The 72089-nt window shown below is 44.8% G+C and overlaps 1 long non-coding RNA gene across 1 annotated transcript; it reads left to right on the forward strand.

Moving 5' to 3' along the window:
* The first annotated feature begins 24710 nt into the window (after positions 1-24710).
* LOC120997287 lies at positions 24711-48796 on the forward strand. Its single transcript, XR_005778140.1, has 3 exons — positions 24711-24848; positions 34578-34584; positions 48783-48796. It is a non-coding gene; the product is annotated as an uncharacterized LOC120997287 (long non-coding RNA).
* The last annotated feature ends 23293 nt before the right edge of the window (positions 48797-72089 follow it).

The following is a 72089-nucleotide window of genomic DNA, read 5'->3' on the forward strand; positions in this document are numbered from 1 at the left end:
TTTTTTGCAAAATTTTACAACTGAAAGTGAAAAATGTCATTTTTTTGCAAAAAAATCGTTAAATTTCGATTAATAACAAAAAAAGTAAAAATGTCAGCAGCAATGAAATACCACCAAATGAAAGCTCTATTAGTGAGAAGAAAAGGAGGTAAAATTCATTTGGGTGGTAAGTTGCATGACCGAGCAATAAACGGTGAAAGTAGTGTAGGTCAGAAGTGTAAAAAGTGGCCTGGTCTTTCAGGGTGTTTAAGCACTGGGGGCTGAGGTGGTTAATATGAGCATCAGGCCCTAACTCTCCTCAACCAGTGTAATCATGTTAGAGCTCCCTCTAGTGACAGCCTTATGTTTTTGTGCTGTTGGGAAGTCTGAATTTAACCTTGTTACACATAGGATGTAGTGGAAAGCTGTAAAAAAAAAATCCAAATGGGGTGTTTTTCAGAGTTTAGTTTTTATACCATTTACTGTGTGGTAAACTGTATGATTACTTTGATATCACATTTATATAGTTCTTGTGTTTTAATACTGAAAAAATAAAAACTTTGACAACATTTGTTTTTCATTTGATTACCATAACCATTACCCTTCCTGTAACTTTTTTTATAGTTATGTCTACAGACCTGTGTAAAGGCTCATTTTTTTGCGGGGAGATCTGTAGTTTTTAGTGATACCATATTGGCTTAAATAGTAACAAAGACATCTGTCCATCCAGTTCAGCCTGTTATGCTGCAAGTTGATCGACATAACTGCACATGCGATCATTCGATCGCTTCTGTCATAGACTCCAACGCATTAGCATTGAAATCTATGAGAATTTCACTATGTTCCTATAGAGCCCTGCCACAGGCTTCAGATCATTCAGGAGGACCGGGGCTGTCAAAGGGGAAGAATGGCTACCTCGATTGCTGCTAGGGGGAGCAAGTCCAGGCACAGAATGGCTGCGCTGCTGGGTTTTCAGCCTTTAGATGCCATGGTCACATTTTACTGTGACATCTGAAGGGATAAATATCTGCAAACTGCATTATCACTGATCATAGACATTGGGCTCCTGCATCTGCTGTTTAAAATGGCAGAAATCCTGTGGCTTCTGCTATATATATACACAGTGGTGGTCTTTTAAAGAAGAATTTCCTCCACAAATGTTATTCTCTGATCTGTTAGAAAGGTACATGATGTAATCTGTAGTGAATGTAATTTTCGATATGGATCCGCACCAAACGCGTGTGAACTTAACCTAACTCGTGTGAACTTTATAGGTCAATGTTAGCGTCAGGTATAATGAACCGTGCAGTGGTCCAAGATTGTACTATAGAGTAAAAGAGCACACTCCTTTTACACCGTCGTCAGCTGATTCCACATAGATTTCTACAGAACCTGTTCTGTTACACGTTGATACAAGTAGTGCCCCCATGATAGAGTGGAGAGGGTGTCAGCAGTAAGTTTGTGTTGACGTTTTATTTTGCCCTTCTTCTGATTCATCATAAGAACAACCCCCCAAAAAGGATCCTGCCTTTTGAGCATCCGCCTTCACATGGTCAGCTTTGGGCAGTAATCTATCAGTATTGTTAAGGACAAAAAAAAAAAAACAGGAGTGGAGTTTGCATGTCTTCTGTATTTTGTACCCACTTCTGCTTTTGGCTTCCAAATCATGAGCATATCCTCAACACAGTAGCCCAGTTACATTTTGGGGAGGGTTGCAACTGCATGAGAAGTTAACACAATTGCCCAGTCATAGAGTGGTGAGGTGGCAACCGCATGAGGAGTCAACACAGTGGCCCAGTTACATTATGGTGAGGGTGGCAACCGCATGAGGAGTCAACATAGTGGCCCAGTCACAGAGTGATGAGGTGGCAACCGAATGAGGAGTCAACATAGTGGCCCAGTTACATTATGGATAGGGTGTCAAATGCATGACAAGTCAACACAATGGCCCAGTCACAGAGTAGTGAAGTGGCAACTGCATGAGGACTCAACACAGTGGCTCAGTTACATTATGGGGAAAGTGGCAACCCCATTAGGGGTCAACATAATAGCCCAGTTACAGAGTGATGAAGTGGCAACCGTATGAGGAGTCAACATAGTGGTCAGTCACAGAGTGGTGAGGGTGGCAACCGCATGAGGAGTCAACATAGTGGCCCATTTACATTATGGTGAGGGTGGCAACAGCATGAGAAGTCAACATAGTGGCCCAGTCACAGAGTGATGAGGTGGCAACCGAATGAGGAGTCAACATAGTGGCCCAGATACATTATGGATAGGGTGTCAAATGCATGACGAGTCAATACACTGGCCCAGTCATAGAGTGGTGAAGTGGCAACCGCATGAGGAGTCAAAATAGTGGCCCAGTAAAATTATGGGGAGGGTGGCAACTGCATGAGGAGTCAACACAATCGCCCAGTCATAGAGTGGTGAGGTGGCAACTGCATGGGGAGTCAACACAGTGGCCCAGTCACAGAGTAGTGAGGTGGCAGGCGCATGAGGAGTCAACATAGTGGCCCAGTCACAGAATGGTGAGGTGCCAACCTCATGAGGACTCAACACAGTGACCCAGTTACATTATGGGGAGGGTGGCAACCAGATGAGGAGTCAACTCAATGTCCTAGTCACAGAGTGGTGAGGTGGCAACCGCATGAGGAGTCAATATAGGGGTCAGTCACAGAGTGGTGAGGGTGGCATCTGCATGAGGAGTCAACATAGTGAACCAGTTACAGAGTCATGAGGGTTGCAGCTGGATAGGGTGTCAAATGCATGACGAGTCAACACAATGGCCCAGTCACAGAGTAGTGAAGTGGCAACCGCATGAGGCGTCAACACAGTGGCCCAGTCATAGAATGGTGAGGTGGCAACCACATGAGGACTCAACATAGTGGCCCAGTTACATTATGGGGAGGGTGGCAACCACATGAGGAGTCAACTAAATGTCCTAGTCACAGAGTGGTGAGGTGGAAACCGCATGAGGAGTCAATATAGTGGTCAGTCACAGAGTGGTGATGGTGGCAACTGCATGAGGAGTCAACATAGTGGCCCAGTCACAGAGTGGTGAGGTGGCAACCACATGAGGACTCAACATAGTGGCCCAGTTACATTATGGGGAGGGTGGCAACCACATGAGGAGTCAACTCAATGTCCTAGTCACAGAGTGGTGAGGTGGCAACCGCATGAGTAGTCAATATAGGGGTCAGTCACAGAGTGGTGAGGGTGGCATCTGAATGAGGAGTCAACATAGTGAACCAGTTACAGAGTCATGAGGGTTGCAGCTGGATAGGGTGTCAAATGCATGACGAGTCAACACAATGGCCCAGTCACAGAGTAGCGAAGTGGCAACCGCATGAGGCGTCAACACAGTGGCCCAGTTATAGAATGGTGAGGTGGCAACCACATGAGGACTCAACATAGTGGCCCAGTTACTTTATGGGGAGGGTGGCAACCACATGAGGAGTCAACTCAATGTCCTAGTCACAGAGTGGTGAGGTGGCAACCGCATGAGGAGTCAATATAGTGGTCAGTCACAGAGTGGTGAGGGTGGCATCTGCATGAGGAGTCAACATAGTGAACCAGTTACAGAGTCATGAGGGTTGCAGCTGGATAGGGTGTCAAATGCATGACGAGTCAACACAATGGCCCAGTCACAGAGTAGTGAAGTGGCAACCGCATGAGGCGTCAACACAGTGGCCCAGTCATAGAATGGTGAGGTGGCAACTGCATGGGGAGTCAACACAGTGGCCCAGTCACAGAGTGGTGAGGTGGCAGGCGCATGAGGAGTCAACATAGTGGCCCAGTCACAGAGTGGTGAGGTGACAACCTCATGAGGACTCAACAGTGACCCAGTTACATTATGGGGAGGGTGGAAACCACAGTCATAGAGTGTCGAGGGTGGCATCTGAATGAGGAGTCAACATAGTGAACCAGTTACAGAGTCATGAGGGTTGCAACTGCATGAAGAGTCATTATAGCGGTCTGTCACAGAGTGGTGAGGTGGCATCCGCATGAGGAGTCAACATAGTGGTCAGTCACAGAGTGGTGATGATGGCAACTGCATGAGGAGTCAACATAGTGGCCCAGTCACAGAGTGGTGAGGTGGCAACCACATGAGGACTCAACACAGTGGCCCAGTTACATTATGGGGAGGGTGGCAACTGCGTGAGGAGTCAACACAATGGCCCAGTCACAGAGTGGTGAGGTGGCAACAGCATGAGGTATCAACGTAGTGGCCAGCACAGAGTGGGGGGCAAAAGCAGTGGCAGTAACAGCATAGGATTGTGGGTGGCAGTAAGAGAACATGGCAGCAGAGGCAGCAAGTGTGTGGCATCATGCGGGTGGCAGAATCAGAATAGTGGCTAAAGCAGGTGGCCAGAAGAAATGGGTCTCTTCACAAAGTTTGGGTGTGGGCTTGTGGCACCCAGAAGGATCTAGTCCGATGCATCATGCACTGGGTGTGGAAATCCTGGCTAATCCACACCTTATTCATCTTCACAAAGGTTAGTCTCTCAACATTTTGGGTGAAAAGGTGAGTTCTCCTTGGGGTAACTATGCCCCCCATCGCACTAAACACCCGCTCTGATGCCACAATGCTGGCCAGGCAGGAAAGCTTGTTCAGGGCAAACTCAGACAGTTGCACCCACAAATCAAGTTTGGCTGCCCAGTAGTCCAGGGGATCTTGGTTATGCAGTGGCAGGGTGCAGTCCAAGTATGCCACCACCTGCTGGTTCAGGATCTGCTCCATGTCTTGCTGCTGCTGGTGGGTGGTTTCATCAGTAGGCGGGTGAAGAAAAGTGCTCATTAGAGACTCCAGACTTAAGTTGATGGAGCTGGTGCTGCTTCTGCACATCCTCCAGCAGCCATGGGGGTGGACCATGAACACAGAGGGCCCCCCCCTGTCAGACCTTTGTGAGGATGGGCGATGACGCACATAGGAAGCGGTCAACTGACTACATAGGATATCTCGATAGTAGTTGAGTTTATCCTCCCTCTCAGCTGGTGGAAAAAAGACCCGCATTTTGGAGCAGTAGCAAGGGTCTTACATGGTGGAGAGTCAGTAGTCATCCCTCTGCCAAATGCTGATAATACAGCTGTAACTAAGCAAGCAACTCATCTTGCATCTGGCCATTTGTGCAAGGGACTCAGAGGGAGTCCCCGGCTCATCTGCACTGCATACTGCCATGGTGTCTCGGGGTCATCTGCCTGGTTTTTCTCATCGACCTTCACCTCCTCCTGCTCCTCTCCTGTCACTTGTGCAGAAAAACTACACATTTCTGTATACAGTGCTTGTGTGTGAATATCCTCCTCCTCCGGCAGTTCAGTCCCCACAGGACAGCTTTCCTCCGCTCGTATAGTCTGTCCAACATGTGAAGGGTGGAGATCCATCAGGTGGAAAAGTCGCATATCAGGCAATGTTGTAGAATGCTATTCTGCCTTTGCAGAGGGTGTGCTTTGAAGCGTAAGAGTGGCTGAAGTGGATGCACAGTTTCCTAGCCATTTTCAGGATGTCTTGAAGTTGGGTGGAAGACTTCAGAAACCGCTTTACAACCAGATTAAAGACAGGCGCCATGCAGGGTGTATATCTAAGCCCTCCTTGACGCAGCGCTGACACGATGTTCATACCATTGTAGTTGACCATGTTTCCGATTTTACATTGGACAGTTAGGATTGGATTTTCTTTTGAAGGACGCAGAGAAGTTCCTCCCAGATGTGACTCAGTTCACCCAGGCAAGTCAGGTTCAGAACAGCGTGACACTGCTGTGCTCTGTATAGGTAGTATGCTGCAGGAGCACTCCGAATTGTGCCTGCAGTGGAGGCTGAGGACAAGGTTGAGGATCAGGAGGCAGAGGAGGACATTGGCGCAAGACTCACGGCTTGAGAACCTGGAGGTGGCAGTGCTGTCACCTGGCCAAGTTGTTGAAGTGACTGGGCAGGAACCACATTTACCTAGTGGGCCGTAAAGGACATATATTGTCCTTGACCGTAGTTACAGCTCCACATGTTGGCGCTGCCGTGAACTTTAGCAGACACCAACAGGCTCAGGGACTGGCCTACCTTCTGTTCAACATACTGTCACGGCTGAGGATGGGGAAAACCCTCAGCCGTGCGATGCCAGATGATGTTTTGGCTGCTCGGCCAGGACAACAGGATTAGGGAGCAGGTCACCTCCTACAGCGTCCCTAACCTGACCCTAACTCCTATCTGCACGGGCCGACCTTTAAGGTAGGAGGACCCGTGCGCAGGAACCTCGGATCCCTGTCTCACCCTCCGGCAGGTCCCTGGACTAGGAGTCAAGATAAGACAACCTGTTCCTTCTGAATACGGAGGAACAGGGGTCTCAATGGCCAAGCTGCAAGGAACAAGGGAACTAAAACAGACTTACGGATATGGCAGGCGAACTAAATAGTTCCACCTACCTGCCACAGCCTTGCTGGCTGGATCCCTGAGCACACAGGAATCCAGATCCATAAGCTGCACAAAACAACATAGGAAAGGAAAACATCAAATAGACATCACACATAAACTTGACATAAACTTAAATGTGACATAATGTTTATGACCACAAGGGTGGCTCTCACTGGCAGGTAGAATACAAAAGGAGGCTGCTCCAGCTAAGCATGGCTGAAGCAACCTCCAGACCTGGGATAACAGTGAGGCTATATAGGCCAAGAAGCCACACCCAACAGTCGGACACACCCAGTGACTCACAGACACACTGGGAAGGGAGTTAACCCTTCCAGCACCAGGGAAGGGAAACATAAATTAAAAGGGAAAGTGTCCAACTCAGTAACACACTGTGGCTGTTGTGTACATGTGGTGGCTGTTGTGGAGTCAGCCCGAAGGCCGGGACACTGCCACCACATGTACACAATGCAACCAAACGTTGCCACGGGCAACCACAGTGAGGAGAAGATGTCAGTGCACACCAAACATAAAACAGGGTGCACACAGACATACAAAAGTACACAACTCCAAGGAAACCGCACATATAGCTGTTGTCCGCGGCAACCGCACCTGAGGCAAACAACATTATGCCTCCAGCTGCGGTTGACACTACAACCCAAACCGCGGGCAACTGTATGCGGCTCCCATGGTCGTGACACATACATGTGCAGATGGCTTTGGACTCTCTACATTGACTTGGCACAAACTATCAGTTCTCTGAAAGGTGCAGAGTCCACCGCATGGAAAGGGAAGGACTGTAGTACCAGCAACATGGCCAGGAGCACGTTCAGCTTCTTTGCTGGTGAATGAGTGCACGCATAGTGGTTACTTTTTGCAATAGCCTCAGTGATGGATTGCTGATGAGCGATGAGGAGGAGGAGGAAGAGCAGGAACATCAGGACCAGTAGATGATGGGAAGTAAATACAGCTCCCTTCTGCTGAGGTGGTGGAGCATTAACTGCTGGAGAAAGGTGTGGACCATTGGTTGATTAAGTGCTGCGTCAGGCTGTACCACTACATTAGCACCACCGTTTTTCCAGGCCAATTTATGGTGATGCTGCATGTGTTTACGCAGGGACGTGGTGGCACCCTGGTCATGCTCCACCTTCTGCCCACAGATTCTAAAAATGGCCTCTGGTGGCTTGATGAAAAATGCAGAGTATGACATTTTCCCCCCACCACTCCGTGCTGACTGCCTGCTGCCACTGCCTCCGTGAACCTGTGCATCGCTTGTTCTTTCCGGACAGGTAAGCTCCTGCATAGCAGACGGTCTACCCCAGACATATTTGGCTCCAGTCCTCACACTGCTGCCAACCTGCTGACTCTAGAGCATGCTACTACCCTGCTGGCTCAGCCACTGCCTCACACGCAAGCTGCCACCCTCTTCCCCTGATTATGATGGTGAAGCCCCCTATTCACCCGGCATCCACGTTAGATTGGCTACATCATCATCCACTACTGACTCTTCACGTCACTGATGTCACCCTTACCAGTCTCAGGGCCATGTGCCTGACCCCTCGCAACACCAGCTCCCACGCGACTCTAATTGTCGTTACTTGCCCACCTACCGGAGGAAGCAGCGGATCTCTCCTCCACAATTGGCTGGGCAGTAGCTGATGACTGTCCTCTTGAAGCTTGTCCTTGCTTAAAAGCAGAGAGGAGCAGATGGCAATACTTTCCGAACAGAAGGAACAGAAAATGAAAGAGGCAGGTTCAGGACAGGTGGGGGCACAGAGTTTGTTCCCAGGCCATGCCAACTAAGCATGGTGTCAGAGGAACCAACCGACTCCTGGCTGGGGGTGTCTGATGTCACTTGAGATGAATGTGAAGACCGAGTCAACCATTCAAGGACAGTGAGATTGCTGGTCAAAACACGACCACTGGCAGCTGTGGCCTGTTGCTGCGTCTGCTGCTACCACCCTCCTTCTGCTGCTACTTATGCCAGCTCCAGAAACATTTTGGCCACTGCCCTTTCCTTTAGAAAGGCCTGTCACCTTTCTGTTGGACATAATATACTGCAACAGTAACTGTAAAGGTAAAAAAGAAGTAGTGTCAGGCTGGAATTTCACCCACAAAGCAAGGATGAATGGACGTACATATATATGAGAACGTGAGCACCCTAAAATTTGTAGTATCAGGCTGCAATTTCACCCCAGAATCAAGGATAAATGGATGTACATATGTATATATATATACTGTATATACACTGCTCAAAAAGATAAAGGGAACACTTAAACAACACAATGTAACTCCAAGTCAATCACACTTCTGTGAAATCAAACTGTCCACTTAGGAAGCAACACTGAGTGACAATCAATTTCACATGCTGTTGTGCAAATGGTTTAGACAACAGGTGGAAATTATAGGCAATTAGCAAGACACCCCCAATAAAGGAGTGGTTCTGCAGGTGGTGACCACAGTACACTTCTCAGTTCCTATGCTTCCTGGCTGATGTTTTGGTCACTTTTGAATGCTAGCGGTGCTTTCACTCTAGTGGTAGCATGAGACAGAGTCTACAACCCACACAAGTGGCTCAGGTAGTGCAGCTTATCCAGGATGGCACATCAATGCGAGCTGTGGCAAGAAGGTTTGCTGTGTCTGTCAGCATAGTATCCAGAGCATGGAGGCGCTACCAGGAGACAGGCCAGTACATCAGGAGATGTGGAGGAGGCCGTAGGAGGGCAACAACCCAGCAGCAGGACCGCTACCTCCGCCTTTGTGCAAGGAGGAACAGGAGGAGCACTGCCAAAGCCCTGCAAAATGACCTCCAGCAGGCCACAAATGTGCATGTGTCTGCTCAAACGGTCAGAAACAGACTCCATGAGGGTGATATGAGGGCCCGACATCCACAGGTGGGGGTTGTGCTTACAGCCCAACACCGTGCAGGACGTTTGGCATTTGCCAGAGAACACCAAGATTGGCAAATTAGCCACTGGCGCCCTGTGCTCTTCACAGATGAAAGCAGGTTCACACTGAGCACATGTGACAGACGTGACAGAGTCTTAAGACGCCGTGGAGAACGTTCTGTTGCCTGCAACATCCTCCAGCATGACCGGTTTGGCATTGGGTCAGTAATGGTGTGGGGTGGCATTTCTTTGGAGGGCCGCACAGCCCTCCATGTGCTCGCCAGAGGTAGCCTAACTGCCATTAGGTACCGAGATGAGATCCTCAGACCCCTTGTGAGACCATATGCTGGTGCGGTTGGCCCTGGGTTCCTCCTAATGCAAGACAATGCTAGACCTCATGTGGCTGGAGTGTCAGCAGTTCCTGCAAGACGAAGGCATTGATGCTATGGACTGGCCCGCCCGTTCCCCAGACCTGAATCCAATTGAGCACATCTGGGACATCATGTCTCGCTCTATCCACCAACGTCACGTTGCACCACAGACTGTCCAGGAGTTGGCAGATGCTTTAGTCCAGGTCTGGGAGGAGATCCCTCAGGAGACCGTATGCCACCTCATCAGGAGCATGCACAGGCGTTGTAGGGAGGTCATACAGGCACGTGGAGGCCACACACACTACTGAGCCTCATTTTGACTTGTTTTAAGGACATTACATAAAAGTTGGATCAGCCTGTGTGTTTTTCCACTTTAATTTTGAGTGTGACTCCAAATCCAGACCTCCATGGGTTGAAAAATTAGATTTCCATTTTTTAATTTTTGTGTGATTTTGTTGTCAGCACATTCAACTATGTAAAGAACAAAGTATTTCAGAAGAATATTTAATTAATTCAGATCTAGGATGTGTTATTTTTGTGTTCCCTTTATTTTTTGGAGCAGTGTATATATATATATTTAAAATTACACCCTAAAACTTGTAATACTAGGTCGTAATTTCACACAAATTCCACAATCAGGGATTATCAGATATACTTATGTAAAATAGAACTTGAGCACCTTAAAATGTGTAGTATCAGGCCGCAATTTTGCACCAATTCCACAATTAGGGATTAACGGATATATATATCAGGTCGCAATTTCATAACAAATGATACAATTAGGGATTAACGGATATACTTTTGTATAAAAAGTAAGTACCCTAAAATCTGTGGTATCAAGTCGCAATTTCACCCCAATTACCCATTCAAGGATTAACGGATTGAATTATATATAAAAGAACGTGAACCCCCCCAAATTCTATAGTATTAGACCGCAGTTTTACCCCAATAACAGAATCAAGGATTACTGGAATTACTGAGAATGCAAACAACCTAAAATCTGTAGTATTAGAACACTTTGTAACCCCACTTAGTGCAGCAAGGTGTAATAGAATAGCTCCTATTAGCCAGGTATTACACTGTTCAATTGTCGCTGCTCTCTCCCAACAGTGTGGATATTGCCTTCCTATTATATCCCTACACTATGAATAATCTGTCCCTGAACTGCTCAATATAATTTTTTTTGTGAATAAAGGCTTTCCTAAACACTGTCCCTTGTGCCTATCACATTTCTCCCTGCACTACTGGCGGAGACGGGGTAGGAGGAGACTTTTTATAGGGCTGTGACAGCACAGGGGCTGGCGATCTGATTATTGGCTATCTGCATGCCATTTTTTTGTGATCCCTTATTCCTGGGCTTCCTATTTCCTCTTTCTAACATTTGCAGCAGCCATTTTAGAAAAAATACGATTCTTTACTACAAAGCAAGAGGAAATTCGACTTCGGGATGAATAAAAAAAAAATCTGAAATTCGGATCAAATTCCACTAGGTCAACTTCGATTTGCTTATCTCTAAATGGCATGTAATATGTCCAGTATACCTTTTGTATTGGAGATTAGTAAAGTTATTGAAATTTGTTTTGGGTCTGATTAGTTGAATTTTGTAAAAAAATTGATTTGTGTCCAAATCGATTCTACATGAATCAAAAGTTTCTCCAATTGCCTTGAAAATTGGTTTATAACACCTTCTAGCCTGCTAGGATTTTTTTTATAAACAGACTATCTTTTTGCAAATTTTTTTTACAAATTTTTGCTCTCTCTTCCCCAAGCTTTTCAATGCAATGACAGCAATAACAAATAATGTCGGAGTGACACTGACATTTATAGTTATTGGTAAGTGCATGTTTGGCAGAATGTTTAAAAACACAGTGTGCCATCACATGTAGTACGTTTTCTTACCGAGCTTACAAATATTGTCCCTTATCAGCAGATTGTATTTAAACTCACGCGGTTTTATGAGGAAAGAAACTGTGGCTTTTTGGAACCAAGTGTCCAAAAATTATGCCTCAACGAGTGCAGATCCCTTCCCCATCTTTATACACACACACACACACACACGCATACACACAGAAATAGCAACTATATAAGCAGATTGAAAATGCAAGTATGGGAGCATACAAGTGTTTTATCACAAGTGTGTGTTGTTTTAAGTATGTCATTTAAGATAAGTGACCTTAGATTTAGGGACCCTAAGTCAGTTGTTTAAAATTTTCATTGCATTGTATTATTGTATTGTTTCTTATATATTTTCTGTTTTCTGGTGTAATCCGAGTTAGCAATTATATGCTCCATGATTGACAAGACAATTCAGTGCACATCTTGTGAAATGTATGCAGTCCTGGAACAGCTGTTTGAACGTGCATATTTTTGAGCAAAATATGAGCCCGTTTGGAATCCCAGATTCTGTTTTGGGGGAGAAGATGGATAGAAGGTTGGAGGAGTGTTTAAACTAGAGACTGGGAGGGAGGGTGATTACATTAGAAGATTGAGCAGACAGTAACCTGGGGTGAGGTAATTGAACTGTGGGTGGAATAGAGGAAGGGACTAGAACAATTCATAAGAAAAGGTGTAAAGTAAAAATATCTAAAATTAATTGTATGTATTTTAAGTTAGAAGCCTAACTAATAAAACTGGTGAACTGGAATTAGAATTTTTAGAGGAGGACTATGATATAGTGGGAATAACTAAGCCATAGCTGGATGATAGCAGTGATAGCACTGGGCAGTTAGCGCACAAGGTTACAGTCTGTTTAAAAAGGATCGTAAAAAAATGAGGAGTGGGCCTTTATGTAAAGTCCTTTCTAAAGCTCATGCTCTGGGAATTGAGGGAAATGAACTTGTGGCGTCACTGTGGGTATAAATACATAGATTCTCCTTAGTAAGTGACTTGCAAAACGTGCGTTAGGGTTTGAGCCACATTGGTTTGTATAAACTTCCCTGATGAACTTTTGCACTTAGCACTTTTTCCCCCCTTGTACTTAAGGCTATATAGATGGGTTTGCACTATGCAGAAATTAATATTATTGTTTTCTAATCCCTGTCTAGGGTGGGTATCATACTATAATATAAGGCTCATTACTGTCACAGTCGTTACCTCTGGCTGTGACCTTCCATCATTGCTCGTTCGGCGCTCCTCGCTGAAGTTTTGTTTCTGTGTGCTATTTGTGGTTCTGTATGGGTTAACTCCCCTGTGTTCCTATTAGGAGTTAATTCTCTGTCTGCTCCATGGGTGTGGCCTCTCTGCTGCACCCATGGAACCTGTATTTAAGGCCTCATGCACACGACCGTTGTGTGCATCTGTGGCCGTTGTGCCGTTTTCCGTTTTTTTCACTGACCCATTGACTTTCAATGGGTCCGTGGAAAAATCGGAAAATGCACCGTTTTGCAGCCGAGACCGTGATCCGTGTATCCTGTCCGTCAAAAAAATATGACCTGTCCTATTTTTTTGACGGACAACGGTTCACGGACCCATTCAAGTCAATCGGTCCGTGAAAGAACACGGATGCACACAAGATTGGCATCCGTGTCCGTGATCCGTGGCCGTTGGTTACTTTAATACAGACGCATCCGAAGATCCGTCTGCATAAAAGCTTTTTTAGAGCTGAGTTTTCACTTTGTGAAAACTCAGATCCGACAGTATATTCTAACACAGAGGCGTTCCCATGGTGATGGGGACGCTTCAGGTTAGAATATACTAAAATAACTGTGTACATGACTGGCCCCTGCTGCCTGGCAGGTGCTGCCAGGCAGCAGGGGGCAGCCCCCCCCCTGTAGTTAACACATTGGTGGCCAGTGCGACCGCCCCCCCTCCCTCCCCTGTAGTTAACTCATTGGTGGCCAGTGGGCCCCCCTCCCTCCCCTGTAGTTAACTCTTTGTTGTCCAGTGCGGCCGGCCCCCCCCTCCCCTGTAGTTAACTCGTTGGTGGCCAGTAGGCCCCCCTCCCTCCCCTGTAGTTAACTCGTTGTTGTCCAGTGCGGCCGGCCCCCCCCTCCCCTGTAGTTAACTCGTTGGTGGCCAGTGGGGCCCCCCTCCCTCCCCTGTAGTTAACTCTTTGGCCCCCCCTCCCTCCCCTGTAGTTAACTCTTTGTTGTCCAGTGCGGCCGGCCCCCCCTCCCTCCCTTGTAGTTAACTCGTTGGTGGCCAGTGGGCCCTCTCCCCTCCCTCCCCCTCCTAATTAAAATATCCCCCCCCCTATCATTGGTGGCAACGGAGAGTACCGATCGGAGTCCCAGTTTAATCGCTGGGGCTCCGATCGGTGACCATGGCAACCAGGACGCTACTGCAGTCCCGGTTGCCATGGTTACTTAGCAATTGGTAGAAGCATTATACTTACCTGCAAGCTGCGATGTCTGTGTCCGGCCGGGAGCTCCTCCTACTGATAAGTGACAGGTCATTAAACAATGCGCCGCACAGACCTGTCACTTACCAGTAGGAGGAGCTCCCGGCCGGACACAGACATCGCAGCTCGCAGGTAAGTATAATGCTTCTACAAATTGCTAAGTAACCATGGCAACCGGGACTGCAGTAGCGTCCTGGTTGCCATGGTTACCGATCGGAGCCCCAGCAATTAAACTGGGACTCTGATCGGTACTCTCCGCTGCCACCAATGATAGGGGGGGAGATTTTAATTAGGAGGGGGAGGGAGGGGGGAGGGCCCACTGGCCACCAAGGAGTTAACTACAGGGGAGGGAGGGGGGGCCGTCCGCACTGGACAACAAAGAGTTAACTACAGGGGAGGGAGGGGGGCCGGCCGCACTGGACAACAAAGAGTTAACTACAGGTGAGGGAGGGGGGCCGGCCGCACTGGACAAGAAAGAGTTAACTACAGGTAGGGGGGGCCGGCCGCACTGGCCACCAATGAGTTAAAAACAGGGGGGGGGGGGTCTGCCCCCTGCTGCCTGGCAGCACCTGCCAGGCAGCAGGGGGCAGTCATGTACACAGTTCTTTTAGTATATTCTAACCTGAAGCGTCCCCATCACCATGGGAACGCCTCTGTGTTAGAATATACTGTCGGATTTGAGTTTCACGATGTAACTCAAATACGATGGTATATTCTAACATAGAGGCGTTCCCATGGTGATGGGGACGCTTCAAGTTAAAATATACCATCGGATTGGAGAAAACTCCGATCCTATGGTATATTAACTCCTGACTTTACATTGAAAGTCAATGGGGGACGGATCCGTTTGAAATTGCACCATATTGTGTCAACATCAAACGGATCCGTCCCCATTGACTTGCATTGTAATTCAGGACGGATCCGTTTGGCTCCGCACGGCCAGGCGGACACCAAAACGACTTTTTTTTCATGTTTGTGGATCCTCCAAAAATCAAGGAAGACCCACGGATGAAAAAACGGTCACGGATCACGTAAAAACGGAACCCGTTTTTGCGGACCGCAAAAAATACGGTCGTGTGCATGAGGCCTAAGGCTACATTCACACGTCAGTATTTTTCTACATCCCGATTTTCGGTCCGTTTTTTGCGGATCCGTTGTTCCTGAAAATGTTTCCGTATGTCATCCGTTTTTTGCGGATCCGCAAAAAACGGAAACATGTGAAAACTCAAATCCGACAGTATATTCTAACACAGAGGCGTTCCCAGGGTGATGGGGACGCTTCTAGTTAGAATATACTGAGAACTGTGTACATGACTGCCCCCTGCTGCCTGGCAGCACCCGATCTCTTACAGGGGGCTGTGATCCGCACAATTATTGGTCACATTTAATACTGGGGAGGGAGGGGGGTCTGCCCCCTGCTGCCTGGCTATGATATGCACAATTAACCCCTCAGGCGCAGCACCTGAGGGGTTAACTGTGCAGATCACAGCCCCCTGTAAGAGATCGGGTGCTGCCAGGCAGCAGGGGGCAGTCATGTACACCGTTCTCAGTATATTCTAACTAGAAGCGTCCCCATCACCATGGGAACGCCTCTGTGTTAGAATATACTGTCGGATCTGAGTTTTTCACGAAGTGAAATGGACCCTAAGGCTGAGGTTTCCTCAGTTCTGTGTCAGCTCTCCTGGTGTGTGTTGTCTTGTCCTGTCCTGCTCCTGGTTTGTACTCTCTCTCCCATGCTGCTGACCCATGGGATCCGTGTCTGTCTGTCTGTGCTCTGTGGGTTTCCCTACTTGTTCATTTACGTCCTCTTTCCCGTCCTCTTTCCTGTCTTTCTGTTATCTGTTCTGCCAGTTATGTTTTAGTTACTTTGTGTTTATTCATATGTCTCGGTTCAAGCCCTTGCTGCATCTTTCTTTGCAGCAGAGTGGCATGCGCAAGGCCACGCAGTATACCACTGGTGGAACAAGTCCTTCTCTGCTCATTGTCACTCCTGTTTCCTTGCTATGTATTTCTGCTTGTGTTATTAGTTGCCCTGTTTTGTATTTGCCTGTCTGTTGTGTTTGCCTATGTGCCGTCGGTACCTTCTGGTACCTGTTGTCCATTCGTTCCTGCTGTCACTGTCTAGTTCACGCTCCACAGTGGACCCTGGCAACTTCCTGCGGCAAAGCCTAACCCTACCTTCTGGGGCCCTAGTGAATACCAGGAGTTGCTTAGTCAAGCCCCTCTGGAGTATTACTAGACAGTGGAGTAGTGGGGGTTTTCTCCCACTGTGCTGACGGTACATATAGCTCATGTTTTGTCTGTGCTGCCTTCCATGTTTTTGTTTGTGCAATAAACTCTTATGTGTCTGTACCTGATTTCCGTTCGTTTATTGCTTGACGACGCGGTGGTCTCTCCTGGGACCTCCAACTCGTGACAGAATGAACAAGTGAACTTTCACAGAGTTTTTTTTGTTCTGTTTTCTGCTTATCTGTGGTGTGTGTGCATTCTGTATTTCCCTCTTTATGCTGCCTTTAGGTATTGGATTTGGTTGCCTTGGTGTACTGGTTGCGGTGTTTTCCGTGTATGCTGGTTGCCAGGGGTGACGTCCGGTGTAGCCTTTTAGCTTGCAGTTCTGCCTACGGCCGTGTTTTCCTTTATCGGCGCAGGTATCTGCTTCTGGTCCTGGCCTCCGGAAGGGGGTGTCAGCATGTCTGACCAATCAGTTCTTGGCAGACATGCCATTCTCCGGAGGGAGAGTGGAGGGGGAGGTGTTAGCACACTGCAGTTCACCATGACTTTTGTGGCCGTGTAGGGTGGCTGCATTCCTCTTGGCGTACTGGCTGTGTTTACTGTGTAGGCTGGTTGCTAGGGGCTGCGTGCTGGCTGCGGTCGTCTTATGTGTTCTGCTTGTGTACCTCTGTACCCCTTTGATTCCGATTTTCTTTGTATTCCTGTCTGGTTCCTGTTCCTGGTCCCAAGCCTCCGGAAGGGGGTGTCTGCATGTCTGGCCAATCAGTTCTTGGCAGACATGTCATTCTCTGGAGGGAAAGTGGAGGGGGAGGTAACTTCTTGGTGCGGTTCACTTGACGTGTATGCCGTGTTGGCTGGCTATCTTCCCCTGGCGTACTGGCTGCGGACCCTCCGTGTAGGCTGGTTTTCAGGGGTTGGGCTGGTTGCGGTCGTCGTGTGTGTCCCGGCCCTTGTACCTCGTCACCCCTTTGATTTCTGTCCCCTTGCCTGGTCTTGTTTGGGTTGTTGCCCCACTTCTTCCCCTTTCTGTTTGGGAGGAGAGGGGGGGGCTTTGAGGGGTGGGAGTGTCACAGTCGTTACCTCTGGCTGTGACCTTCCGTCCTTGCTCGTTCGGTGCTCCTCGCTGAAGTTTTGTTTCTGTGTGCTATTTGTGGTTCTGTATGGGTTAACTCCCCTGTGTTCCTATTAGGAGTTAATCCTCTGTCTGCTCCATGGGTGTGGCCTCTCTGCTGCACCCATGGAACCTGTATTTAAGGCTGAGGTTTCCTCAGTTCTGTGTCAGCTCTCCTGGTGTGTGTTGTCTTGTCCTGTCCTGCTCCTGGTTTGTACTCTCTCTCCCATGCTGCTGACCCATGGGATCCGTGTGTGTCTGTCTGTGCTCTGTGGGTTTCCCTACTTGTTCATTTACGTCCTCTTTCCTGTCTTTCTGTTATCTGTTCTGCCAGTTATGTTTTAGTTACTTTGTGTTTATTCATATGTCTCGGTTCAAGCCCTTGCTGCACCTTTCTTTGCAGCAGAGTGGCATGCGGAAAGCCACGCAGTATACCACTGGTGGAGCAAGTCCTTCTCTGCTCATTGTCACTCCTGTTTCCTTGCTATGTATTTCTGCTTGTGTTATTAGTTGCCCTGTTTTGTATTTGCCTGTCTGTTGTGTTTGCCTATGTGCCGTCGGTACCTTCTGGTACCTGTTGTCCATTCGTTCCTGCTGTCACTGTCTAGTTCACGCTCCAGAGTGGACCCTGGCAACTTCCTGCGGCAAAGCCTAACCCTACCTTCTGGGGCCCTAGTGAATACCAGGAGTTGCTTAGTCACGCCCCTCTGGAGTATTACTAGACAGTGGCGCAGTGGGGGTTTTCTCCCACTGTGCTGACGGTACATATAGCTCATGTTTTGTCTGTGCTGCCTTCCATGTTTTTGTTTGTGCAATAAACTCTTATGTGTCTGTACCTGATTTCCGTTGGTTTATTGCTTAACGACGCGGTGGTCTCTCCTGGGACCTCCAACTCGTGACAATTACACCACAAAACAAAAAATAATAATTTTGTCTGCTACTGGGCAAAAAACATTTGTCCTATACTAAATCGAGTGTGCGGATTACAATTCCGAAGTCAGAATTGTTGTAACAAGTCACAAAATTTTGCTATGCATAAGTATGCCTAAATGAATTAAGCACTTGGAACGCATTGTATAATTTTGAACAGAACAAGTTTTACTCCAACAATTACCGGATCTACATCAAAGTTTGCATAATAAACAGTGTATGAAAATGTAATGGAATAACAAATTTTCAAAAAGTCTTGTTTTTCAGTTAAAAAGTCTTACTTGAGCAAGGCCCAGTACTGCTAAAAGTGCGGCATCTGCTTTTGTGTTTGAGAAATGTCATATTTTCCCGTTGCAAAAACCAGCAGTAGTCCCCCATCATGTTGGGATTCCAGCGGCCTTGATACCTGTTCTCCATTGTAGAAATATCTTTATGGAACCGCTCTCCATGTCACTTACGTGTCCCAAATTGGGTGGGAAAAAGTCAAGATGGGAATGTAAGAAATGCATTTTCAATGACATTCGGCATCCAAGTTGTTCATATGCTGTAAGCATGTTGTCTACTAATTCAGCATAGTTTGCAGCTCGTCTGTTCCCAAGGAAGTTCTGCACTACTAGCACAAATTCATCACAAGCTGCAAGACGCACTCACTTTGTCAGATTCTTGCGCTGATCATAAGTAGTGTATTTGCCACATATGTGGCAGGAATTGTCTGGATCGTTAACACATTTGCGTTTATCCATTTTAAGTTTTAAAACTGATAGCACTATAATAGATCACTTTATCAAAATCTGTCCATCTTGCCTTATATACTTACTGCTGACATCAGCCTGAGTGCGTCCGAACAGGTCTGGACATGTCCATCGGAATATCTCCAATAAAATGCATTAATATTATAACTGTATAGGCTTTGCATGTATAACTTAAAATCTAGACGTGTCAGGCAAATTACAAGTTCATAGTTGGAATCAGCGGGCTCATTTTAGTATAAATCACATGTTTTTCTCTCAGTAGCAAAATCATTGTTGCGTGGTGATTGGGATTTATTTTTACTGATACAGTGAGGAACAGAAGTATTTTAGCACCCTGCGATTTTGCAAGTTCTCCCACATAGAAATAATGGAGGGGTCTGAAATTCACATTGTAGGTGCATTCTTACTCTGAGAGACAGAATAAATAAAAAAAATCACGAAATCACATTGTATGATTTTTAAAGAATTTATTTGTCTTGCACTGATGAACATAAGTATTTGAACATCTGAGAAACAAGAATTCTGGCTCTCAAAGACCTGTTATTTGCCTTTAAAAAGTCCACCTCTACTCCACTCATTAATTTAACTACAAGGGAGGAGCTGGTCACTGACATGAAGAGAGCTGGGACCACAGTTTCAAAAGTCACTGTCTGTAGAACACTACGCCGTCATGGTTTCAAATCATGCATTGCACGAAAGGTTCCTCTGCTCAAGTCATCACATATTCAGGCCTGTCTGAAGTTTGCCAATGACCATCTGGATGATCCAGAGGAGGCATGGGAGAAAGTCATGTGGTCAGAGGAAAGTCATCGTGTTTGGAGGAAAAAGAAGGATGAGCTGCATCCCAAGAACACCATCCCTACTGTTGTAGAAAATATTAATAGTTGTAATCCGCTCGCATCAAAGTTTGTGTAAGGAAAAAGGTGAAACTCTATTCCTTCAGCCCCAGCAGAGATAGACACATGTGCTACCATCTTGATTGAAAATTCTGAGCAACTCCTCCTTCTCCATGCCCAGCCTGTACTTTTATTTACTAACAAAAGGTGTAAAAGCAGCTGGCCCAAGACAAGGATACAGGAAGTGATCACATGCAGGAAGTGATGTCAAAGGATAGGGCGGGGCAATCAATGTGGCCAGGCAGACAATGCACACGCCCCATCCCTGTAGAAGGAAGGATGAGTCATGTCCATTGTCTGATCAGCCAGGTGGCCGCCCACCTCCCATCACTGTCAGCATGGACCTCATTCAATACTGCTCAAAGGTGATCAGTATCTAATAAAGATCATTCTACTGGTTCCCATAGGTTTGAAATTATCTGCGAGACATTGCTATGGCTATTGTCAGTATACAGTACTAGTATACCGACAAGGCAGATATGCATGTCTTAAAAGCAGATATGTCTCCAAGCCCATGAGAAGGTTTTCATACTGACGGTTTTACCCCTGGTCCCGATTCAGCCAAAGTACCCTCTGCTAGAGCGCTCTTTGGCTAAATCAGACACAGGGAGACAGATGACAATCTATAAAAACACACCCACATCCTAAAGTAAAATGTCCGCATAATAAAATTTCCACAACAGTCCCTCTTTGTCATATGCTCCCCAATGTCCCTCGACGGATCTCGATCTTCTTCTTTGAAAAAAACCTTGTAAAAGTCTTGTAAAACCTAACAGATGATGGAAAACAGAAAGTCAATCTTGGCACATCTTCTTTTCTTCGGGAGGTGACTTAGGAGGTGGCGTTTCGCGTTGGTCGCCGGCTGGTTTGGGATCCTCTGCATCTGGTCCATGGTTTGGTCTTCAGGGCGTCTTGTCTGTTCGGTCTTCGGTAACTCAGTCGATTAGACATCAGGAACATCTCACTCCGGCGTATAGAAGGAATGGAAACAAAAAACATAAGTACATGTCCCATTTCCTTTCGCCTGGATCCAATGGAAAACCAGTGAGCCCCAAGACCTCCCAAAGCTTTAAAAAGGATTCGGACCCTCACTAGTCATAGCTCCGCCTCTTTCCTGCTCCTGTCAGTATGGGCCTGACCCTCTCAATGGTGTCTGCTAGCCAGGCATAACCTTCCTCACAACTGGAGGATCGCACATCTATGGGTCGCCTAGCTACCCGGACACCAATACAGGATTAACAAGCGAGGAGCAGGAGCCAGAGCTAATATTAATATTACCCTTTAGTAATGTATCGTCTATCAACAAATGCCTCCTTGTAACAAATAAACAAAAGTGATACTCTGCATTCTTTGACTTAGTTGAGCAGCTTCTTGCAGTGACCGGTGTGGATCCAGTTGTCTCGTCCCTCGAACTTAAGAGAGGTTGGCATCATCAGCAGCACCTGAAATAGCCCAAGATATCTCGGCTCTAGTCCTGTCCTCGGATGTTTCTTTAGCACGACCCAATCACCTGGTTGACTAGAACACTGGTTATTGAGTCTGGGTCCGGGAGAAACTCCCGAACCCGCTGGTGGACATCGGGTGATAACCCGTGGGGCTGCCTGGGGGCATACCTGATGGAATAAAAGGGTTACAGCGGAACATTCAGGCCTTGGATCGGCCGTGATTTTTACCTTCTTTGCAAAAATCGGACCCAAGTACCAGCAAAGAAAAGGATTGACATTTGAGAGGTTAGAAAGTTTGAAGATTGTTGTTTTCTGCACCACTTTTCCCCCTTCTCATCGTCCTTAAAACCAGGACGAAGAGAAGCTGGATTAAACATGGTGCATCGTCTCAAGGTTAGATGGAGAGATGACGGAGGGATGAGAGAGAGAAAGAGAAAAGCGCTTCTCTTGGACTCTGCAGTCTTTCCGGGACGGGAGTACATGACAGTGTTAGTTCGCACTGTCTGGGAATGCCCTGTTGCTGGAGATCGATGGATTCGTGCAGTCACAGTTCTGCTTTCTGGAGGGAACCATGGCTTTGGAGTCTAGTGGGGAATTTACGGACAAACTTTTTCCAAATCCAGACCTCAAAGGTCCCTTCTTTGGGGATGGTCCACTCTGAACCTACAGTCCCTTGGTGCCAATCTTTGAGGGGCTTAACTCCTCCTCCATAGATGGATTTCATGTACTGCTTGGCTGTCCTATAGTCAGAAGTGGTACCCTTCTGTTCCCTAAATTTCCCTAAACTCATACTCGAGCCTTCTAAAAGTAGATGCGTCCATGCTACCATTTCCCGCAACCTACGCAAGGAATTTTCCCGCGACCTACACAAGGAATTGTCCCGCGACCTACGCTAGGACTGCCCTGCGACACACGCTGGACGGCTGTTACTCCCCTTCGTTCGCCTCTGAGTTGTCTTAGGGTTTCTGGCACCGACACCCGGACTCCGTTCACCCTAGTTAGATCTCAGGAAAAGGAGTAATCAGTGGGAGGAAAAGGGCTCTCCCCGACACACGGCGGCCCTCTGAGTCTCCTAATGAGATATACCAGCCTCGGTTTTGGCTCTGAATAGTGACCTGACCACAGGATAGGGCTTCCAATTGACCTGGAGTGGAAAAAGGGGTGCACAGAGAACACACAGTACCTTCTGTGGGGACAAGGGGTGCACAGAGAACACACAGTACCTTCTGTGGGGACGAGGGGTGCACAGGAAACAAACACACAGTACTCCTGTGGGGAATGGGGTTACTCACACAGCTATTGGTATGCCCAGGTGATATATATCACCTTGTCTCCTTAAAAAAAATGCTCATCAACTCACTTTCCTTTGCCGATATGATTCTATATAGTCAAGCTGAACAGCACACAAAGCCCTTTTTGCAGTGACTGATCAAAAACCTCTCACTCAGCAGCAACCCTTGAATTCAGACAGTAGTTCCCACACAATATCATGAGACCCCCAGTACTCCTAACCAAATCTACAGAGAAAAGAGAGGAAAAGAAAGAGAAAAAAGAAAAAGAGAAAAGCGCCAAATATGTAAAAGGAAAAAAATTATAAAAAGGAAAAAATTCATAATAGGCTAAAAATAAAAATGGGTTGGTAAATAAGGAAAAACTGAAAGAAACTTCAACAAAGGCCTAAAAAATAAAAAATGGATTAGTAAAAGAAAAAAAATTTAAATTAGTCAAAGAAATACCCAAACGAAAATAGACAAAAATAACAGAAAAATAAAAAAGGAAAAAAACTTGAATAAAAATGGATTAGTAGAAGAAGACCTGTAAACAGGAGAGAAAAACAAACATAGCAAACTTCAGTTACAGACAGTTCTGCTATATACATTGAGATTCAGTAAAAAGTTAATTTTAACTTAAAACCCAAAACTCAAACCTTAGGAACACATACAATTGTTTCAGGAGGGTTCCCCTGAAACCGTACAGGAGAATTTCTACCCACCCAGTCATTAAAATGTTAATTTGCCCAGCCCCAAACAGCTTCAGATTCATTTTACCAGAGAAGCAGGATTTAACATTTCAATGTCCCAAAACCGGTTTTTCAAAGACCTTGGCTGTCCCTTGGTTCTCTGCCTTTGCAAAGAAGCATGTCTGGGACCATTGCCCCACCTTGCTGAATAAACCACTTTACTTCTAGGTGTGGTTCTGGGGTACTTAACATACCTGTGTCTGTTGCCATTAGCAACGTCACAATATCGTGCAATGTGCCCGTATTCCCTGCATGCAAAACAAAGGATAGCTCGCCTCCCTGCATAATACCTAGTCTGGGCACATGGCGATTTGACTTGGCGCACATTAACCATCCTAGCATGACTAGATCCCACAATACTGTCTGTATTGAGTCCACTTACCACGGACTCATCTGAGGAATCTTCTGGCCTTGTGTTAATACTTCCAACTCCAGGGTCAGACACATTGTCCATCTCCATCCCTGAGTCGGTTCCACTATCTGAACCACAATCCTCAGACTTCTCCATGCTTACAGTGCATACATTGCCTCTAATCCCAGACACATTACTCTCCAACGGTTGTTTCAATAACTCTGACAATTCCCTTACAGCATCCTGTGCTTGCGTCAGGCTTTCAGATAAACATTCATTCTCTTTGCGCAGCTCAGTATTACACCTCACAGTACATTCATAATTAGCGCTAGCTTCAGCTGCCTGCTGGACAAGAGTTCTCCTTCCAAACTCAGCTTCAGCCTACAAGACTCTTGATATTTATCCGCTATCCACCCAGCAGCAAAAATCAGAGCATACTTGCCTTTCCTTTTGCGCCATTTTTTGGTACCGATCAGGTTTGCTACACAATTCTGAGCCTGCAGCCATGGATCAGTAGATCCCTGCATAGCCTGAAGAATGGCCGCCGTGTCCTTCAACTTTGCTACTTCTTTAAAAATACTTTCCATTGCACAAAAAACAAACACCACAATGGTTGCAACAAAAAACAAAACACCAGTACCAATTTCTAGGAGTTGTCCCAATACTTTTGGCACAGAACCTTTCTACACTGTAGTACCCGTATTTATTATGCCAAACAAGTTTACAATTCAGACACAGATATACAAACATTAAGCAGAATCATCAAATATAGGACGATTTCACCACTAAACTGCCACTAATGTTCACACAATGATTCCTGTATCAGACTGGTCACTGCGCTATACTATAACCGAACACTCAACTGATATTCAGCACAAAATTTTTCAAAACAAAATCAAACTGTACATAGAAAGGTTACAAAAAGACAAGATAACTATTCGACAAAACTAACATTTCAGGCAAAAACAATCAAATCGCTTTCCATAGTAAAGTAACTAAGATAGCTGACAAACTTAAAGATGGCCGACATACCACATGGTCATAAAGATGGCCGACAAGCACATGGTCATCACACAAAGGAAATCAAGATAGTGTCTACAATATCCAGCAATAAAAACTGTTTCTATATTTCCTGTTCCCTACCGCCGAAACCAGAAACCTCCACTCTGTGGGTGATTTACAGGTTAACAATATAAAAATACTCTCTAAATACTGTCTCTAATGTACAAACACTAAAACCAATTGCTGCCTCTATAAACCTCTATAAAATTGCCTCTTACAAAATCACAGTAACATAAAAGTTAAGAAGTTACAAAAAAACACAATACCCTGTACTACTCATCATACAATCTCATCATACAATCTCTGTACAATCAACTCAGATCCAACAAAAACTACACAAGGGAAAAACTCTTACCTTATCCTCACACCTCCCTGATGCAGCAGACAACAACCACATACACCAAAAGGTTCTTTAAATAGATTTCTTTCTGATGTCAGCAGATTGGAGTACACAGATTTCAGTTCACAAAGAGCAAAACTTTCTCAAAAATGAGAGTAAGGAAAAGGATATTACCTTATGCCGGCCTTTTTTGCTTTTTGAAAATTAAGCTGTGTCTCCTTTAAGTTCTGCTGATAACGGGGAAAAAAATGATCTCCTTCCTAGCTCGCCATCTGTTATAGAAAATATTAATAGTTGTAATCCGCTCGCATCAAAGTTTGTGTAAGTAAAAAGGTGAAACTCTATTCCCTCAGCCCCAGTCAGAGATAGACACATGTGCTACCATCTTGATTGAAAATTCTGAGCAACTCCTCCTTCTCCATGCCCAGCCTGTACTTTTATTTACTAACAAAAGGTGTAAAAGGGGCTGGCCCAAGACAAGGATACAGGAAGTGATCACATGCAGGAAGTGATGTCAAAGGATAGGGCGGGGCAATCAATGTGGCCGGGCAGACAATGCACACGCCTCCTCCCTGTATAAGGAAGGATGAGTCATGTCCATTGTCTGATCAGCCAGGTGGCCGCCCACCCCCCATCACTGTCAGCATGGACCTCATTCAATACTGCTCAAAGGTGATCAGTATCTAATAAAGATCATTCTACTGGTTCCCATAGGTTTGAAATTATCTGCGAGACATTGCTACGGCTATTGTCAGTATACGATACTAGTATACCGACAAGGCAGATATGCATGTCTTAAAAGCAGATATGTCTCCAAGCCCATGAGAAGGTTTTCATACTGACGGTTTTACCACTGGTCCCGATTCAGCCAAAGAACCCTCTGCTAGAGCGCTCTTTGGCTAAATCAGACACAGGGAGACAGATGACAATCTATAAAAACACATCCACATCCTAAAGTAAAATGTCCGCATAATAAAATTTCCACAATACTGTAAAGCATGGGGGTGGTAATATCATGCTTTATAGGTGCTTTTCTGCGAATGGGACAGGGCGACTGCACTGTATTAAGGAGAGGATGAATGGGGCCATTTATTGTGAGATTTTGAGCAACAACCTCGTTCCCTCAGTCAGAGCATTGAAGATGGGTCATGACTGGGTCTTCTAACATGAAAACGACCCGAAGCACACAGCCAGGATAACCAAGGAGTGGCTCAGTAAGAAGCATATAAAGGTTCTGGAGTCGCTTAGCCAGTCTCAAGACCTACGTCCAATAGAACATCTTTGGTGGCAGCTGAAACTCTGTGTTGCTCAGCGACATCCCTGAAACCTGACAGATCTAGAGGAGATCTGTGTGGAGGATGGGCCAAAATCCCTGTTGCAGTGTGTGCAAACCTGGTCAAGAACTACAGGAAACATTTGACCTCTGAAATTGCAAACATAGGCTTCTGTACCAAATATTAACACTGATTTTCTTAGGTGTTCAAATACTTATGTTCAGCAGTGCAAGACAAATACATTCTTTAAAAGTCATACAATGTGACTTCATGATTAATTTATTTTTTATTCTGTCTCTAAGAGTGGAAATGCACCTACAATGTGAATTTTAGACCCCTCCATGATTTCTAAGTGGGAGAACTTGCAAAATCACAGGGTGTTCAAATACTTCTGTTCCTCACTGTATTGAGGACATGTTTTGTGGCTCTTTTCTTTGTATATGTAGCTGCTGCTGACTTAAAAAAAAAAAAACCTGTACATTACTGTTTGATAAGGAATTAATAAAGAATAATTTGATTATTTATGTGCTGTGTATTTATAATTTTGGTGTGAAGATTCAGTGTATGTTGGTGTAATAAATACATAGATGCAAAAGCAATAATAAAATACAGATTAGAGTTTGTTATCAGCTATGTATTATAACAGAGTCCACAGAAAATCTACTACTAAGGGAAATAGATGTGGTGTAAAATCATAATGAGGTTGTTATTATGTTATTATAGGGAACTTCCCAGATGTAGACTGGGAAATTGAAACCTGTGGATCTCATAAAGTGAACAAGTTCTTGGCAATAACCAAAGACAATTACTTAACTGGTTCAGGATCTGAATAGAGGGACGGCCATACTGTCACGAGGGTATCAAGAGCCACGTCTGACTCCGTTATACCCGGGGTCAGGAAGTCGCAGCGGGTGGCTGCGCGCTCTATATCTAAAGATCACGTTGTTTCTTAGTGATTGTTTTCTGTGTTTGCCTTGCTATCCTTTTTGTCTCTCTCAGGGATCCGTAGCTTCTCCTCCTCAGCTGTTTCTTGTCTGCCACTCCCTACCTCCTTATATTCTCCCCTCACACTTCTCTAGTTGCCAGTTATAGAGCTTCCTGCCTGGACATCTATACTGACCCACTGGAGTTGTGAATCCTGCTTGTCGTTCCAGAGTGCTACCCTCCGGATCCCTGTTGGGCTTCTTGTTGTCTCCTGTTGTCGCCCACCTGGGATTATATGTTGAGTCTGTGTTGTCTGTCCTCCCCTTGGTGTTTTCCCTTAGAGCTAGTGGTGCGGACTAGTGTTCCCATCGCCCTGTTCACTATCTAGGGCTCAGCTCAGGGAAAGCCAGGGCTTTAGGCACGTGATCGGCGTACGGGTGAGGAACCCGTCTAGGGACGTCAGGGCAGCCAGGTGCCAGCCGCTAGGTGAGTCAGGGGTCACCATCTTCCCTCTCACTTGGGCAGGGCCTTCCTCGTTCCCTCCCTCTGTGTCACGTATGTGATAGCCACGCCGACCGTGATACATACTGAACTTAGTATTAACCAATAGACCTGACAGAACAACAGATGTGCAAGTTGGGGGGAACCTGGGAAATAGTGACCATGAAAAAATAACCTGCTAATTGTCATTAAAAAGTTTCTTTAGGGAGGCACAAAAAGGCCAAACTTCCAAAAAGCTAAATTTTACCAAATTTGACAATGTCCTCAAAAATAAAAATGCAGCCATCAAATTTGATATTTTTAAAAGCATCCTAAACTTTAATTGTGAGGGGTACATACCTTATGGAAATAAAAGGATGAGGAAAAATTTAAAACAATGTGGATAAATAGTAGAGGTAGGACGAGAAATCCATCGAATCCACAAATCCATCAATTCTTGATGTATTCGTAGACTCGAATCCTGACCTCATTTACAAAATTTGAATCCGACGTATCCATGACAGCAGGGACCGGTGCAATCCCTGTATTCTAATGCACCGGCCCTGCTCACTGTAGTATAATCTTATGATCTAACCTGCATTGTTAAGATATAATAATCCATCTGTATTACTTACATTACAACATTAAGTTCCGTAGCAGAGAGGAGGGAGGAGGCAGGCCGGGAGGACGAACGGGCGGCGTGTCACTCACTAGGTCACGTGCCTACGCTGCCCACTTTATGAATGAAGCAGGCGGCGCGGGCGCATAACGTAGTGAGTGACGCGCCACCTGCCCGTCCTCCCGGCCTGCCTCATCCCTCCTCCCTCCTCTCTGCTATGGAACTTTATGTTGTAATGTAAGTAATACAGATGGATTATTATATCTTAGCAATGCAGGTTAGATCATAAGATTATACTACAGTGAACGGGGCCGGTGCATTTGAATACAGGGACAGCACCGGTCCCCACTGTCATTCCTAATCCAGATGCCGGCCCCCAGCCCCTGTATTGGGGGTCATTAACACTGCAGAGACACTGTTATGGGGGGGATCTGTGGATGGCACATAGCATAAGATGCTATATATGTGATCCACAGATCCTCCCATCACAGTGCCATCCAGAGATCCCCCATAACAGTGCCATCCAGAGATCCCCATAACAGTGCCATCCACAGATCCCCCATAACAGTGCCATCCACAGATTCCCCCATAACAGTGCCATCCACAGATTCCCCCATAACAGTGCCATCCACAGATCCCCCCTATAACAGTGCCATCCACAGATCCCCCCGTAGCAGTGTCATCCACAGATCCCCCATAAGTGTTTGGATCACTTTGTTTCTTACACCGTTTACACAATTCTTATGTACAGGATTCATAGGATTCGAGATTCGATAGATTCGAGAACCTTTTCGGATTCGGATTCGAAAAAATTGGATTCGTCCCACTTCTAATCAATAAAAATGTAAAGAGAGCAATAAATGACAAAAAGAAAGCATTTAAATTCACTAAAACCATGAAGGTAGCAAGGAAGCATTAAAAAACTATAATGAAAAAATAGAAAATGCAGAAGACAGATGAAAGCAGCCAAGCTGGATATAGAAAGATCAATTGACAAAGAAAGTAAAACTAAGCCTAAAATGTTCTTCAATTATATGAAAAGTTTAAACTTGAAAGTACTGGCCCTTTACAGAGTGATGAAGGAGGAGTTGTAGAGAATGATAAGGAGAAAGAAAATCTATTAACTATTTTTGTATTCACTGAGGAATATGAACTGTCAGATGAAATTCGGAGTGTAAAAGTAAACTCCCTATTAAAAGTGGCCTGTCGACCCATGTGCAGCAGTGTCTTAAAAAGATTAAAATAGACAAATATGAAATAGCAAATATACTGCCAATATTCAAAAAGGGGTCAAAAACTAAGCACGGAAACTGTTTGAACATCTGTTGTGGGTAAACTGTTTGAATGTATTCTAAGAGATGCTATGCTGGATTATCTCAAAGCAAATAGGTGTATAACACTGTATCAACACGAATTCATGAGGGATCAGTCCTGTCAAGCTAATTTAATCAGTTTCTAGAGGTGGTAAGTTCTAGACTTGACCAGGGTGAGTCAATGAAGGTCATATATCTTAACTTCTCTAAAACCTTTGATCCTGTGCCACATAAGAGGTTGATACATAAAATGAGAATGCTTGGACTGAGGAAAAATGTGTGTATGTGGTTAAGTAACTGATTCAGTAAAGGAAAACAGAGAGTGGTTATTAAAGGGATTGTCTGGGTTATTTTTTTGTTCTTTCTATGTTTCTAACTGGGCAAATGTACTTTGCAATTCACTTACTTTATCTCCAGTTGCTGCTTTCTCAGATTTCACTGACGGTCACATGACCTGTGATGTCAGCTTCTCTCCCTGCTTTGATGATGTTTCGTGCACAAGCCTGAGAGAGCAGATATGTGTATGTACACGAGATGTCACTGTGCTGGCCACACACCCCTGCACTGCCGTCTGCTGCTTCTTGCTGTCTCCCTGGATTTTTGAGGAAAAGCATTAACCCCTTCAGCTGCACAGACTCAGGGCTGAAAGCTTTACTGAGTAGCTGCAGGCAGTGAAGAGACAAGTGCTGTGCACAGGAGCTTGCAGAGGAGTTCTGCAGAGCATTTCACAAGAACAAGTAGGGGAAAGATCCTGTGTGTATCAGCAGTGTCATTGTACAGCTGGGACTACACATACAGCATGCTGCTGAGTATCCCAGCAGGCAGACATTTCACTCAGGGCAGGACTTGTATTCACTAGTGTAGCAGGGCAGGGGGAGGGGCAGAGATTGTTGTTATTGCAGGTAAAGAAAGGGCCAGAAGAGAACCAGGAAAATGAGTAAATAGATATTTTTATGTTTGCCTAAAACTTGCTTAGCTTAGTTATATATTGCTGCCCTTCAGATTTATTGTGCTATATTTTTTTCCTCATAACTCGGACAAACCCTTTAACGGTACATACTCAGATTGATTCGTCACTAGTGGGATTTCACAGGTGTCAGTACTACTCAGTATATTTATATTTCAATATATTTATTTTTGATCTTGGGGTTGCACAGTAAAATATACATTTTTGCAGATGACACTAAATTGTGTAAAGCAATTAACAGTAAAGAGGACAGTATACTGCAACAGATTAATCTGGATAGATTGGAGACTTGGGCAGAGAAGGGGAAGATGAGGTTCAACACTGATAAATGTAAGGTTATGGACATGGGAAGTGTGACACAGTGAGAGGTGTCTGGGAAAACAGGAATTTTCCCCCCAGCATGTGCTGCTGGGCTCGTTTCCAGCCAGGTGAGTTCCAATATCAGACTGGATTTTAAGAGCCGGTCCGGGTTTTGTCTGCACCTGGCTGTCCTTAAATAGGCATTTGGGCTCAGAAGCCAGGTCTCTGTGTTGGTATCTGGGAGCCTTGTGTCTGGATGAAGGCTTGCTACTAGTGATGGACGAACATCGGCCGGGGAGGTTCGCGAACCCCGGTCGCGCAAACGCAAGCAAATGTTCGCAAACTTTAAGTTCGCGCGGACCCCTTTCACTTTAATGGCAGGCGAACCTGAAAAACCTTCAGGTCATATTTGCAGCCACCAAATAATTACAAGAAGTGCACAAATCGTCCCACAACATGGACAGTGACATACCAGAGGGGGATCAATGGCAAAAATTCCCACAAAAAATATGTATTTTAATCAGGGGCCATTTTTATGCATCTTAAATAGAAACTCTAAAAAATGTGCTATGCTGGAGCCTTGAAATTTTTTATTTTAGGCCATGGGAGTACAGGCCCCAAACATTAGGCATTCACCGGACAGAAAACATCAAGTGATTATGTGGCTGGAGGTATATTAGATGGTCATTAGATATCAATTTTACTGCAGGCCAGTGGAGTACAGGTCCCAAAAATTATTCATTCAATGTACAGAAAAGAACAAGCTTTGTCTTCTTCTCATTGTCTGTCTCTAGTAGAGGCTTAAGCATGGCAGGCAGGTTCCCCCAGAAGTATCTTGCTGGATGAGCAGCCAATACTGCACTTGCATCAATTTTGACAGGATTCAGCTCCAGGTGTAGAGGAATTGTTTTTTTGGAATGCTTTCTCCATCGCAACACCCTCCACGTCGTTAAATAAATTGAAGACTGTCTGATTCTCTCCTAAGAAAAATAAATAAAGTTATTATAAAAAAATTTAAACATTTTATTATGAAATGTATTCCATATATATTATAAAATTCGGTGTCTCCATGATCAATCTGCTGCGTGGGGGTCCCATATGGGTTCTACACACTTCCAAACTAAAGTGGGGCGAATAGATAACGGATGATCGGGATGCTCCATGATCTTCCCAGGAAATTATTTTGGGAGCGGCGGTTCATTTCTGAGACGTCTGTGTGGGAATCCAAAGACTATCTCCATCTCCGTGCACCACAGGATGTCCTCCTCCTCCTGTGTTAGGAAAAATGTAATTTTTATAATAAAATGTATTAAACATTTAATTATTAAATGTATTAAATATAATACGGATACCCTTCTTTCCATTCCATGATGACTGGGTACCCCTGACAAAGAGACTGGGCCCTGGTTGGTTTGAATCGTGATTAAATTCACAACTCTTCCGGGCTCAAAGCAATCTTGAAGCTTTGTCTTCTTCTCATTGTCTGTCGCTAGTAGAGGCCTAAGCATGGCAGGCAGGTTCCCCCAGAAGTATCTTGCTGGATGAGCAGCCAATACCGCACTTGAATCAATCTTGACAGGATTCGGCTCCAGGTGGGGAGTACTATTTTTTTGGAATGCTTTCTCCATCGCAACACCACGTCGTTGCATAAACAGAAGACTTGCCGATTCTCTCCTGTCTTACGCAACATTTAATTTTTATTAAATGTATTAAATATTTTAACATTAATATTATTAAACCTAAACTTGATTAAAATTATAAGAAAGTATACTTAAATTTGCCAAACCTGGACTAATAACTCAAGTATGAACTCTGCCTTATATGTCGATGTTAGTGTCAAGAAGAAGTGCACTCCTTTTACACCCTTGTCAGCTGATTCCACATAGATGTCTACAGAACCTGCTCTATTACACACTTACAGTTGCAAGAAAAAGTATGTGAACCCTTTGGAATAATATGGATTTCTGCACAAATTGGTCATAAAATGTGATCTGATCTTCATCTAAGTCACAACAATAGACAATCACAGTCTGCTTAAACTAATAACACACACAGAATTAAATGTTACCATGTTTTTATTGAACACACCATGTAAGCATTCACAGTGCAGGTGAAAAAAGTATGTGAACCCTTGCATTTAATAACTGGTTGAACCTCCTTTGGCAGCAATAACTTCAACCAAACGTTTCCTGTAGTTGTAGATCAGACGTGCACAACGGTCAGGAGTAAATCTTGACCATTCCTCTTTACAGAACTGTTTCAGTTCAGCAATATTCTTGGGATGTCTGGTGTGAATCGCTTTCTTGAGGTCATGCCACAGCATCTCAATCGGGTGGAGGTCAGGACTCTGACTGGGCCACTCCAGAAGGCGTATTTTCTTCTGTTTAAGCCATTCTGTTGTTGATTTACTTCTATGCTTTGGGTCGTTGTCCTGTTGCAACATCCATCTTTTGTTGAGCTTCAGCTGGTGGACAGATGGCCTTAAGTTCTCCTGCAAAATGTCTTGATAAACTTGGGAATTCATTTTTCCTTCGATGATAGCAATCCGTCCAGGCCCTGATGCAGCAAAGCAGCCCCAAACCATGATGCCCCCACCACCATACTTCAAAGTTGGGATGAGGTTTTGATTTTGGTGTGCTGTGCCTCTTTTTCTCCACACATAGTGTTGTGTGTTTCTTCCAAACAACTCAACTTTGGTTTCATCTGCCCACAGAATATTTTGCCAGTACTGCTGTGGAGCATCCTTGTGCAAACTGTAAACATGCAGCAATGTTTTTTTTGGACAACAGTGGCTTCCTCTGTGGAATCCTCCCATGAAATCCATTCTTGTTTAGTGTTTTACGTATCGTAGATTCGCTAACAGGGATGTTAGCATATGCCAGAGAATTTTGTAAGTCTTTATCAAACACTCTAGGATTCTTCTTCACCTCATTGAGCAGTCTGCGCTGTGCTCTTGCAGTCATCTTTACAGGACGGCCACTCCTAGGGAGAGTAGCAGCAGTGCTGAACTTTCTCCATTTATAGACAATTTGTCTTACCGTGGACTGATGAACAGCAAGCATTTTGGAGATACTTTTATAACCCTTTCCAGCTTTATGCAAGTCAACAATTCTTAATTGTAGGTCTTCTGAGAGCTCTTTTGTGCGAGGCATCATTCACATCAGGCAATGCTTCTTGTGAAAAGAAAACCCAGAACTGGTGTGTGTTTTTTATAGGGCAGGGCAGCTGTAACCAACACCTCCAATCTCATCTCATTGATTGGTCTCCAGTTGGCTGACACCTCACTCCAATTAGCTCTTGGAGATGTCATTAGTCTAGGGGTTCACATACTTTTTCCACCTGCACTGTGAATGTTTACATGGTGTGTTCAATACAAACATGGTAACATTTAATTCTTTGTGTGTTATTAGTTTAAGCAGACTGTGATTGTCTATTGTTGTGACTTAGATAAAGATCAGATCACATTTTATGACCAATTTGTGCAGAAATCCATATCATTCCAAAGGGTTCACATACTTTTCATTGCAACTGTATACAAGTAGAGCCCCCCTGACAGAGTGGCAGAGTGGAGAGGATGTCAGCAGTAAGTTTGTGTTGACGTCACTGATTAATTTGCCCTTCCTCTGATCTGTCAGAACAATAATCAACAAAAAACGGATCCTGTCTTTGGAGCATACGCATTCACTCGGTCAACATTTGCTCAGTATTGCTAATGCCAATAAAAACAAGAGTGGATCTAAAACAGAGATGACATAAGCCAATTCTGATAGGACCATACAGGCCTTGCAGCTGCTACACAGACAGGATCTGTTGTGCCGCTCATTTTTCCTTCCTTCTGACAGATCAGAAGAAAGGTCAAATAAATGATGATGTCAGCCAGGCTGAAAGCCAAAATAGTGGCCCAGTCATGAAGTGGAGAGTGTGTGAACAGCATGTGAAGTCCACAGAGTGTTCCTATGACAGAGTGGTGAGGTGAAAGCAGCATGAGGAGACCACACAGTGGCCCAAAGACAAAGTCTGGAGGTGGCGGTAGCATCAGAAGGCCACAGAATGGTACAATGACAGTGTGGAGGTGGCAGCAGTATGAGGAGGCCACCGAGTGGCACAATCACAGAGTATGTAGTTGGCAGCAGTATGTGGAGGCCAGCGAGTGGCCAGGTTAGGAGATGACAGCAGCAGCAGCATGATACAACAGAATGGCACTGTGACATAGTATGGACATGGCAGCATCAGCAGCATGATACAACAGAGTGGCACGGTGACATAGTGTATACATGGCAGCACCAGGAGGCCACAGAGTGGCAAGGTGACATAGTGTGGACATGGCAGCATCAGTAGGCCACAGAGTGGCAAGGTGACAATGTGGAGGTGGGTGGCAATACTAGTACTCACTGAAGATGGTGGGTGAAAGAAGGAGCACTTGGCATCAGATGTTTGGCATCAGGCAGGTAACAGCTAGAGATTGCCTTGCGGTTCACCCGGCGGTCGTTTCACCGCAAACTTTGCGTGTTCGCGATTCGCCAAACATGCGAACAAATGGAGATATTCGCGTCCACCATATTCTTTTACATTGTGAAGAACTTTGACCCATGACACATCCATCAGGTGGTACAGGACAGCCAATTGAGATGTTTCAGCACATGGACATACCCCCTACCCCGCCATTTTACATTCAGTCTTTTGCCAGTGTAGGGAGAGGTTGCTTTGTGGAGCAGGGACAGGCTGTTAGCGACATCAAACGCTAGCTAGAGGGGTGCGATATACTTATAATATACTTTTATAATGAGTCAAAAACACATAGATCTACAGTTGCAAGAAAAAGTATGTGAACCCTTTGAAATTATATGGATTTCTGCACAAATTGGTCATAACATGTGATCTGATCTTCATCTAAGTCACAACAATAGACAATCACAGTCTGCTTAAACTAATAACACACAAAGAATTTAATGTTACCATGTTTTTATTGAGCACACCATGTAAACATTCACAGTGCAGGTGGAAAAAGTATGTGAACCCCTAGACTAATGACATCTCCAAGAGCTAATTGGAGTGAGGTGTCAGCCAACTGGAGTCCAATCAATGAGATGAGTTGGGAGGTGTTGGTTACAGCTGACATGCCCTATAAAATACACACACCAGTTCTAGATTTGCTTTTCACAAGAAGCATTGCCTGATGTGAATGATGCCTCGCACAAAAGAGCTCTCAGAAGACCTACAATTAAGAATTGTTGACTTGCATAAAGCTGGAAAGGGTTATAAAAGTATCTCCAAAAGCCTTGCTGTTCATCAGTCCACGGTAAGACAATTTTTCTATAAATGGAGAAAGTTCAGCACTGCTGCTGCTCTCCCTAGGAGTGGCCTTCCTGTAAAGATGACTGCAAGAGCACAGCGCAGACTGCTCAATGAGGTGAAGAAGAATCCTAGAGTGTCAGCTAAAGACTTACAAAAGTCTCTAGCATATGCTAACATCCCTGTTAGCGAATCTACAATACGTAAAACACTAAACAAGAATGGATTTCATGGAAGGATACCACAGAGGAAGCCACTGCTGTAAAAAAAAAAACATTGCTGCACATTTACAGTTTGCACAAGAGCACCTGGATGTTCCACAGCAGTACTGGCAAAATATTCTGTGGACAGATGAAACCAAAGTTGAGTCGTTTGGAAGAAACGCACAACACTATGTGTGGAGAAAAAGAGGCACAGCACACCAACATCAAAACCTCATCCCAACTGTGAAGTATGGTGGTGGGGGCATCATGGTTTGGGGCTGCCTTGCTGCGTCAGAGCCTGGACGGATTTCTATCATCGAATGAAAAATGAATTCCCAAGTTTTACAAGATATTTTGCAGGAGAACTTAAGGCCATCTGTCCACCAGCTGAAGCTCAACAGAAGATGGGTGTTGCAAAAGGACAACAACCCAAAGTATAGAAGTAAATCAACAACAGAATGGCTTAAACAGAAGAAAATACGCCTTCTGGAGTGGCCCAGTCCGAGTCCTGACCTCAACCCGATTGAGATGCTGTGGCATGACCTCAAGAAAGCGATTCACACCAGACATCCCAAGAATATTGCTGAACTGAAACAGTTCTGTAAAGAGGAATGGTCAAGAATTACTCCTGACCGTTGTGCACGTCTGACCTTCAACTACAGGAAACGTTTGGTTGAAGTTATTGCTGCCAAAGGAGGTTCAACCAGTTATTAAATCCAAGGGTTCACATACTTTTTCCACCTGCACTGTGAATGTTTACATGGTGTGTTCAATAAAAACATGGTAACATTTAATTATTTGTGTGTTATTAGTTTAAGCAGACTGTGATTGTCTATTGTTGTGACTTAGATGAAGATCAGATCACATTTTATGACCAATTTGTGCAGAAATCCATATAATTTTAAAGGGTTCACATACTTTTTCTTGCAACTGTATATAGTGATCACCTGGAAGTCAGGGCCTAGGGGCTGGGGCCTTGCTAGGGCCATTTTTAAATCCGGTAAGGTTCCGGACGGGGTCGCTCTTATCTGGGTGGGTGGTCTGTGGTTAAGCTATCAGGGCCAGAATAGCACCCCCCTGTAGGGCAATATCAGGGACAGTTCTTTGCCCACTCTGTCCTTCAATACCACTGCACTGGAAGCCCCCGGATTGTGGTAGGACATATGGTTTCTGATTTGCTGCTGCCGAGCACCTGATTTAGTGCCGCCGAGCACTTGTTATTGCCTACCACATCTATGCTTTTTGCTTAACTTTAATAATTTTATATATTTTCATTTTGAGGGATATCTTTTCCATTCACACGTCCGCAAAATGGGTCCGCATCCGTTCCGCAATTTTGCGGAATGGGTGCAGACCCATTCATTTTCAATGGGGCCGAATGTGCTGTCCGCATCCTCATTTGCGGATCCGCACTTCCGCATCCGTTTTTCCGTTTCCGCCAAAAAATAGAACATGTCCTATTCATGTCCGCAATTGCAGACAAGCTTAGGCATTTTCTATTATAGTGCCGGTGATGTGCGGTCCGCAAATTGCGGAATGCACATTGCCGGAGTCCGTGTTTTGTGGATCCGCAAAACACTTACGGATGTGTGAATGGACCCTCATAGTAACATTATTAAATTTACATTTAATCTTTATGTATATTCTAATGGATTGCCTTTCTTGTACAATGTTATAATATACTTTCTATGTTAGAATGTATATTATAGTGCATTTGTATTGTGCAGCAGTTGTGTGCGGTTCTGCTGCGATACTGCAGGTATATAGAGGGACAAGCGTTATTGGAACAAATAATTTCTACTAGCATGATATACCAGTCGTCCCCCAAAAAACTGATTGAAGCGGGGTGTTATATACCAATATACTTTCTTTATAGTGCATTTGGGTACTGTATAGTGCATTTGCGCATCCGCATGCGCGTACGTGAAAATTATATTGCCGATATTTCGCATTGAAGAAAAATTATGAATGGAGATCGCAAATTCGAATAATACATCTGGTATGTCACTGTCCATGTTGTGGGACTATTTGTGCACTTCTAGTAATTATTTATTGGCTGCAAATATGAGCTGAAGGTTTTTCAGGTTCGCCTGCCATTAAAATTAATGGGACCCGCCGTGAACTTGTAGTTCGTGAACATTTGATCGTGTTTGCGTGATTGCGTGAGCAAACCGTCCCGGCAGATGTTCGTCCAGCACTAGTAACAGCATCAGAATAGTAGCTGATGCAGGTAGCCAGAAGAAAACGGTCTCTTTTGTCAAAATGTTGGTGTGGCACCATGAATAATCTAGTCTGATGCATCAGGCATTGGTGTGTTGAAATCCTGGCTGATCCACGCCTAATTCATCTTGATGCAGTGTCCCACTATGTGCTAGATGTGGGCACTTTAAAAACTCCTGCTAAATCATATCAAATGTATTGTGGCATCATGCTTTAGTTCCCTTTAAAGGCTTTAACAGGCTGGCAGTATCATTTACCTTTATTCACTCCTAGGTGGTGATGTTAATGAAGAGATGAGGAAGCTAATGCAGGAGGTAATTTTCCACCGAAATAATTCACAAAAGATTTTACCGCATATAAGTGCAGCGCTTAATGCCGAATACAATTTTTTTTCCCCACCCAAATATTTCAAAAGAGATTTTAGCGCATATGAGTGCAGCGGTTGACGCCGAATACAAGATTTTTTTCCACCCAAATATTTAAAAAGAGATTTTAGCGCATATCAGTGCAGAGCTTAACGCAGAATACAAGATTTTTTCTGAATTGAACGGGATGTAGCGGAGGATGTAGCGGAGGATCTAGCGGAGGAAGTAGGTCCGCGCTGGAAGAGCGAGACGCGGACCTCGTGCAGTTTCTGTGCCATAGAAAAGTCCCCGTAGTGTCCAGTAAATAATACCATAGATAGATGCGGGCTGGTGTGAATTATTTTGCATTTTTGTGCAGGGTTAGTGCATAGTGTAGTCACCTTTGTTGGTGCGCCGCTCTTATGGACGTCGTAACGGAAGTGCACAGTGTGTGAAACGTAAATACAAAATTTTAACACAACAAAAATCAGTCCATACCGCAAAAAGGACTTTCCCACATATAACTGCAACGCTGAATATATCTTGATTTTTGTACAGAAATACGCCACTAAAGGCTTTCCCTCATATAACTGCAACAGTGAAAGCTGAATATATTTTTATTTTTCTACTGATATACATCAATAAATTTTTTTCAAGATATAAGTGCAGCAGCGAATGGCGAATGTATATTTCATTTTCTACTGCTATACGTCAGTAAAGTCTTTACCAGATATAACTGCAACAGTGAACTGATAATATATTTTTCTTGTAGTACTGAAATACGCCCCATATGCTTTCACCAGAAATAACTGCAGAAGTGACCTGAGAATATATATTTCTTGTTGGACTCAAATTGGCCACTATACGCTTTCAACAGAAATAACTGCTGAAGTGAACTCAAAATATATTTTTCTTGTTGGACTTAAATAGGCCACTATACTCTTTCACCAGCAGTGCGTATGTATTTTTATTTTTTTAAGAAATAAGCCCCTATACTCTTTCACCAGAAATGAATGCAACCGTGCAGTGCGTTTAAATGTTTTGCGTATTACTGAAATACCGCCCTACGCTCTTTCACAAGAAATGGCTGCAAATGATTTTAGCGTAAATAACACCCCTGCTTCAATCAATTTTTTTGGGGGGGCAACTGGTATATCACACTAGTAGAAATTACTTGTTCCATTGGCGTTTGTCACTCTGTGTAGCTGAGGTAACGTAGCTAAACTGCAAACAAATGCTGCACTACCCAAATGCACTATATAGAAAAGGATATAATTGGTATATAACATCCCTGCTTCAATCAGTTTTTTTGGGGGGCAACTGGTATATCACACCAGTAGAAATTATTGGTTGCAATAGTGTTTGTCACTCTGTGTAGCTGCGGTAATGCAGCAAAACCGCAAACAACTGCTGCACTACCTAAATGCACTATATAGAAAGTATATTATTGGTATATAACACCCCTGCTTCAATCAGTTTTTTTGGGTGGCAACTGGTAAATCACACCAGTTGAAATTATTTCTTCAAATAGTGTTTTTCAGTCTGTGTAGATGCGTTAACGCAGCAAAACCACAAACAAATGCTGCACTACCTAAATGCACTATATAGAATGTATATTATTGGTATATAACACCCCTGCTTCGATCAGTTTTTTTGGGGGCAACTGGTAAATCACACCATTAGAAATTATTTCTTGAAATAGTGTTTGTCACTCTGTGTAGCTGCGGTAACGCAGCAAAACCGCACACAAGTGCTGCACAATACAAATGCACTATAATATACTTTCTATGTTAGAAAGTATATTATAAGTATATTACAACCCTGCCTCAATCTGTTTTTTTGGGGGGCAACTGGTAAATCACACCAGTAGAAATAATTTGTTCCAATAGCGTTTGGCACTCTGTGTGGCTGCCGTATCGCAGCAGAACTGCACACAACTGCTGCACAATACAAATGCACTATAATATACTTTCTATGTTAGAAAGTATATTATAAGTATATTACAACCCTCAGTATGTCACACCTATCGATAGCACACCTATACCAGTCATTAAAAGGACTTTTGTGGCCCTATTAGCTAGCGTTTTGTGTCCCTAACAGTCTGTCCCTGCTTAACACAGCAACCTCTCCCTATGCTGACAAAAGACTGAATGTAAAATGGCGGCCAGGTCAGGTTTATTTATAAGGTAGGAGGTATGTCCATGTGCTGAAATATCTCAATTGGCTGTCCTGTATCACCTGATGGATGTGTCATGGGTCAAAGTTCTTCCCAATGTAAAATAATATGGCGGGCGCAAATTTTTGCTATATGTTTGCCCGTTCGGCGAACAGCGAACGAGCAAAGTTCGCTGCGAAACGACCGCCGGGCGAACCGCAAGGTTATCTCTACTTGCTACCTGTTTGGCGTGAAAACTGGTTGGTGCTGCTATGGTCAAGGATTCTTTGAAGCAGAATTGCTGTATGGTGTGAATTACCACCAACACCGCAAGGTGACTTTTAGTCTGATTATGTCTGCTTGTTTTGTCACTTGCCTAAAGTGTGAATAAAACACTGAACTGTTTGATTCAAAGAACTTGTTGCCTCTATACTGTGTACGCAAATCCTGTCTACCAGAGCAAAACCCCACAGAAAGAATAATGCAAGTTACCCATATATACTGAATGAGAAAACATTGACATGGAAAAGGACTTAGGAATTTCAGTGGACAGCAAACTTATCTGTAAAAGCCAGTGTCAGGCAGCTGCTGCCGAGGTCAATAAGATTATGGGGTGCATAGAAAGGGACATATGTGCACATGATGAGAAGATATTCCTGCCACTGTAGAAATCAGTAGTCAGACTGCACATAGTGTGTTGGCTACAATAATGGGCTCCTGTCATTGGGTGGACTACAGTACCCAGAAAGATTAGAAAAATTAGGGCCATTTAGTTAAGACAAAAATGAATGAGGGGCGATCTAATAACTCTTTATGATTATATCAGAGGTTAGTACAGAGATCTCTTTTTTTTAATTCAATTTATTTATTCCGTTTTTTTCTTTCTTTACAACATCAATTTAAAAGAAAAATTTGACAGTATCAAAATCCGAGTACATCCATACATATTCCGCTAACATAGGAGGTATAATAAATTATGTCACTTTGAGCAGAAGGAAAGTTACAGAGCTAATACATAATATTTGCTATTATGAGAACGTTCACATACTCCCTCTTCAGTTCACATTGTATTGGACTCGAATCTCCCACTGTCAGTCAGAGCTCATCACCTGTACTCCCCCCTTGATGGTCATCCACGTGGGCGCCGCCAATGATCGCCCCAGTCCCTCCCCCTAGCTCCGCTCCCTCTCCGGGCGACAACAGCGCTCATGTAGCGCCTGTTGTATAAGCCTCGTATCTCTCAATCCTTACCAGAAGGTTTTTCCATTACCTAATGCTAGGTCCTCTGTTTGCTCCCCACTCTCTTGCAATACTGACTTTTGCCGCCATTAAGCCTCTTATTCATACCCTTTTTTTCTCTTTTTCCCTGATTGATGGCAGAGAGTACCCCAGGACGGCAACTTCCGGTTTGTATGGAAGGGATATTGATGACTCTGCACTTAAGAAGTCAAAGACCTCTCGCCAGTAAATTTGCATACTTGGGCAGGTTCATATCATATGGATATAGTCGGTGGGCTCCTCACGACATTTCCAACATTTTGGTTCTCGTTCTTTATAGATCTTACTAAGCAACATTGGAATCAGGTATATTCTATAAATAATATTAAAATAGATGATGCTGAAGTTACTAGATATCTTAGTCTTTTTTATATTTTTATATATGCTACCTCATTCTATTGCATTTACTCCTATGTCCTTTGCCCATTTTTCCTCGCTATTAAACTTTAGTGTTTTCCCCAGTCCCTTCCTTATTATCCTATACACCTGAGAGATGGTCACCCTTGTTGTCGTGTATTTATGACAAAAATTTATAAATTCATGATTTATTGTAATAAAATATTCCCGGTTTTGTGTAGCTTCAAATGCGTGTTTCAATTGGTGATACCGATATTGGGTCATTAAATCTATATTTATTCCAGGACATAATTCTTTTAGTGCTCTAATTGTTCCATTTTTTATTAACTGTGAGACATAAATAATACCATACTTTACCCAATATTTATAGTCAGTGATTGACTGAAACTCTACTATATTGCTATTACACCACAAAGGTGAAAGGTTTACCGTGTTTGAGATCCCCCAATTTTTTTTTAGCTTTACCCAAGACAAGTCCACCATTCGACATATTGGGCATTTTTTCCCTTTGTTTTTAATAAATCCCATCTCCAATATACTAAATATGTCATATTTTGGGCCATTAAAGCCCTGCTCCAGAAGTTCTTTTATACTATTTCCACCTGATTTTATCTATTGAATTTGAGAAGCCAAATAATATCCCTGAAAAAAGGGGACCGATAGTCCTCCATCCTCTTCCGACAACCAGAGGTATTTTTGCTTAATTTTTACCCTTTTTCTTCCCCAGATTAAATCATTCAGCAGTCGCTCCAAATGATAAAAAAAAGCGATCCTCTATCCAAACTGGACAGGCCACCAAAATGTACAAAATCTGGGGAAGCAAAACCATTTTTATCAACGCAATTCTGTCCGCCTGTCAAATAGGTAACCTGCCAAACACCGATTTTACTTTTACATCTAGTCAACAGGGAGGTGACATTTAATCTCACAAAGTCTAGTATGCTTGAACCTAGCTTTATACCCAGATATTCCATAGATTCCGTGGTTTTTAGTACTCTAATTCCTAGAGAATTCGGTAGGTTTTCCTGATCTAATGGTAACAGTACTGATTTTGTCCAGTTAATTTTAATCCCGAGATCTCACTAAACTTATTTATTAGTTCCATAAGATAAGGGAGCTGCAATGTTGGGTCCTCCAAAAAGATCAGTATATCATCTGCGTACATACTTATCTTATCAGCGGTACCCTTCATACCAAAACTGGAGATCCCCTCATCGGATCTAATTTTAACTGCCACTGGTTCTATAAACAAAGCAAACAGTAAAGGGGACATCCCTGTCTTGTGCCTCTATGCAGCTCCATTTGTTCCGACCATACTCCATTGATGTTAATTTTGGCTTTGGGATGGTTATAAAGGGTTTGGACCCATTTGATAAAATAGTTGCCCATATTCATCCTATGCATCACTTTCCAGAGATATTCCCACTCCACCCTGTCGAACGCCTTCTCAGCATCTAATGACAGGATGGAGCGGGAACCACCCCCTGACCAACCTGAATATTCAAAAAAGCTCGACGTAAGCTGGATTGTACCAGTCTCTTAGGGATGAATCCAGTCTGGTCTGGGTGGATTAGCCTATTGATAACTCCCTTTAGTCTGTTAGCATTATTTTTGCACAGATTTTATAGTCTGTATTTAAGAGAGAGATCGGGTGGTACGCACGATCTCTCTCTCATCCTTTCCTTTTTTTAGAATGAGGGTGAAAACTGCTTCAGATAGAGATGCAGGCAGCTGACCTGTCTGATAGGAGTTATTTAAAACCTGCAATAACATTGGCAGGATTGTGTCCCCATGCTGACAGTAAATTTCAAACGGGAGCCCGTCGGTCCCTGAGGAAGAATTTCCCCGAATGGTCCCGATAGCCTCAGATAGTTCCTTTAAATCTATAGGCCGATTTAATATTTTACACTCCTGCTCTGTTAATTTAGAGAGATTGATATTCTCCAGGAATTTATCAATATTAGTGATGAGCGGGAGGTGCCATATTCGATTTCGCGATATTTCACGAATATTCGATTGAATATTCGTCGAGATCGAATATTCGTCATTATTCTATTTGTGGTCACGGCTGCGGATGCGAAGACCTTGTGTAGAAGAGGGGGACAGGCCTGCCCTGTTTCCTTACCTCATACCTGGACCTAATGGCTGGTGGTGTGCCCTTAGCCATGAACACGGGTAGGCCTATAAGGTGGCATACCCTGGTAGAAGTAGAAAAATGAGGGAGGGTGGGAGGGGCACAGATAGCTCACGGGCAAGGAGAGACGGATGCCGTGGCTATTTAAAGGCACCTCCACCCCTCCCACAAATGGAGGCTGACATGTCAGCCTTAACTACTTGTGGTCACGGCTGCGGATGCGAAGACCTTGTGTAGAAGATGGGGACAGGCCTGCCCTATTTACTTACCTCATACCTGGACTTAATGGCTGGTGGTGTGCCCTTAGCCATGAACGCGGGTAGGCCTATAAGGGGGCAAAGAACAAGCCAGGTAGTGTAGAAAAGGGAGTTTATTGTACATGCAGAACGTCATAAAACCAGACTACAGAAGGCCTTGGATATCTCTCGGTGTGGATTCGGAATGTACTGCCCGTAGCATGCAGAGTGCCAGCGACCCATTTTTTGGATGATGTGAGCTGTGACATTATGCTTTGATGCTGCGGATACAGCCCCAATGCGGAAGGAATGCCCCGAAATGGTTTTTGGATCATGACCTAAACCCGCCACTAGGGAACGGATGTGCGAAATGAACTGGGATGACATGATGGATCTGACTTTAAAGGGAAGCAATGTGCTGTCTCGGGCCGAATCGCCCAACACCGCCACAGCTGCTGGAAGACCTGGATCGGGCACCATTCGTTGAAAGTGGGGAAGTACCTGATCCCCACTGGTGGACCGACTTGGGATGTCTTAGATGAAGCGAGGTACAGGATGAACTGGTCGCCCTGCCGGACCAGCTGGCCCCTAGTTAAGCCTTTGGCTTTAGCAGAGGAGCTGGTGAATTCCCCTGGCCGCAAAAAAACATAAAAGCTGAGGTACATGGCCGCTTTGATCACGGTACTAGCAAGGAGCCCAAAAGGATTACCATCTAGGGAGGTGGATAACTTCCTGAAGAGCTCTCCTGACACCGGCTGTCTGAGAGAGATTGGACCCCTGCTACTTTTTTGAATGCCCCTAAGGGTGGCTTTTATCGGCTGTGACAGGAAAATCGACCTACAGTCCGGATCTTCTAATGAGAGGAAATGCTGTACCCCGGCCAGGTATAGCTTTATGGAATTGTAGGACAGTTTGAGCTCCAAATGGCAGTATGCCAAGAAAGCCATGATGTATGCCGTCTTGCCGGTATCATGTCTTGGGTGAAGGAGCGTGAACTTGTGGAACACATTCCAGCCTGTTCTATAGTTCCTGGACGTGTTGACCGATAAAGAATTTCTCACCAGACTTTTTGCTGAATCAATGAACGATTTTAATCCAAAATGAGAGTTTGGAACGCAGGAGGGGATAGACCCACTTGGTCCGCCTCCGCATTGCCTGGAAAAAATCATGAAAACTAAATCGTGACAAGGCATCTGCGGCGATATTTTGTTTACCCTCGATATGCCTGCAAGTGACATGAAAATTGTGACAGAGGGAAAGCCAGACCAACCTACGGACAAATGACATGATGAATGGAGATTTTGATCTGCCTTTGGCGATCATGTCTACCACCGCCTGATTATCCGTGACGAAAACTACAGATGAATTGGCCCATTGACTGCCCCAAACTTGAGCCGCCGCTACAATGGGGTACACCTCTAGTAAAGGGGAAGATTTTAAAGCTTGCTGCACAGAAGACACCTCTGGGGGCCAGGGACCAGCGAACCACTAACTCCCGCTGATTGCTGCGTAACCTGCAGAGGCCGCGGCGTCCGTGAAGATCGTGGCTGATGTGGGACGCCATAGTGGAACAAACATGGAGACACCGTTCCAGCTGGCGAGGAACGTGTCCCACATTGCTAAATCCGCGATCGCTTGGCTGTCTAGGCAGATGAGACTATCCTGCTCGGGGGCTGATGGAAGCAGCTGTAGCAACCGGGAGGTGAAAGCTCTGCCCTGCGGCATGATCCTAGTAGCAAAGTTCAACATACCCAGCAAAGATTGTAACTCAACTTTAGTGAAACGCCTGGAGCCTGCTGCCTTGGAGATCTCTTCCCGGATTTTGGCAAGCTTCTCCTCCGGAAGCCTAGCTTGCATTTTAACGGAGTCCAACACTATCCCTAGAAAGGTAATTACCGTTGAAGGGCCTTCTACCTTTGAAGAGGCGACGGGAACATTGAGCTCAGAGAAGATCCGGAGAAGGGACCTGAGCTTGCTGGGTCTGTTACCTGGGGGGATTCAACCAACAGGAAATCATCCAGGTAATGGATGACCAGCGGGCAATCGCAGCAGTTGACTAGAATCCAATGCAGAGCTTGCGCAAATTGATCAAACAGTCAGGGGCTGCTCTTGGATCCGAAGGTCAGATGGCTAGCAAAATAATAAAGATTTTGCCATTTAATGCCATACCACCTCCAGAGCTGCGGGTGAATGGGGAGCAATTTGAACGCGTCTGCGATATCCGCCTTGGATAGCCAAGCCCCTCTGCCCACCTGGAGAATGAGCTGTATGGCTTCATCCACTGAGGATTACCTCATGGAGAACTGTAGTGTACGGGAACTGTAATACCCGTCACTACCAAAGGTCACTTGGTGTGCTGTCGTCCCTCCTAATTATGGGGAAGTTGTTATGTCAGTTTTATAAAATGTCATGTAATGTAATGCATGTATTTCCCTGTTGCTATGAAACTTGCAAGTACAGGCCGGCTAGGGGTGTCATTCCAGCTCTTAGGCATTAGAGGGAGCTAGGGAGCCCTAGTTTATATAAGGGCCAGACAAGGAAGGGAAAGTCAGTGTAACCTGATCTAGTGTGGAGTGCAGAGGTCAGTCTAGACCACAGCTCAGAAGTTTCTAGAGCCTGAGGAAGTTTCCAGAAGCTGAGAGAGACAGAGGCAAAGATCAGGAAAGCCAGAGGTACTCAGAAAGACAGAGGAGGTACTTATAAAGCTATAGCCAAGGATATAAAGCCAGAACTAGGTTAATGGGCCTTGGTGAAGAATTGCTGTATTCCAGGATCAGACAGAATTAGAGTGCAAGCTCCTGTGCTGCAAGTCCTGTGTTCAACACTCTGTAATTACCCTGCTGTACTGAATTGCCTGCATCGACCGAATTGCAAAATCGACTGTATGCTGAGGAACTGCGTTTCCAATATTGTCTCTGCCTGCAAACTACTAAAGTTGAAGTTCTGTTTTAACACCACGTTTCCTCAAATTATTCCTGCATCCGCAAACGGCGTGCCACCGTTTACTTGGCACTGGCGTCACAAACTATTCCTTACCTATACCTGCCCTTGCAGAGAGTCAGCTGTACCAGGTTAGTGTACATTGCACTACATCACCCAGAAACACCTACTACACACAACTTGAGTACACTGCAGAACTCTTCGGAGGGGATCAGAAAATTTAAACTCAGGATGACGGAACCATGAGGCGCAGAAAGATCATAAATGAGACGTTTTTTATTTGAGAACTTTTTTGCCACAATTCCGATAGGGCTGACCCTCCAAGAATCAAAGGGGACAGTGGAAAATGGCCCTATGAGGAATCCTTTCTCCAGCTCCGATTGTATGAGGCCTCCTACCAAGTCGGGATCCTTGGCTGCTGAGAGGAGATTGGGACCCTCCCAGGTGGACTGGGGAAGTGCGACCAGACCCGTATGAAAACCCTCTGAAAACCCTACTGTGAGAAACTGAACAAAACGGGGATTGGGATGGTTGTGTAGGAGAGTTGCCAAGAGATGTACGTTGACTCCGACTAGTCAGGAGGTCCTGGAGGAACGCTGAGGGCATGTTGTGATGGGGTGGGCTCTTAAGCAACCAGAGCAAATGTGCAGGGCTCGACATTTATTATAATTACATATGGCCAAGTTGTAATTGTCGCACAATTGACTATTACCCAGGAAAACTATGGGGCGGCCTAATTTGTCGGTGGATGGAGTGGGTCTTTGTGCGAAACTGGAGGCGCTGGGAAGGAACCTGCCCTGGGAGACGGGAGGGACCAATCTGACGAGTGGAGGATGGAATTGCACGACACACAAGCTGGCGCCTTGAGACCAGCAAAATGGCGACAAAAGAGCTCCATGTCCATGGATGCCCAATTGGTGGTGTGGTGGAACTGGGCCAGAGTGGCGGCCGCCTTGGCCGAAAACAAGCGATGATAATCATAGAAGGCGTGTCCGCCATACTTGTGGCCCAGATCCGTGACCCTGTACAGGTAGGTGTCCAATTCCTCCCGTCTTCCAGGGCAGGCGGAGCAGATGATGTCCCTATATAAGCTGAAGGCCAGGACAAATTCGGGGATGGATAATTTTTTGTTGAGGCAGACGTCCCTGGCTTTTAGAGTGATGGAAACGTCGCCGCACGCGATGGTCCTATATTTGCGATGGTGTCATGGGTAGCAATGAGAATGCTAGCTAAATTTACGTTCCTGCTGTCTAGAATATCCCTTCTAATGTTATATGGGACAAAGTGTGCTGGAGCTACCTCAGGTGTGAATGACGCCCTACCTGGGGAATGGGAACACAAAGCAGTGACCAATAGAACCGGAGGGATGGAGGGACTAGGTGACAGCCCTCTGGATTCTACCGTAACCAGTCTGGCCTGCATATCCGAGACGGAAGTGGCAATGTTATTGATCATGGCATGCAACTGTGCCAATGATAGCTAAATCGTTGATATGGGCACTTGATCCGCTGGAGGGGCCGTGGGCTCGGACACCAAGAGTCGGTATAGCTCCGCCTTCCGAGCCGATGCAGGGTAACAAATCCCTCGGCTGTTGAGCTCTTTGATTAATTTTGGAATGGTCCAACTCCTGAGTGACATGGTGCTGCCGTGGGCGGAAGCGGAAGAGTCACGGATGGATAAGAACTCCTCGTGGTCCGATAGATGGGACATACTGTTGGAGTGAGAAATGATGACAGAGTTAAAGGTCGGCCGACCCTGGAGTAAATAGTGCCCCGTGATGGTGGACAATTTATTTTTTGTGCTGGTGCAGACCGGAGTGTGAGCGCTTACCTGTGTGGACCTGAAAAAGAAAGTGACAGCTGGCGATTATGACGTGACTTAACCGTGGAGGGAGTGTACTGTGAAAAAGAGGTGCGCACCGAAGTAAGAATGACTAGACGGTACCTGAAGAATGACCCTGGAAAAACAAAGGAGCAACCACAACTGGCCCCGGACCTGAAGTGTACAGGACGATGATGTTAGTACACATGAGGCTGGGAGAGAGGTATCGAGAAAATTGCCTTTTTTTTTTTTTTTTCTTAAACGTAAGCCTGAAAACGACAGAATTATTGATTTAAAAACGTAAGCCCGCATAATGTAAAAGGCAACAAAATTATCATCAGAGTTAAAAACGTAAACCTGGATGATGTGACAGGCCACATAATAAAATAAAACGTAAGCCCAACAACATAGCAGGCAACATAAATTATTGAATTAAAAACGTAAACCTGTAGAACGTAACAGGCAAGAAATTATACTCAGTTAAAAACGTGCACCTGGTTGACGTGACAGGCATCATGTTAAATGAAAAAAACGTAAGGCCGGCAACGTAGCAGGCCACAGAAATTATGAATTAAAAACGTAAACCTGAATAACGTAACTGGCAACCAAAATTATAACAGAGTTACCTGTGCGTTCGGCTGCAGCACGCCGGAGCAGCCTGTCAGTTGACGGGAGCAGCGGCCCCAGCATACTTATGGGTGGCTGGATACACGTGTGTGTTGGCAACGTGAGCTAGGCGGGAAAAACAGCAGTAACTCCTCCTTGCACAGATAGCTCACGGGCAAGGAGGGACGCGTGCCCTGGCTATTTAAAGGCACCTCTGACCATCCCACAAATGCAGGCTGACATGTCAGCCTTAACTACTTATCGCAAATATAATGCCATTTATTATTCGCGTATTGTGATTTTTCTTTTAACTGTATAAGGCAACTTTCCTATGGCTATGGCTAGGCTAATATGTGTATTTTACGAATATTCTCTATATTGCTATAACTTCGTCTTTTAGAATATTACGAATATTCTAAAAAACAAAGTTATAGCAATATAACGAATATTCGTAAAATAAACATATAGACTGTAATTTAGCTAATATAGTGCTATAATTTTTTTTTTATAATTTTTTTTGCCTCTTCTGAACTTCAGTTTTGGAAAAAATGTACACTATTAAAAAAAAATACTATAGCACTATATTAGCTAAATTGCAGTCTATATGTGTATTTTACGAATATATTTTCGCTATATTGCTATAACTTCATTTTTTAGAATATTCTGAATATTCTAAAAGACGAAGTTATAGCAATATAGCGAATAAATTCGTTATTTAGAATATTCATCTGTTTTTTTTCCAATGTGTACTGTTATTCCACTTTGGCATACTGCTCCCCGACAAGCGTCCCCGTCACCATGGGAACGCCTGTGGGTTACAATATACAATCGGATCTGAGTTTTCACGATCTCAGGGAAAACTCAGATCCGATGGTATTTTCTAACCCACAGGCGATCCCATGGTGACGGGGACGCTTATCAGGGAGGAGTATGCGAACAACTGTACAGATAGGAAAAAAAATTAGCGAAAATTCTAAATAACGATTATATTCACTATATTGCTAATATTCGTTTTTTAGAATATTGGTCATTTTATTTTCCATATGAAAACATGATTCCTCCCTGCTTAAGTTGCTTGTGGGCCAATGACTTATTGACCCACAAGAAAGAAGCAGGGAGAAATCATGTTTTCAGGTGTTAAAAAATGACGAATATTCGATATAACGAATATATAGCACTATATTCGTAATATTTGCGAATTTACGAAGTTGCGATATTCGCGATTGATATTCGCTATTCGAATATTTGAGCTCAACACTAATCAATAATCTTCATCATGCTGGTTTTTGTTATTTGTGTATAAGATTTTATAATACTTGACAAATTCTCGCTCGATCTCCTCCGGGCTCGAGATCATCTCTCCATTTCCCATTTTGATATTTTTTATTCTGTTAATATTTTTTTGATTTTGAATCAAAGATGACAAAAGGTTTCCTGGTTTCCCTGCTTGAGAGAAATATTTAGCTCCTGTGAAGAAGACCCTATGTTGTGATTTTTCATTTAAATAATTTTTATACTCCAGTCTAGCTTCCTCAAAAAGTGATTGTACAGTAGTGGTGTTATTAAATAGCTCTCCCTGTAAGTGCTGGACCCTTTTTTTAAGACAAACGTGAAGAGAGAGGAGAAAACGAGGCGGCACTGCCCCCACTGATGCGACCGCTGTATATGTCAGCTCTAGGCATGTGGTATAGGAATATCCGGTAGGTGGTGCTCAGCAATAGTAAGCGCAAGGCAAAGTTCACCATATAGGAAGGAGAGAATAACAAAGTTGCGGCACTCACCAGGATACAAGCGATGTCTTTATTGAAGCTTCCTTAGAAGTTGTAACATTGGGGATCCAGGGGCGGACACACTGTTGCAGGCGGCGACGGCCGTTTCGCGCGTGGGATCGCGCTTCCTCAGGCCGCTCAATACGTCATGACGCAGGTAAACAATTTATAGAGGCGGGCAGGGGACGGCCGGCGCCGTCGGCCACAGCTGTTCACCCTCGGAGTGAAATGACATGTATTAAAAATCTGGATCCAGCAGTGACATGTGTCTAAAATATGACAGTAATACAAGCACAAGAAATACAATTAGTATACCAATGTCCACAAGATGTGGAACAGTAACATGGTTATAAATAAGTTCTATACAATATAATACAAAAAAATCTGTACTTATGATGATCGTGTAAACACAGGAGCGGCGCATAGCACCAGCATAATTCAGAACCAACACAGGGTATGAGGCTGCATAACAACAAGCGACTCACAATAGGCAAAGGATAGGTAAAAGATACAAGGCAGGGGACAAGACCAGGGATGGAAAAATAAATGAATAGTGATAATAATAATTATACTAACGGGACAGAAACATGTGGGCGCGTACATAGGCACACTGAGCGCATTCAAATCACAGGAAGACAGACATGTCATTTCTGTCATTCATGCCCGCTGGGCCCATAGCACCGGTCCGGATTATCCACCTTGCCTCCCTCTGCAGCAGTAGGCGGTGCCGATCCCCTCCACGAGGGATTGGACGGACATGCTCCACCCCCGCAAAGGAGAGGCAACGCGGGTAAGCATCATGGGCAGTGCAAATATGGTCGATAAGGCGTGGACTGCCTCTACCTGACCTAATGGAGCCCACATGCTCGCGAATGCGCTCAAAAAGAGGACGTATAGTCTTACCTATATAAAAGCGTCCACAGGGACAGAAAACCACGTACACGACGTAGGACGTGCGGCAGTTGATGAATTCTTGTACTGTGTGTGTTACCCCTCCAAAAACCACATTTTTGCTGCACTTGTTAAGTGCGCAAAACGAGCAATGACCGCATTTGAAGTTGCCCTTAGGCTTGCTTAACCAGGTTTCAGCCTGAGGTGTAGAAAAAACACTCCTCACAAGCTTGTTTTTGAGTGTGGGGCATCTCCTAAATGCGATCAAAGGTTTTTCGTCCGTCACATTGCTGAGAGAGGGATCCCCTCTCAGAAGGTCCCAGTTTTGGTTGATCACCTGTTTTACTATGTCTGCAGCAGCACTGTATTGGAATGAAAATGCGAAACGTGATTGTACTAAATTAGTGTCCCTCTCCCTTAAAAGGGAGGTACGGTCCAGTTTGGCGGCCCTACGCATGGCTGCAGAAACACCATTCGACGGATAACCCCTATCCAGGAGCCTACTACGGAGCTCCCTAGCTTGTCTAAAAAAGCCTTCATCTGTGTCATTAATCCTGCGTAATCGGACAAATTGTCCATAAGGGACAGCACGCTTCACTGAGGGTGGATGGAAACTGGTCTGGTGGAGGAGGGAGTTCGTGGCCGTAGGTTTACGGTAGCCACTAGTATGCACAGTGCCATCTTTGATAGTAACCTGCACGCCCAGGAAGTCCAGAGATTCACCACCAAACTTGACGGTGGACCTCATGTTCATCCGGTTATGTGCATTTAAATGTTTAACAAAGGCATGGCACAAATCCTCACTCCCCCACCAGACCAGAAATATGTCATCCACATACCTCAGGAACAGATGAATGTGGCGTAGATAGGGGTTATCCGTCGAGAAGATGTACGTCTCCTCAAATACCGCCAGGTACAGGTTTGCAAATGTGCACGAGACAGGAGTGCCCATTGCAGTACCTAGTACCTGGCGGTACCAGAGACCATCAAACTGGAAAACGTTGTTGCTAAGGACTATGTCCAAAGCTTCATGGACAAAATCAATAAACGTAACACTTTTGTCAGTTTTATGCAGAATAGTTTTAACTGCTTGAAGGCCCAGGTCGTGTGGGATACGAGTATATAAACTCTCGACATCTAGAGAGACAAGGTGGAAACCCTCCTGCCACTCAAGATGGCTGAGCGCACGGAGGAAATCACCCGTGTGCTTCAGATAAGTCGGGGTACTGCGTAACAAGGGCCTAAGGAGCCAGTCAACGTAACCAGATAGGGGCTCAGTCACTGAACCGATCCCCGCGATAATGGGACGACCTGGGGGTCGGGTCAGTGATTTATGAACTTTTGGTATAAAATACCATGTGGGAATTTTGGGAAAGGCTGGTATAAGACGCTCTTTCATGTTGTTAGGTAGGAACCCAGCAAAAATATAACGGTTAATCAAAACAAACAATTTTGATGATATTCCGGGTATCGGGTCCCCCTTTAATTTAGAGTACACTGTGCAATCGCCCAATTGCCGGTGTGCCTCTTCCACATAATACTCCCTGGGCATCAGGACCACATTCCCTCCCTTGTCGGCCGGCTTAATGACCATATTGGTCTGTTTACTCAACCACAAAAGGGCACGAGATTCTTCCATCGAAAGATTAGAAGGTGCTGAAGGATACACCAACGCACGAATTTCTCTTAATACTCGTTTGTGGAAGAGATCTATAGCGGAGCCGGCCGGCATGGGAGGAAGGAAGGTGGACCTGATGCCCCCTGTGTATTTACTCAATTGACCCACTGTGGCTACGGGTCCAGTTGGTTCAGTGTTAGACAAAAAGTGTATGCACGCAATTTCTTCCTCAGTGAATCTGCCTGACAGATGAAAGTCAGTGAGAGACATAGTAGCTGGGATCTTACCCTGTGACAGATGCTGACAGTGGGTGGGGGTCTCAGCAAACGCTTTCTTCAAATATAACTTACGGACCGATAGAAAAAGATCAATCTCAAAATCAACTAGGTTGAACTGCCCAGGTAGGCTGTATCCCAACCCCCGATTGAGGAGTGGGATACAGCCGGGTGGCAGTTCAGAGCCCGTGAGATTGATGACGATGTTCTGGGTAGGTACACAGCAGTCCAATGCATCATGTTCTACTGCCGCCAGGTGACTTGACGTCTCCTCCTCGTCGATTTTCTGATTTCTTTTGCTGTTCCTTGACCGTCGGCAACGCCCCCTTCTCGTCCTTTTTCTAAAGGGGTTGTTTCCTCACCCGAGTTGGCTCCATTACTTTCGGATAGACTGGACTCGGAATCAGTTGCCCAGAAGTTATGACGTCCTCTACGTGGCGCACGTTTGGGGCGGATCCTTTTCTTTCCCCAGTCAAATACACGGTCTGAATCATAGTCATTCTTGTCCCGAATGAATTTATCCCTTTTGCGGTCTTTTATCTCTGCCTGTGTGATAAGTAATTTTCTATTTAATCTCTTGTCAAACCCAGCCATCTGTGATTCTAAGAGTCGCCTCTGAAGCTCCTCTCGCGCCTTAGCTAGCTCATCTGTGACCATCACATATTCTCTCTGGTCACGGGCCAGCACAAGTTCCATAAGTTCAGAAGAAAAACGCTGATGCGCAGCCTTCCACTCTCCTGTGAACTGTGGATCATCTTCATACTGAACGATTTCTTTAAAGAGGCGCAGGCCTCGAGGGACCCGTCCGCTTTCTTTATAGGACATGAGAGACTCAATGGTCCAGAAGAGTCTCACCTCTTTATCTGCCAATTGGAATATTTTGATCTCTAAATTCTTTGTGCTAATAGCGCACACATAGTCCTGCTGGTCACATATAGCAAAAAATGTGTCCGCCCCTTCACGACCCTGAATAAGACCACATGCTGTGTCGGATGTACTTGCTGTTACCAAATCGGCGGTAAGGGTGGTATCGGCGTGCTCTGCCATCATGTATGAAGAAATCAAGTCAAATGTGAAGAGAGAGGAGAAAACGAGGCGGCACTGCCCCCACTGATGCGACCGCTGTATATGTCAGCTCTAGGCATGTGGTATAGGAATATCCGGTAGGTGGTGCTCAGCAATAGTAAGCGCAAGGCAAAGTTCACCATATAGGAAGGAGAGAATAACAAAGTTGCGGCACTCACCAGGATACAAGCGATGTCTTTATTGAAGCTTCCTTAGAAGTTGTAACATTGGGGATCCAGGGGCGGACACACTGTTGCAGGCGGCGACGGCCGTTTCGCGCGTGGGATCGCGCTTCCTCAGGCCGCTCAATACGTCATGACGCAGGTAAACAATTTATAGAGGCGGGCAGGGGACGGCCGGCGCCGTCGGCCACAGCTGTTCGCCCTCGGAGTGAAATGACATGTATTAAAAATCTGGATCCAGCAGTGACATGTGTCTAAAATATGACAGTAATACAAGCACAAGAAATACAATTAGTATACCAATGTCCACAAGATGTGGAACAGATTACATGGTCATAGATAAGTTCTATACAATATAATACAAAAAAATCAGTACTTATGATGATCGTGTAAACACAGGAGCGGCGCATAGCACCAGCATAATTCAGAACCAACACAGGGTATGAGGCTGCATAACAACAAGCGACTCACAATAGGCAAAGGATAGGTAAAAGATACAAGGCAGGGGACAAGACCAGGGATGGAAAAATAAATATATAGTGATAATAATAATTATGCTAACGGGACAGAAACACGTGGGCGCGTACATAGGCACACTGAGCGCATTCAAATCCCAGGAAGACAGACATGTCATTTCTGTCATTCATGCCCGCTGGGCCCATAGCATCGGTCCGGAATATCCACCTTGCCTCCCTCTGCAGGAGTAGGCGGTGCCGATCCCCTCCACGAGGGATGGGGCGGACATGCTCCACCCCCGCAAAGGAGAGGCAACGCGGGTAAGCATCATGGGCAGTGCAAATATGGTCGATAAGGCGTGGACTGCCTCTACCTGACCTAATGGAGCCCACATGCTCGCGAATGCGCTCAAAAAGAGGACGTATAGTCTTACCTATATAAAAGCGTCCACAGGGACAGAAAACCACGTACACGACGTAGGACGTGCGGCAGTTGATAAATTCTTGTACTGTGTGTGTTACCCCTCCAAAAAACACATTTTTGCTGCACTTGTTAAGTGCGCAAAACGAGCAATGACCGCATTTGAAGTTGCCCTTAGGCTTGCTTAACCAGGTTTCAGCCTGAGGTGTAGAAAAAACACTCCTCACAAGCTTGTTTATGAGTGTGGGGCATCTCCTAAATGCGATCAAAGGTTTTTCGTCCGTTCCATTGCTGAGAGAGGGATCCCCTCTCAGAAGGTCCCAGTTTTGGTTGATCACCTGTTTTACTATGTCTGCAGCAGCACTGTATTGGAATGAAAATGCAAAACGTGATTGTACTAAATTAGTGTCCCTCTCCCTTAAAAGGGAGGTACGGTCCAGTTTAGCGGCCCTACGCATGGCCGCAGAAACACCATTCGACGGATAACCCCTATCCAGGAGCCTACTACGGAGCTCCCTACGGAGCTCCCTACGGAGCTCCCCCGGACCGGTGCTATGGGCCCAGCGGGCATGAATGACAGAAATGACATGTCTGTCTTCCTGTGATTTGAATGCGCTCAGTGTGCCTATGTACGCGCCCACGTGTTTCTGTCCCGTTAGCATAATTATTATTATCACTATTCATTTATTTTTCCATCCCTGGTCTTGTCCGCTGCCTTGTATCTTTTACCTATCCTTTGCCTATTGTGAGTCGCTTCTTGTTATGCAGCCTCATACCCTGTGTTGGTTCTGAATTATGCTGGTGCTATGCGCCGCTCCTGTGTTTACACGATCATCATAAGTACAGATTTTTTTGTATTATATTGTATAGAACTTATCTATGACCATGTAATCTGTCCCACATCTTGTGGACATTGGTATACTAATTGTATTTCTTGTGCTTGTATTACTGTCATATTTTAGACACATGTCACTGCTGGATCCAGATTTTTAATACATGTCATTTCACTCCGAGGGCGAACAGCTGTGGCCGACGGCGCCGGCCGTCCCCTGCCCGCCTCTATAAATTGTTTACCTGCGTCATGACGTATTGAGCGGCCTGAGGAAGCGCGATCCCACGCGCGAAACGGCCGTCGCCGCCTGCAACAGTGTGTCCGCCCCTGGATCCCCAACCCTTTTTTTAAGAGCTGGTTCTTTTGTTGTGTATTCTTTCTTTTTTCAGCTGATTCTTGCTATATAAACTCAGCGCAAGAAAGATTTAAAAGAGTCCCATACTATATGCATGGGTGCCGGTGGAGCGTTCAATAGCCAAAATTCCCGGATCTCCCTTGTGATATTTTCCTGGTCATTGACTAACTTAATCCAATGGGGGTTTAGTCTAAAGTTCCTTGTTTTCTTTTTGACATTCCCCATTTTTATCGTAATAACCATTGGGGAATGGTCAGATATCATATGTATTTCATATTTCATTTTTGTTACACAATCTATAAGATCAAAGTTAGCTAAAGCTAAGTCTATTCTGGACATGACAGTGTTCGCCCGACTAAAACAAGAAAATATTTTTTTTTCCCCGTATAAGTATCGCCAGATATCTATCAGTGTCATTTCCCGGGAGATCCTTCTTAAGGGTGTTAATTTATCCTTATCTGCTTTATAGAGATGGTCCTTGGAGTATCTATCTCTCTTCAGGTCCATGACATCGTTAAAGTCCCCGGTTACCAAGACCGGGCAACGTGTTCTAGAACCAATGAAGTCCGCCAGGGATGACATAACAGACACAGAAGGGAGGAGGGACATACACAAATGCCAGTATGCAATCAATACCGTCTAAATAACAATGCAAAAAAACTAATCTACCTGATTTATCAATTTTGTGGGTGATTGGGGTATAATCCATAGCTCCTTAGACGTAGACACTGACACCCCGGGAGTACGCCGGACAGCAAGCGTGGTAGTCATATTTTGCCCATTTCCTTTTCGCATAATTAATGCTCTCCTCTATAAGATGTGTTTCTAAAAGGCCTAGTAAGTACAGAGATCTCTACCATAATCTATTTATACTCAGGACTGTGAATGTCAGGACTGGAGGGGACATCCTCTATGTTTAGAGGAAAGAAAGTTTCTACACAAACATAGAAGAGGATTCTTTATTGTAAGAGCAGTGAGACTATGGAACTATCTGGCAAAGGAGGTGATGATGGTGAGTTCACTAGTAGTAAAGGGCTACTTTTCTCATCAAACTCAAAGTGACAGGTGGCCATGCCCCTTTTCTATCCATAATCCTGCCCACTCCACCAATAACCCCACTCACAATCCCACCCAAACCACTACTAAAATACCGCCAATTCAAATCCCCTTTTATTTTTTTAGATCCGATAAAGCGTCAGTACTTCAATTACAGGGTTTCTACCATCAGAATTTCTGTTATGTAGCTGACTGACATTAGCGATGTGCTAATGTCAGTAGTAGATAACAGTGTTCTTTTTACATTTGTCCCTGCGGCCGTTCTCCTAAAAAACACACTTTTACAATATGCTAATGAGCCTCTAGGTGCTATGTGGGTGTTGATTCAGCACCTAGAGGCTCCATCTACTAACCATTTATCCCACCCAGGTCCTCCGTCTAGCCCGCCCCGCTCCTCTTGATTGATGTCCAAGTTCGCAGCATCGTGAAGGACTGGTGCCGGCTTCCCCACTGTGCCTGCGCCGACTAAATCACAGTGCTCCCCGGAAGAGAAGACGCCTGAAATCACGGAGAAGAAGCAGGAGTGGTTACATTCATCACTGGATCCTCCTAAGGCCTCATGCACACAACCGTTCCAGTTTTTTTCGGTCCGCAAACCGCGGATCCACAAAAAATGGAAGCCGCCTGTGTGCTTTCCGCAATTTGCAGAATGGAACGGGCGGCCCATTGTAGAAATGCCTATTCTTGTCTACAAAATGGACAAGAATAGGACATGTTCTATTTTTTTTGCGGGGCCACGGAACAGAGCAACGGATGCGGACAGCACATGAGTGCTGTCCGCATTTTTTGCGGCCCCATTGAAGTGAATGACTCCGCATCCGAGCGGCAAAAACGGCAGTTCGGATGCGGACCCAAACAACGGCCGTGTGCATGAGGCCTTATAGCTTAGCAGGGCTTTTTTTCTCAGAGAAAAGGTGGTGGAACTCACCCCCCCTCCCCTGGCCACGCCTCTACCCACCCCTAGGACCGCCCCCTAAAACCGCCCCTTTAGAGAACAGGGATGCAAGTAAAATTTGGGGGGGCTATAAAAGTCCAGCCCAGCAAAGAAACCCCCCAGATGGGGATGGCACTGTTAATGGGGGATCTGGGGATGGCACTGTTAATGGGGGATCTGGGGATGGCACTGTTATGGGGTGGAGGATCTGTGGATGGCACTATTATGGGAGATCTGTGGATGGCATCCACAGATCCCCCATCCTATAACAGTGCCATCCACAGACCCCCCCACCCCATAACAGTGCCATCCACAGACCCCCCCACCCCATAACAGTGCCATCCACAGACCCCCCCCCCATAACAGTGCCATCCAGAAAAAAAGCCCTGTAGGTAAGTATTTGCAGTCGATGACACATACTAATTTCCACTGATACCACCAACGATGAATGGGGGCACTAAATAAAACGTATTTTTTATAAAAAATAACATACACAATATAGTTTGTAAATTATAAACACTATATCACCAACGAATCAGGGCACCATATGTAAAATAAGTTTGTATATATGTATATATATATATATATATATATACACACTCACCTAAAGAATTATTAGGAACACCATACTAATACGGTGTTGGACCCCCTTTTGCCTTCAGAACTGCCTTAATTCTACGTGGCATTGATTCAACAAGGTGTTGATAGCATTCTTTAGAAATGTTGGCCCATATTGATAGGATAGCATCTTGCAGTTGATGGAGATTTGAGGGATGCACATCCAGGGCACGAAGCTCCCGTTCCACCACATCCCAAAGATGCTCTATTGGGTTGAGATCTGGTGACTGTGGGGGCCATTTTAGTACAGTGAACTCATTGTCATGTTCAAGAAACCAATTTGAAATGATTCGAGCTTTGTGACATGGTGCATTATCCTGCTGGAAGTAGCCATCAGAGGATGGATACATGTTCTCATTCTGTTTACGCCAAATTCGGACTCTACCATTTGAATGTCTCAACAGAAATCGAGACTCATCAGACCAGGCAACATTTTTCCAGTCTTCAACAGTCCAATTTTGGTGAGCTCGTGCAAATTGTAGCCTCTTTTTCCTATTTGTAGTGGAGATGAGTGGTATCCGGTGGGGTCTTCTGCTGTTGTAGCCCATCCGCCTCAAGGTTGTGCGTGTTGTGGCTTCACAAATGCTTTGCTGCATACCTCGGTTGTAACGAGTGGTTATTTCAGTCAACGTTGCTCTTCTATCAGCTTGAATCAGTCGGCCCATTCTCCTCTGACCTCTAGCATCCACAAGGCATTTTTGCCCACAGGACTGCCGCATACTGGATGTTTTTCCCTTTTCACACCATTCTTTGTAAACCCTAGAAATGGTTGTGGGTGTAAATCCCAGTAACTGAGCAGATTGTGAAAAACTCAGACCGGCCCGTCTGGCACCAACAACCATGCCACGCTCAAAATTGCTTAAATCACCTTTCTTTCCCATTCTGACATTCAGTTTGGAGTTCAGGAGATTGTCTTGACCAGGACCACACCCCTAAATGCATTGAAGCAACTGCCATGTGATTGGTTGACTAGATAATTGCATTAATGAGAATTAGAACAGGTGTTCCTAATAATTCTTTAGGTGAGTGTATATATATATATATATATATATATTTAATTTTTTTTTTTTTATTTACACACATATATACAGTACAGACCAAAAGTTTGGACACACCTTCTCATTCAAAGAGTTTTCTTTATTTTCATGACTATGAAAAATGTAGATTCACACTGAAGGCATCAAAACTATGAATTAACACATGTGGAATTATATACATAACAAACAAGTGTGAAACAACTGAAAATATGTCATATTCTAGGAACTTCAAAGTAGCCACCTTTTGCTTTGATTTCTGCTTTGCACACTCTTGGCATTCTCTTGATGAGCTTCAAGAGGTAGTCCCCTGAAATGGTTTTTACTTCATAGGTGTGCCCTGTCAGGTTTAATAAGTGGGATTTCTTGCCTTATAAATGGGGTTGGGACCATCAGTGGCGTTGAGGAGAAGTCAGGTGGATACACAGCTGATAGTCCTACTGAATAGACTGTTAGAATTTGTATTATGGCAAGAAAAAAGCAGCTAAGTAAAGAAAAATGAGTGGCCATCATTACTTTAAGAAATGAAGGTCAGTCAGTCAGCCGAAAAATTGGGAAAACTTTGAAAGTAAGGGCTATTTGACCATGAAGGAGAGTGATGGGGTGCTGCGCCAGATGACCTTGCCTCCACAGTCACCAGACCTGAACCCAATCGAGATGGTTTGGGGTGAGCTGGACCGCAGAGTGAAGGCAAAAGGGCAACAAGTGCTAAGCATCTCTGGGAACTCCTTCAAGACTGTTGGAAGACCATTTCAGGGGACTACCTCTTGAAGCTCATCAAGAGAATGCCAAGAGTGTGCAAAGCAGTAATCAAAGCAAAAGGTGGCTACTTTGAAGAACCTAGAACAGTGATGGCGAACCTTTTAGAGACCGAGTGCCCAAACTGCAACCCAAAACCCACTTATTTATCACAAGGTGCCAACACGGCAATTTACCCTGAATACTACAGTCCAATATAGTATATCTTCCATGTACTTTATCATTTAGCTATAATAGCTACATTCAGTGCGCTGCCTGTGCTGTTCATATTGCGCCCTGCGCTGATGAATGGCAGGAAAAGTCTAAGGCATATTAGACTTTTTCCAGGGCGTGGGTGCCCACAGGGAGGGCTCTGAGTGCCACCTCTGGCACCCGTGCCATAGGTTCGCCACAACACTGACCTAGAATATGACATATTTTCAGTTGTTTCACACTTGTTTGTTATGTATATAATTCCACATGTGTTAATTCATAGTTTTTATGCCTTCATAGTCATGAAAATAAAGAAAACTCTTTGAATGAGAAGGTGTGTCCAAACTTTTGGTCTGTACTGTATATATATATATATATATATATATATACATACTAATAAAAGCCCTGTGTACATGCTCAGGGCTGTTGTCCGTGCGTGTGTGCCGATTAGTGAAGTGCGCATGCGCGGCGCACAAACCAATCAGCACACACTCCATCAGATCTGAGTTTTCTCCAATCCAATGGTATATTTTAACTTGAAGCGTCCCCATCACCATGGGAACGTCTCTATGTTAGAATATACCATCGGATTTGAGGGCGGAGCTAGCCGCGTCAGGGAATGGCCGCCTGAACTGAGAGCTCCTCACAGCAGCACTCTGTTTAAAGCTATTTGACGAGATCCCACATCGCTTTAGTATGGGGAAACCTAACAGAGACAAGCCTAAAGAGACCCAGATGACGCCTAAACAAGCCAGGGGACAATCCGATTTGGATAAATTCCTTAAAAAGAAGTTATCTTCGCCGACAGTAAGATCCAAGATGGCGCTGGAAGCTGCTGCCGCCGCTACTTACACTGAAGATTCTGATGATGAAGGCTCTTGCGCTATGTCTGAGACACGCAGCGAGCGAGGCTCGACACCCATCACCAGAGCCTTTCTCAAGGAGTCCCTGGCCCTTGCTTTTGAGCCAGTTCTAAAATAATTATCTGCCATCAAAACAGAATTTAAGCAGACGGGGCAAAGAGTAGCAGTCCTAGAAGAATCCCAGCTCGCCATAACTAAGCACAACCGTGCATTGCAAGCGAAAGTGGTGGAGATACACGAACATATGAACACAACTTACCTGTACTTAGAAGATCAGGAAAACAGGAGCCGAAGAAGGAACGTTCGTATCAGAGGGGTTCCTGAAAGCGTGCAAAGAGAGGACATCTTAGACACGGTCAGTCAAATCTTCTCCTCCTTACTGGGTCAGGAAAGGGCAGAGAAAATAGTCATTGAGAGAGCCCATAGAGCCCTTAGGCCTAAGCCTCCGCCAGACGCACCGCCACGAGATATCATATGTGGCTTGCTAAGTTTTGTCGACACGGCGGCCATCTTAACTGCCGCTAGACATAAAGGCGAACTGTCACATGAAAACGCCAAAATACAGTTATATCAAGACCTCGCAGCAAGCACTTTGGCGAAGAGGAAGCAACTCAAGCCGCTTACCGATCTCCTTAGGGAGAGAAGACACCCTCTGCGCTGGCTTTTTCCATTTGGCGTCTGCGCTACCATTAATGGTAAACAGATCACCGTCCAACATCCAGATGACCTCGTCAAGATGTGGGACGCTTTGCAGATAGTCCCTTTAGATATCCCCTCCTGGCTACCTATGACAGGAGACTTGAGGATACCACCGCTACCTGCAATTGAAGATTGGAAAGTAGCTAAGAAATTCAAGTCGCCGCAAGCGAAGAAACGCCAGGCAGAACTGCAGGACACTTGAATACCTTCTAATATCTGTTACTAATACCTTTCCTCCCTAGGGAGGCATCCCGAGGTTAATCTGATAACTACCTCAGCCCCAAGGGTAATATAATGGGCTTTAAAATGTTGTCTTTGTTTACAAGCTACTATACTGTGGCCCTTTTCAATACCACTGCCTCCTTACCCACTATCTACCTCTTATGATAAGTTGTTGTTTGAGATGCCAACTCTATCAGAGCCTAGAGAATAAATATACTCCAAGGGACATCTCAACTCAAGTAAGAGGGCAGTGGTACGCCGCATACTTCTGCTTAACTAAGGGCCCTAGCATATGATACTAATATGACACCATGCAATAGTATTTCATTTGTTTGAGAAAGGTTTGTTTCCGGGTTCGCATCCCATTGCATGGAGATGCCTGGGAGATCCATGCTTAACATGGGTCGCCCCATATATTATCAATATGAGATCTCATTGTCTGGATAATATGCTTGTTCTGTGAGTAGCCCACACAGGCTTTGTGTATCTCACAGTCTCTCCCCCCTCTACCTACCTAACTATTATCTTTTCTACCTGTTTCTTTCTACCTTTTATTAACTTTCCCCTCCTCCCTGCTCACCTCCTCCTTTGTATATCCTCCCCTGAAGGAGGTCACCAATTGATGGCTCTGAATATTAACAAGCTTAATTTTGTTTTTATGTGTTATGTATATAGTTTCTCAAGATGGGTACTGTTTTCAGGAATTTTTGATCCTCTGGGATGCAACTCCTAGTACGGTAACGCAACCTTCTACACCTCATGGATTCCTTGAAGGTAACTTCACTAAACGTAAATGGGCTTAATGTTCCTCAGAAGAGAAGCCAGGTCTTTCAGATGCTAAGGAGAGAGAGGGCAGACCTTCTGTTCCTGCAGGAGATGCATTTCAGGCACAATCATATCCCAACCCTTTTCTCTAAACAATATACAAAATGGGTTCATAGCTCCCATTCTTCTGCTTCCAGGGGGGTGTCCATTGGCATTGGAGCTAACATTCCTTTTCAGAACCAGGCGCAATATGTAGACCCGGAGAGCAGATTCTTATTCCTAAAGGGCACGCTTTTTGGTAATAAACTGACTCTGGTCAACATTTATGCTCCCAACACTAAACAAATACCCTGGTTGATTAGGGTATTAAAATCGCTTAAAGACTTTAGAGAGGGAATTTTGGTCCTTGGAGGAGATCTGAACCTAACTTTGGATCACCCCATGGACTCTACCTCGGGGACCCCCAAATACTCTACTACACAACTCCGTAAACTACGGAAATCACTCTCTGATCATCAAATTACAGACACCTGGAGATTGAGTCATCCTAGTGACAGAGACTTTTCATTTTTCTCAGCTGTCCATAAGTCCTTTCAGCGGCGTCTTGACTACCTTTTTCTCTCTAATCATGTTCTGGATAGGATTAAATCCTCATCTATTGGGCAGATTACAATATCTGATCACGCCCCTGTCTCTTTGGTGTTCCAGTTGAAGGGCCTACCTCCTAAAGCATGGTCTTGGAGACTTAACGAGACCCTCCTGGAAAATGACAGAGACAGACTTAAGCTAGAGGAAAAACTTGGGACCTTCTTTGAATTGAACTGTACTCCTCTTATGGATAGGGCTATGATATGGGAGGCTCACAAGGCGTACATGAGAGGTGAGCTGATTTCCTTAGGAACATGGGTACGCAAGCAGAGAACGCTTCAGGTTGACTCTATTTTGACCCAAATCTCTGTCCTGGAAAACATCACAAAAAAAGACCCCTCAGATTCTCATTATAAAGAACTTATTAAGCTAAGAAGTCAGCTGAGGGATTTATTAAACATTAAGTCAGCCAAAGCCCTCAGGGCTGCTAAATACAAGATCTATATGCACGGTGATAGAGGCTCTAAGCTACTTTCACAAATGATTAAAGGACAAAGGGTGAAAACTTTTATACAGGGAATTAAGTCGGAAAAGGGACATCAGCTCACCAACACCCCTGCGATAGCAGAAGAATTTGCTAAATTTTACTCCTCTCTCTACAACTTAAAATCCAATAGCCCAGAACACACATTGGCCAAAATTAAGACCTTTTTAGAGACAATTAAAGTCCCGACTCTAGATTCGATTGAAAGACATAGGTTGCTGTCCCCGGTTACAGTAGAGGAGGTACTAGAAGTCCTAGCAAGTACCCCGTCAGGGAAATCCCCGGGTCCGGACGGATTACCTATAATATATTACAAAAAGTTTAAAAAAATCCTGGCCCCACATTTAGCGGACTTATGCAATTCATTATTAAAAGGAACTTCCCTCCCACCACAATCACTAATCGCCCACATAACAGTTATCCCCAAAGAAGGGAAAGACCCCGCTAAATGTAGTAGCTACAGACCGATCTCCCTACTTAACGTAGATGTTAAATTATGGGCCAAACTCCTAAGCCATAGAATAGCGAAACTCCTTCCCAAACTGATTGGTGAGGAGCAAGTGGGTTTTGTGAAGGGACGAGAGGGCAAACATAATGTTAGCAGAGTTTTACATGCCATATACTACGCGAAGAAACACAAGATCCCATTGACCCTGTTAGGAACCGATGCTGAAAAAGCGTTTGACAGGGTCAATTGGATTTTCATTGACAGTGCCTTATGTCATTTTGGTTTTCCACCCTTATTTATTTCTGCCATTTTTTCGCTTTACTCAAAACCTTCAGCTAGGGTCCTCATCAATGGCGCCTTATCCCCGCCCTTTATTATATCCAACGGAACAAGACAGGGCTGTCCTCTCTCTCCAGCTCTGTTCATCTTGACCCTAGAGCTACTCCTCTGCAAATTAAGAACATCCAAGGTTATTAAGGGGCTCCAAGTGAAGGGGAAAACTCATTATTTGGCAGCTTTTGCAGATGATCTGCTTCTTTTTATTACAAATCGAGCAGTTGCAATCCCAGAGGTGACTAAAGTTTTCACGGACTTCGGAGAAATCTCCAATTTTAAGGTCAATTATGACAAATCTGAGATACTCAATATCTCTGCACCGAATAAACATATGATGGAAGTTAAAAAGCACACCACCTTTCAATGGCCGAAAGAGGCTATTAAACACTTGGGAATCATGATTCCGGCTAACCCCTTACACCTGTTTAGGCTTAACTATGTCCCTTTATTTGATAAAATCAAAACCTTCCTGGCCTCTATCAAACTACCTTTTCTTTCGTGGTTGGGTAGGAAAAATCTACTTGCTACCTACGTCCTTCCGCAGATCCTTTATACTCTAAGATGCTTACCTATACCACTGGCAAATAGGTTTTTATCTAATTTCCGGGTTCTCTTCAGTAACTTTCTCTGGTCTAACAAAAAGCCACGACTAGCATACCCTCTACTTGTCAGGAAAACAAATAGAGGAGGATTATCCTTACCTGATCTTAAAACATATCTTCATGCCATTCAATTGGAGAGATGGGTTGAATTGGCTAGACCCCTTAACGATTCACTACATGTGGCACTGGAAAAAGCTCTGTTAGGAGAGGACGCCACTCACATGTTGTGGGTCCTATCTCCAACCAAAAAGAAAAAGAACCCTCTTAGTGCTTTAACGTATTGCATGCTCCAACTTTGTAACAGCTCAGGGGCTTTATCAATGTCTACTAATAAATTATCCCCCTTAACTCCTTTATCTGTCCTCCCACATTATCTTAATAAAGGTGGATGTGACTTTCATAAAGCCTGGTCATACCTCTCAGATCTTAAAATTTCCGACCTGGTTAAAACCAAAAACCTCCAGGAGTTCCTGAAAAAGGTTTATACTAATATACCTGAGTCTCAGCGTTCCAGACTAGTTGAATTAGACCTAGAACTTAGCTGCAAAAAATATAGAAAAATACATGCGAAACCTCACAACGATCCCACCTGGCTCGAGAATTACGTTCTGCTGCCCTCCCCCCCACAAAGACCCTCTCCAAGTTGTACTCTCAACTTATATTAGACTCCTCAAGGGAGAAACCCACATACTTAAGAGCTTGGGAACGGGAACTGCAGATATCTCTTTCAGATGATGAAGCCAATGTAATTTTGAAGCACTCTCATGGATTTTCGAGGTGTATCCGTTTCCAGGAGAACTCCTTTAAAATTATATCTAGATGGTACAGAACACCAGACTTCCTGTATAGAGCCCACTTGTCACCCTCAGATAGGTGTTGGCGCTGTCAAGAAGAAGGTGGATCCATATCGCACATCTGGTGGTCCTGTAAAGCTATCACCAACTTCTGGACAGAAGTTGAACGAATCATTAACAAAGTCTGTAATTCCCACATCTCTTTAACACCAGCCCTTATACTCTTGTGGATGCCACAGGGTGGTTTCAAACCATCCCCCAATAACCTGTCCACGCATATGATAGGGGCAGCAAAATTTGTTGTTCCCGCTAAGTGGAAAAATACTGAACCACCCACCATTAAAGAATGGTTAGAGAAAGTACTTCAGATTTGTCTCATGGAGGAGATGGTGGGATGGGAGAGGGGAAGTAGAATTTTTTTTCTAAAAACGTGGCAACCATGGCTAGATTTTTACAAGAACTATTGTTAGGTATACCATACCCATTTATTAATAGAGAACATCAACGTACAACCTCTAGCTGATTTGGCTTTTAGACCTACAAGAATTCACATGTAATGGAACACCCCTTTTTATAGCTTTAATGTATTACGTTTAGTGACACACTCTTATTTATATAAGCTTTAACAAATGCACTCTGTAGTGACCTAGGTTGCCTGTATCTGTAATCTACTTTATAGTAATAGTACAGGATTGCTCCCATGACTTATATCTTTGGACTGAAACAACCCACAGGTTATGTTCTACTAGTTCTATGTGTTATGTTCTGGAATTGACTGTACAGCTACTTACTGAAGCCAGGCTGTAAGACTTGCTCTTTATAGTAAAGGTCATAGATAGATATATGTATTAATGCCACTGCCTAATAGAAGTAGGGGTATGAGAAAATAGTCAATACAACATTATTTCATGTATCATGATCTCCTGTATCAATATTACCTGTACTATATATATTTTGCACACTGCATCGAGAAATATGCATATGTTAACCGAGGTGTCAGTGGATATCTCTTCGAGATCTTGGCTTTTCATGTGTCTTTATGCCATATTCTATTGTAACGGTCTTTCGATGTTTGTTACTTATTGAAAATCTTTCAAAAATAAAGAATTTACAAAAAAAAAAGAATATACCATCGGATTTGAGTTAGATCGTGAAAACTCAGATCCGACAGTATATTCTAACACAGAGGCGTTCCCATGGTGATGGGGACTCTTCAAGTTAGAATATACTAAGAACTGTGTACCTAACTGCCCCCTGCTGCCTGGCAGCACCCGATCTCTTACAGGGGGCTGTAATCCGCACAATTAACCCCTCAGGTGCTGCACCTGATCGGGTGCTGTCAGGCCCCCCTCTCTCCCCAGTATTAAAAGCATTGGTGGCCAGTGCGCCCCCCCTCCCTCCCTCCCCAGTATTAAAAGCATTGGTGACAGTGGCCACAGGTTAACAACCCCCCTCCCCCCCATCATTGATGGCAGCGGAGCGGAATTTCCGATCAAAGTCCCAGTTTAATCGCTGGGGCTCCGATCGGTTACCATGGCAGCCAGGACGCTACTGCAGTCCTGGCTGCCATGGTTACTTAGCTTATACTTACATGCGCTGTCTGTGGCCGGCCGGCGCTCCTCCTACTGGTAAGTGACAGGTCTGTGCGATGCGCCACCAATGCTTTTAATACTGGGGAGGGAGGGATGGGGGGGTGTGCACTTGCCACCGATGCTTTTAATACTGGGGAGAGAGGGGGGTCTGGCCCCTGCTGCCTGGCAGCACCTGATCTGTAAAAGATCGGGTGCTGCCAGGCAGCAGGGGGCAGTTATGTACACAGTTCTCAGTATATTCTAACTTGAAGCGTCCCCATCACTATGGGAACGCCTCTGTGTTAGAATATACTGTCGGATCTGAGTTTTCACAATCTAACTCAAATCCGATGGTATATTCTAACATAGAGGCGTTCCCATGGTGATGGGGACGCTTCAAGTTAAAATATACCATTGGATTGGAGAAAACTCAGATCCAATGGTATATTAACCACCTCCGGACCGCTGTACGCACAGACGAGTCCTGGAGGTGGTTGATTCATTCCGAGTGGACGCGCCGGCGCGTCCTCTCGCGATGGCCGAGATTTCCTGTGAACGCGCGCACACAGGCGCGCGCGCTCACAGGAACGGAAGGTAAGAAAGTGGATCTCCAGCCTGCCAGCAGCGATCGTTCTCTGGCAGGCTGGAGATGTGATTTTTTTTAACCCCTAACAGGTATATTAGACGCTGTTTTGATAACAGCGTCTAATAAACCTGCTACCTGGTCCTCTGGTGGTCCCCTTTGTTTGGATCGACCACCAGAGGACACAGGTAGCTCAGTAATATGTTGCACCAAGCACCACACTACACTACACCCCCCCCGTCACTTATTAACCCCTTATTCACCCTTGATCACCCCTGATCACCCCATATAGACTCCCTGATCACCCCCCTGTCATTGATTACCCCCCTGTCATTGATCACCCCCCTGTAAAGCTCCATTTAGACGTCCGCATGATTTTTACGGATCCACTGATAGATGGATCGGATCCGCAAAACGCACACGGACGTCTGAATGGAGCCTTACAGGGGCGTGATCAATGACTGTGATGATCACCCCATATAGACTCCCTGATCACCCCCCTGTCATTGATTACCCCCCTGTCATTGATCACACCCCTGTAAAGCTCCATTCAGACGTCCGCATGATTTTTACGGATCCACTGATAGATGGATCGGATCCGCAAAACGCATACGGACGTCTGAATGGAGCCTTACAGGGGCGTGACCAATGACTGTGGTGATCACCCCATATAGACTCCCTGATCACCCCCCTGTCATTGATTACCCCCCTGTCATTAATCACACCCCTGTAAAGCTCCATTCAGACGTCCGCATGATTTTTACGGATCTACTGATAGATGGATCGGATCCGCAAAACGCACACGGACGTCTGAATGGAGCCTTACAGGGGCGTGATCAATGACTGTGGTGATCACCCCATATAGACTCCCTGATCACCCCCCTGTCATTGATCACACCCCTGTAAAGCTCCATTCAGACGTCCGCATGATTTTTACGGATCCACTGATAAATGGATCGGATCCGCAAAACGCACACGGACGTCTGAATGGAGCCTTACAGGGGCGTGATCAATGACTGTGGTGATCACCCCATATAGA

Source organism: Bufo bufo, chromosome 4 (genome assembly GCF_905171765.1).
Source record: "Bufo bufo chromosome 4, aBufBuf1.1, whole genome shotgun sequence".
Lineage (NCBI taxonomy): Eukaryota > Metazoa > Chordata > Amphibia > Anura > Bufonidae > Bufo > Bufo bufo.